A 72,089-nucleotide genomic window follows, 5' to 3' on the forward strand; every position below is an offset into this window, starting at 1 on the left:
TATGGCTCTGTTCTCGACTAGCGTTGACTTATACAAGTAAGTGTTTTGATATTTCAAATGACTCATGATGATGGTCCATTTCTATTAATATGGTGACATGTACATGGATTCAAGTAACGATGACATATGTGCAGGTTGGATCGTCAGAGGAACAAGAAGATTTTTGACTAGGAGAGGCACCACCAGTCCTTCATTGAGGAATGGGAGGAGATGCATGACAACGTGGATGACAACAACGAGCCGCACACGAACCCTGAGTTCAGGCGGTACCAAGGTTGGTACCAGCGTGTGACATGTTGTCGGCTAAGGGTATAGTGGACCGAAGCTGACTACACCGACATCGAGTCCTCTGACTATGAAGACACAGCGTATGACCAGTAGACTCGTGCAGGAAGGCAGGTAGAGGCAGGACCGATCTTGGACAGAGTGGTAAGCCAATTGCCTTATTTTTGTACGTTAAGTTGCATACCAATACATTAGGCGTTCTTGGACTAACATTAGGAGTTATCTATTGTAGTTAGTGCCACCTTCGAGCTGTATCACCCTTATAATACGTTAGATTCTTATACAAAAGAAAACAAAACCTATTGCTATCTATTTAGAAGTATTATTACTGAGAACTTTGTTGTAGGACAATACACTCAAATTCTCAGTTGAAGAGATCGAGCGCGTTCGGCCGAGAGTCAATGACGACTACATACTTGGCTTCCTGAATGTAAGATTAAATATATTCTTTCAAACATATCATTAATACGTTAGATTCTTTCAGTTAACATAGTTTTGTACAACAGAGGCTGTCACGTCGTTTACGCCATACGGCTGGTCATTGTGGTTGCAGGACAGACATGACGCAAGACGTGTACGTTCCTTCAGCGGGCAGAGGAGGCTTGAGTTTCTCTAGACAAGCAGCAATAGGGGACAGGGACGAGGACGAGGAAGACGACAATGACGACGATGTGGATAAGAGGCATGAGGAGCTTGGCCCCTCTCAGCTCCATGACGCTCCCTCAACTCATCCTACACCACCTCTAGGCACTAGGCGACGTCGTCTACGTGACCCTTACACTCCTGGTATGAGCGCTCTCTGTCACAAGGGTAAGGGCAAGAGTAGCAGGCAGTGAGGGATGTGGTAGTTGTTAGTATGCACTATTATGGATTTTGTATTTACTTTTCTGTAATTATTTGGGAATTAGCAGCGGTTACAATTTGTTTCTTCAAATGCCCACGAGCATGGATAATTGCTATTACTATTTGTTTCTTCAATATGTTTCTCTTGTATATAACTTACACGACATACTTATTGTAGTCTTCCTTGGCCGAAGAAAACTATAGGTTCAGTAGGTGGGTTGATCCTCGACCTATTTATCCACATGTGGAGTACATCTACTACCTACAGGATTGTATCTTCGATCTAGAAAGGGAAGTTAGCAGCGGTTACAATGACGACGGACAGGACGACAACAACAATGGTGCTGATTCACAGGAGGCACTCTGCAATGATCCATATTGCACCTGCCCTAACCACAACAACAAGGGGCCTCCCCCGTCACCCCCGCCACCACCACCAACAACAACGGGAGGCTACTATGGAGAAGGTGTAACACAATTTGCTATGTGGCCACACTACTAGGATGACTTCATCTTTTTCACATACCACATCTATGTGTTTGTTGTTTGGTTTAATTACCTAAGGCATGTTAGGTTTAGTCGAAGGAAACTCTGTACCCATGTTCGGTACATGTAGTCACATGCCATTTCATGTGTTTTGTGTGTTGATTTATATAATGTCGTACGTCGTTAGTTTTTTTTGCAGCAAGTGTTCACATTTCAATACGTCCGTATCATTAAGCGGAATATTAAAACCATAAATAATGAAAACAACCACATAATGAAAAGTTCAATACTATGCCACATTACACAACATATTAATACTAGAAGCACGTGCCGATAGTAGACATAGGGGCAAATGCACTTCCAAATCCTCAGTCTAAAACGTACTGAGTAAGCAACTCATTATCTGAGTACCAGTCCTCTACTACAACCCTATTGCTGTGGCTAGGCTCACCTGTGTTGCTCTGACCTGCCTGTCGCCTATAGTAAGCGGCCTCTGCTTTATTTGTGGCCACTGCGGCCTGAGTGAAGAACGCGTCGTCATCCTCCTCCGCCTATAAGCCCGCCTCTGCTGGAGCGATGAGCTCGCTCAGTCTACCAGTGTCGTCCTTAGCCTCCTTCGCCTGCATGCCCGCCTCTGCTAGAGTGATGAGCTCGCTTAGTCTGCTAGTGTCATCCTCAGCCTCCTACGCCTACATGCTCGCCTCTGCTAGAGCAATGAGCTCACTCAGTCTGCCAGTGTCGTCGTCCTCATCCTCGTCCCCCTTATCAGACAACACAATCGGTGATTGAACGGTGTAACCAGCTCACGATCTATGCTCATCTAACTTCTTCTCCTCATACCTTGCATGAGCCACCTCTGCAGCATGTTCCTCGCTGCAACTAATCCCGTCATGTATAAAATGCAATCAGTTAGTAACGTGATTATATTATATTTAAAATTAGGCAATGAAAAAAAGGCTTTCAAGCACTTACTGGCACATAATGTAGCAACATGCTCATTCAAGACATGCATCTGTACTCTTGTATCCTCCCTTGTCTCATTCCTTGCCCTCTCCTCCTCTAATGTCATACGCCTCTCCAATCCCCATTTGTTAAGCCCAACATCGATCGGGTTACAAATACCGCGCTATCTAGCAAACTCACGCATCTTTTCTTTGTGATGTTTAACGAATAGGTTGACGTAGTCAGGTCCATATCCCTTTTCCATGCAATTAGTTGCCTCTTTTTTAGTTCATCCAAGAACTTAGCTTAATCATCATAACATTCCCACCTGCATTTCCTAGTGCACTGTTCAAACAGAAAATTCTATCATATATGTCTTAGCAAAAGAAACAAAATACGATTTTATGTTTACCACAAAAATAACGAACCTCATCATACTCAATTATATGGCCATAATAATGGCCTATTCCAAGCTCCGAAGGGACTAGGCCATAGTTGAATTTAACACCACATTCGCACATGACAGGAGGTGCTTTGTAGATTACCCTTTCTTTCTTCTTTTTCTTAACCCTCCGTGGTTCTTCCGGCCATTGGTTCTTAGGACCATACAACCATTCCTTGAAATGACACTTCGCCATTAAAACACCTAAATAATGAGACATTAGTACATGAACACATATAGCTCAAGATTTGAACACATACACTTTGCACTTACTTCATGCTTGTTTGGACACACAAACTCCAATGTATTCTCAGGGTTTATCATAGCTCGATCTCTGTAATCGCACAGAGGAGGTTCCTCGAGTTGTCTAACTGCGACTAGGTGCTTCTCCTTAGCCGTCATTGGCGGAGGGTTAGGGGGGTGGAACCCACCGCTTGAAGTGCTCACGTGGATGTCTCCCTCTAAACCAATCGTCGAAAAGGAGGCACCTAAGATCAAACTTGTCTGCACCATCGATCCACTGAAAGAAAAAACACCTCTCGTGGTCCTACACAATGAGATTCCAACAAAATATTAGTAGCATACTTACACAAGTAAAAAAAGGATAGTGAAAACAATTTCTTACATTAAAACGACTGCATGTGTAGAAGCAACGCGCCGCTATGTCCGGATGTTTCGATTGAAAAACATGGGCCAGGAAACCACAGTCACAGTTAGGGACAGGGAGGTCAGGAGGAACGAGGGCATCTTTGCTAGACGCGTTGGGGTATAATTCTCAAGGACGACCCTGTTTTCGCCAAAACTCCTCCCAAAACATTTCTTGCATCTAACAAAATGGATGTAATTTAACAAACATAAATCAAAACATCACAAATAAATGTCAATGAGAACCATAGCTACAATACAACCAATTTCGTTCTAAGAACCGAAAGCAGTTAACATTAAACCCTAAACCTAGGGTTTCCTATTTGATGGACAACAATGAACCAATAATATAACTATATGCGCCTAGGTTTGCTAGTTTTTTCCATGCCTTGGCATCATCCTACGGTTGTATACTACATATATTGAGGGATAGAATGAAACCCTAAGTGATGATGATTATTACGTTAATATATACCGAATCGATGCGAAAAAACTAGGAGGGAAGAGAGGATACCTTGCTCTCGAAGATCTATGGATCAAATCAAGGTTTTCAAGGTCCAATATGTCGATTCGTGAAGTGGGGAGAGAAAAAAAACCGAGAGGGAGGAGAAAAAAGAGGAAGAACGCTCGAGCAGGAAGGTTGGGCCGGGGTTAAATGGCAGAGAGCTCGGCGCCAAGATCTACGGCGCCGAGCTTGGCGCCAAGATCTACGGCGTCAAGCTCGGCGCCAGAGCGACTGGCGCTGAGCTCCCTGCCATGTCATCCACCGAACCTAGGACCTCGGCGCTAGGGACGCTGGCGCCGAGACGTGTTAGCTCGGCGCCATTGATGCTGGCGCTGAGCTAAGGGTTCATTTTCTGAATTCTTTCTGCTAGGGGTCTATTTGTGAGAAACTTTCAAAAAAAATGGGCTAAATTGTAAAAAATTTAGGAGCCGGGTCCGGCGCTGGTTCGGTGGACACGTGTTGCGCTACTGTGTGTGGGCGCGGCCATGGCGGTGAACGCGAGTGAACAGACGTCGGGCGGGGCTTACGGCTGGACGGTTCACGCTTTGCGGGTCCTCGGTTTTTCTTCTCCCATGGATTTCGGGTGGACCCTAACATTTTTCCGCCTCCGCCTGGGTTTCAGCCGTTTGTTTGTTTTTTCGTTCGCGGTTCTGCGTGGAAAGTTTTTTTTGAAACCTGTGGAAAGTTTGTTGGTCTCGTTCAAGTGAACGGGTTGCCTTTTGTCCGGTGGCCCCCGGAAGTTGGCCCCCTTGGCAAGTTGAACTGCATCGGCAATTCTTTTTTTTCTTTTTTTGAGAGGGGAGCATCGGCAATTCCTATATTCCTTTCATAGGTACATCGAGCATCGGCAATAGTAACAAGAACATCTGCTCAGCCCATGGGTCGGCCTCACGGCGTAGATAGGTTTTCTCTCTAATTCAAGAAGTGTACCACCAACGGAGTGGCCCACGGCCTGGTCGTAACGTTGCTAGTTTTTTACCTCATGTAGTACAAAATTGACTCCAAACTTCATAGTGTAAATGATTCAGAACCATGTCTTACTTGGCAATTGAAACTTGAAATTGCAAGATCTAGGACCGAGCTTGACACAAGCCAGTTGATGATTGAACATGCTCTAATCACATCTACGCACACATTTAAGTATGTGTTTGGTAGGAATTCAAATTCCCCTACGGACATTTCACATCTTACTTCTCATTGGAAACAATATTTTTCTGAAAAAATCAATTAGCAAAAAACATTGTAACCATATGGCTAAGGATTCCAACCCACCTATGAATAAGCATTTGATGATTCGCTTTCCTAATTCCAGCGAGTTCTCGCAGAGTTCTTTTTTTCCACGATCGGACCATTCACCCGTATTTCATTAAGAGGTAAAAGTTTCAAGGAACAACTTAGTCAAATCTCGATAACGAGTAGTTGAGTAGCCATCAAGGTTGACTAGAACCCGTACTCTTATCTACTGGATACATCGTTAGGGATTACATTACAGCTAAGTTTTTTGACCAAAAGCGGGCAAACCACCGAAAGTGCCTTAAATCTTGCCTGCACCCAATCATCCGCCTCGCGAACCACCTTCAGGATGCCGTCTACGAGAACGTCATGTTGTTCCTCTCCTTCTAGAGGATCCAAGAGGTGAGCAGCACTAGGGAATCGAAGGCCGGTCACAACACAACCTCCAGCCGTAGCCGCTGACAAAGCCACCATGGCGCTAGTTCCTTCGTGGTCGCCGAAACAAGCATTGTCAGTCCAACGGGTGCCAACAGGGAGAACCAAAGCTATCTGGCAAGGACGCACCCAACGAACAGATGATCACCAGTCTCTAGTTCTTGGCCGCAAAGGATGCAAGCATCATCATCATGCATCCCATGTCTTCTACGTCGTTCCGCGGTCCATAGGTGGTGATGCAGCGCCAACCAGAAGAAGAACTTCAAGCGCAACGGTGCTTTGGTCTTCCATAGTTCGTTGGCTCCCAACAACGACAATGAGCCAGCGAAGAAGGCTCGGTACGCGGACGATGCGGAGTACCTTCCATCCACAGTCCAACGCCAACCAAAGCGACCCTCCTGCAACGGATGGAGAACGACGTCGCGAAGAATGCCCCACACCTAAAGGTACTGACAGAGTACTTGGGTGGCTGACGTGTCGACAATATCCTGCGCCCAACGGCTCTTAAAGATGCCATCTCTGAGGGATCGTTTCTTACCCGCTCTTGAAATAGTTCTCGCAGAGTTCGTTTTGGTAGCATCCCGATCAACTGGGCACAGTCTGTTTCCTGTGGCACGCTTTTTTGTGCTCACATCTTGTTGTTGACCACGGTCATGCCGACTCCTTCGGGGGCAGCAATTTGAGTGGAGTGGACTAGCGAAGGATGACGGGAAGCCTAGTGGGCTACGTGCCATTCGCCCGACGAATCCGGCAGCCGTCGCCTTTTCTGCCCCTTTTTAGTAGGCTTGTTCTGCGGAACCGTGCGTCGCGAGAAAAGCTGCTACGTCTCGTTTCGGTGCACCGTGCACGATTCGTTTCTTCAGTTGAGCGACACGAGACGAAGAAGCAGCTAACGCCTGACACGAAATGCGCGTCGCAGCTTTTATACATTTTATACGAGTATAAATTTTTCCGTGAACTTTCGTGCTGTTCACTTGGCTTATAAGCTGTACTTTTTCGACCAATGAATAATATATTTCTCTCCTAACAAATCGATCAACAGTACTCAGCCAAATGACATTTGAGGCAACGTATCAGATGTAAACCAATCAACCTGTACAAACTTGAAAACTACCTATCAGAACCACTAGATGCTAATCCAATGGATAGGATGAGCGGTGGGATTTTTTTTTTGCGCTTAAGCCCCAACCCGCTGGCCTTTTTTTTGCGCTTAAGCCCTCTTACCCCATCCATTGGATCAGCATCCAGTAGTCCTGATGGATAGTTTCCAAATTTACATAAATTGATTTGCACGTGATATTTGCCTCTTGATCGTTGAAGACGAATACGGGAGTGCAAAGTACGTACTGTATTTGGTGGTACTGTATGAATTTTCAGTCACGCGTCATCCCATCTTTTGGAATGAAACACTGTAACTTCTGATGTGACGACCACTATACCGTAGCCGCAGCGTCTCGGTGTTTTTGTCATGATGACCCCTTTGATTGGGTATTCCGTAGTTGGGCACTTCCGCACTTGGGCGGGGCCGTGGGGGCGTGGGCGTGCTGCCTGGTGCTGTTCTGGCTGCAGTCAGGTACAGTGCTGCTGCATCGATCCCCAGTGGCAGAGAAAAACAGGATACAACCGGCCGCGGGCCGCCCACGTTTGGATTGGATGCTCTGGCCGTCGTCAGGAAAGCGGTGGAACAGTACTAGAACGTGAGTGCAACTGTGCAAGCCGTGGGCCGCCCGAATCACGGATAAGATCGTAGCCCAACAATCTTGGCAACGATCCGCATATATAGCAGAGACGTGCTGGCTGTACAACGACACGTCGTTTTTTATCTGTGATGCGTCGTGCGCTTCGGCTCTTTTTTTGGAGAATGACTTCCCAAATCAAACTAGCTGTGAGTGCTGCCTGACAAACACGCAAGTCGTCATGCACGAGTCAAATCAGAGATCAGAAGCTGAACGCCTGAATCAGAAGCGTACGGGGCCGAGCATCAGTGCATGCCGCGCTCTCCCTGCAGGAACGTTCAGCGTCTAGTCAACGCGAAAGTGCCATCCATCCCAGCGACGGCTAGCTAGCTACTCTTTTGTGCACGTTAATGGACTCTGTCGCAGTCTTGACGACCACATTAAGTCTGTTCGCGGCGCGGTCAAATTCAGGAACCATAAGGACCGATCGGTCCACGCCCGGTTGGCTTGGCTTACCAGCCGTATTTTTTTTTTCAAGTTAAATTTCAGCTATGGCTTATCAGCCAAGCGAACAGAACATATGACCATATGTGTGACAGAATCGTCCGAAATAACACACCTTCGGAGACGCTCGCCTTCCACTAGACACTAAGTACCCCAAAAGCAAGTTACATCGAGCGGATTCCGTTGAGCACACCCAAGGAAGAACTCAAATAATCCATGTTTTTCCTGCAGGATCCAATAATAAGAACGAGTTTACAATACTTAGTCCATTTCATACAACCAGAGTTCTTAGAAATATATTATTACAGTACCTAGTTCAGAGTGCGGAATTTAAATAAACATATATCGATAATATACAAAGATTCGTCTGTGTCCACCAGAAAAATCCTTCACACAACAGCTACACTTTAAGCTGCATATGCAACAGGGGTAAATAAACCATAAGTACACAATATACTCGTAAGACTTACCCGACTAGTGAGAATAATTTTCCGACTCCAAAGAATATGATAAGCTTTATGGTTTGTTAGGTTTTCTTTTTTGAAAAAAAAACAATACTAGTAGTAAATCCTTATGTATGTGTTTTATTAGCAGTGATGATTAGTTCATTAACTAACTATTTTATGTAAGCACATGTTCTACTTTTAAGCAAGAGTTGAGTAAACAGTTTCATTTCACCACCTTTCATCTTCTAGTTCTTACTACGGTGCTAGACTGTAGACAAGTCATACCGGATTGCCCGGCGATTCGCGAATCAATATGCCTAACTGGGTACCCTGAAACACACGCCCCGCTGGTACCCCAGGCACAAGCAGAATCAACCCATCACTCTCTTGTCAAGGGGCCCAGATCCCTGTCTAAACTTAGACTCTAAACCCCCACACCTGAGTCCCGGACTCAGTGTGGTGCTTAGACCTCCACTATTCCCACCTCTAATCAGTCGATCCTAAAAAAAAAAAAAAAAAGCTAGAACCCACGAAAAAAAAAACAACGAGCCTTCACTGCCCCATAAACAAATACGTGCTCATCGTAGCCACAATCTTGGCAACGATCCGCATATATAGCAGAGACGTGCTGGCTGTACAACGACACGTCGTTTTTGATCTGTGATGCGTCGTGCGCTTCGGCTCTTTTTTTTGGAGAATGACTTCCCAAATCAAACTAGCTGTGAGTGCTGCCTGAGTGGCCTGACAAACACGCAAGTCGTCATGCACGAGCCAAATCAGAGATCAGAAGCTGAACGCCTGAATCAGAAGCGTACGGGGCCGAGCATCAGTTCATGCCGCGCTCTCCCTGCAGGAACGTTCAGCGTCTAGTCAACGCGAAAGTGCCATCCATCCCAGCGACGGCTAGCTAGCTACTCTTTTGTGCACGTTAATTTGGTGCGTGCGGGACTCTGTCGCAGTCTTGCCGACCACATTAAGTCTGTGCGCGATGCGGTCAAATTCAGGAACCATACGGACCGATCGATCAAATCTCAAATGAATCCATGTACCTACAGGTCAACTCGGCTCAGGTTTTGATTAGATGCCAAAGATTAGATTGAGCCCCAAGGTTTAAGCGGTTAATGACCACGTTGTTATCATGCTTAGGGATGGTTCTCACCAAGTTTGGCCATATTTGGTATAGCTTCCCAAAGAAGGTACTTTAATCTATAAGAAGTTGTACAAATGAATAAAAACCACGGCCAGGATAACGTAGCTCGTTTTATATAAATAGGGGCTAGAGTGAGAAATGTGTCAAAAAAAAGTTCTAGAAGAGCTTGCCATTTGGTTTTTATTTTCAACTTATTTCTGTGTACCAAATATGTTAGAAATTTAGACATTTTCATTATCAGTTTAATCCAGAAATATAACATCAGCAGGTTTGTGACAGCATATATGTGCATGTGTATATTTCTTATGAACGCTACAGTATGCATAGATGACATACTGATTGATACAGTAAGAATACAAAATACAGTAATCTTAGATATTAGACTGTACCCAGCGGAGGATCCCATGTCGAGGGCATCGGAGGCTCCATTCGCACTAATCGACATAGTGCGTTGCTCGAAGTCGCGAACCACAATCGATGCAGGAAGATGTTCGCAGTGTAGTCCCACGAACGAATCACCAGGAAGAAGACGCCTTGACGTTCCAGGAAGAGGACGGATACAAGAACGATCTCCAAGAAGAAGATGGACGAGCAGTCGCGGATCGCTCTCCAAAAACCTAATCGTCGCTTACCCCGTGCAGGATTCTCAGGCGGACGAGGGTTCCGGAGGCACCTGCTCTCCCGCTTCTCCGTGCGCGTAGAGGTACGGAACGGGGAAGTCAGAAGGCTACTGATCTGTGGTTCTCTCAGAAGTGGTTACGGAAGATAGGGTCTGGACTGACGGAAGACAGGATATATGGCTGCTGACAGGGAAGAGAAGACAAAGGCAGCAGAGAATCCCAGGAGACGGGAAGCGGAAGCGGAAGGGACGGTAACTGACGCAGTCAGTTCGCCTCCACCATCAAGGAGCGAAACTCTCGTGATAATATGGATTTAAGTGGTAAAAGACTGGCCACGCCCGCCCGCCATGGCCCGGCCCGACCGGCGACGGCGGCGCGTGCGCGTGTGTGGCATGCCTTTATCCTTTTCTCAGCTTCTCAATTTAGATGAATAATTTCCAACCATATAAGCTGAGTCAACGTTAAGTCAAAATCCTGTATGGTATTAAACCATACAACACTTAATGTTACGCACCATAGAGTTTTATTTAATTATTAAATATTATATGGGCCAAGCCCATATTATATCCAACAATCTCCACCAAACTCTAGGGTTTATAACAAAGTAGTATTAGAACCACATTTCTTTTATATATCAGTGTTTTGATGGAGACTGTTAAGTTGAACATCCATCTAGAATAATAGTTTCACTCAGTCACAACTAAATAATGGACTAAGCCTTGAATTGACAGTTTTGTGTGAGGTGAATGTCACTAAAGTCCTTAGCTGATACTAGACAGCAAAAGACATCCCCTCTATTTAAAGCATATAAGTCATATTTTAGTGTCTTTCATGAGTATTTAGAGATCACCCAAATCTCATAGACTGTGACCAGCAGTCTGACTCATATAGGTGTGTTCCTCAAAAGATGTTCTGTAGGACATCTTTGCTTTGACAAACCACTTAGAACACATTAAGGCAAAAGTCAGCCAGCCTTACAGAAAGGAAAGATATGCATCAGAAATGAGTCTTACTAAGGATCTTTCCTCACAATTTACTACTAGTTTGTTTTACCGTCCTACTTTATGGGATCTCCGATCACATAGAACAAGTTACCACTATAGTAAATTTCAAGTGGGTCTCAAACCCATCTCTCTCGATACACTTTCTATCATATTGCATGACAGACCCTTAGTGAACTGATCTGTCAGATTGTTAGACGTGTGAATATAGTCCAACGCTATTACTCCGGAGTTTCTCAATTTTCTGATAGATTTTAGTCGTCTCTTAACATGCCTTGTGGACTTCATGTTATCCTTAGAACTGTTAACCTTCGTAATCACAGTCTGGTTATCACAATTCATAGAAATAGTCGGTATGGGTTTTTCAACAACCGGTAAATCCATAAGAAGATCATGAAGCCACTCAGCCTTAGATCCAGCAGTGTCTAATGTTGTGAGTTATGCTTTCATTGTAGGCTTCATTAAGATAGTCTGCTTGTAAGACTTCCAGGAAACAGCGCCACCTCCAAGCGAAAACACATATGCACTTGTGACATAAAGTTCATCAGCATCAGAAATCCAGATGGCATCACAGTAGCCTTCTAGCACTTTTGGATGTCTGGTATAACAAATATCATAGCTCATGGTCCCTTTTAGATAGCGCATTACTCTCTCAAGAGCACGCCAGTGATTATCTCCCGAGTTTGACACAAACCGGCTCAGCTTGCATACTGCAAATGAGATGTTAGGCCTTGTTGCACTAGCAAGATATATGAGCGAACCAAAGATCTGGGAATATCTCAACTGATCCCTTGCTATTCTTTGATTTTTTTTCTCAATAGCACACTAGGGTCATAAGGTGTAGGAGCAAGTGCACAGTCACTGAACCCAAAGCGACTCAGCACCTTTTCCACATAGTGGGTTTGTAACAGAGTTACCCCACCATCACCTTCTCTTAGAAGCTTGATATTAAGAATAACATCAGCCTCTTCTAAATCTTTCATCTCAAAATTATTAGTTAAAAATCCCTTCACCTCTTCGATCACTTTGAGGCTAGATCCAAAGATCAGTATGTCACCAACATATAAACACAAAATGACTCCTTCACCCCCACCATACCGATAGTACATATATTTGTCAGCTTCATTCACAATAAAGCCAGTAGATGTTAAAGTTTTGTCGAACTTCTCGTGCCATTGCTTAGGAACTTGTTTTAGGCCGTATAATGACTTTAATAATTTACACACTTTGCTTTTTTTATCATTTGCCACAAACCCATCCGGCTGATCCATATAGATCTCCTCCTCCAACTTTCCATTTAGGAAAGTTGTCTTAACATCCATTTGATGAACGATAAGACCATAAGAGGCTACTAGGGAAAGCAAAACTCAAATTGTGGTCAATCGGACAACCGATGAATAAGTATCAAAGAAATTCTCACCTTCCTTTTGAGTATAACCCTTGGCCATATGCCTTGCCTTGTATCTCTCAATAGTACCATCAGGCCTAACCTTTTTTTTGAACACCCATTTGCACCCTATAGGCTTGCACCTATAGGGACGATCAACAATTTCCTAAGTTCCATTGGACATAACAGAATCCATCTCACTCTGTACTGCTTTCTTCCATAAGTCAGCTTTAGAAGAGGAATATGCCTCTTCAATGGTCATTGGTGTGTCATCCACAGGGTATACAATATAGTCATCACCAAAAGACTTTGCAGTCCTCTGTCTCTTGCTTTTCCTGGTGACTATAGTGTCATCCTCCTCAGGATTTTGCACATAGGGTTCCTCAGTTTGTTCTATCGGAGTAAAATTTCTATGCTCATGGAGAATTATAAATTCATGACTAGTTGTGCTAGGTGTATTTTTCATGGAAACTCATTCTAAAAAAATGTACCGTCTCTAGATTACATGATTGTATTAACAGCCATCTCAAGAACACTAGAGTTTATAATTAAAAATCTATAACCCACGCTATAAATAGCATAACCAAGAAAAACACCATCAACAGTCTTTGGTCCAAGCTTTTGCTTTTTGTTTATTAGCACATTCACCTTTGCCAAACAACCCCAAGTTCGCAGGTAAGAGAGATTTAATCTCTTCTTCTCTCATTCCTCGAATGGTGTAATTTCTTTGTTCTTTGTGGGCACTCTATTCAGGACATGACATGCTGTCAAAATAGCCTCACCCCACCATTCCTTAGATAGTCCCGTAGTCTCTAACATGGCATTAACCAAATTAGTTAGAGTGCGATTCTTTCTCTCTGCAATCTCATTGGACTATGGTGAGTATGGTGGCGTCCTCTCATAAATAATTTCATGCACCGTGCAAAACTTAGAAAATTCATTTGAGAAATATTCTCCCCCGCGATCGAACCGCAAACGTTTGATTTTCTTCTCAAGTTGATTTTCTACCTCAGTTTTATAGACTTTAAAATAATGCAACGCTTCATCTTTAGTTTTTAATAAATACATGTAGCAAAATCTAGTGCAATCATCTATAAATATCATGAAGTATCGTCTACCACCTTTAGTCAATTCACCATTCATTTTACATAAATCAGAATGAACGAGTTCTAATGGTGCCAAGTTCCTCGCCTTAGCAGCCTTGTGAGGCTTGCGTGGTTGCTTTGATTGCACACACCTAGCACTTAGAATCTTTGACTAAGTTAAATTTCGGAATTAATTTCAGATTTGCAAGCCGCATGAGACAGCCAAAATTAATGTGACAAAGTCATGAATGTCATATATTCGACTCATCCAAAACAATAACATTGTTCACTATTTTATTACACACATCATCAAGCAAAGATAAGCGGAACAAGTCTCCGCAATCATAACCTTTTCCGACAAATGTTTCATGTCTCGACACAACACATTTATTGGACTCAAGCACAATTTTAAAGCCATCGCGACACATTTGAGAAGCGCTAACAAGATTCTTCTTGATGGAGGGGACATGCTGCACGTTCTTTAATAGCACCGCCTTTTCCGAAGTAAACTTTAGAACGACCGTATCAGCACCAAGAACACGCGCATGCGAACCGTTTACCATCAGCAAGGCTCCACTCCTGCCGCCCTGATAGGAAATAAACAAAGAAACATCAGCACACACATGAATATTAGCACCACTGTCCATCCACCACTCAGGTGAAAGACAAACTGAAAGAACAAAGGGTAAAGAATAGCCATATCCAGATGTTCCTCCTCTAGTCTCGCTAATGACCACATTTGCTGATTTCTTTTCTTGCTTGTATTTGCGGTCTAGGCACGCACTTGCCCAATGCTCATCACTCCCGCAAACAAAGCATCCTCCACCTTTCTTGTTGTTTTTTCTTCTTAAACTGTGCGGTCTGCTTAGGCTTTGCATTGTTGTTCTCTTGCATATTCTTCTTCTTTTTATTATGAGATGCAAATAAGTTTTTCTTCTGCACCATATTGGCAGTGGAAGACTCAACTCCTTTTCTATGGTTGTCTTTTGCTCTCGCCCTCTCCTCAACATAAAGAGATCCAATAAGCTCAGCCACGCTAAACTCTTGTCTCTTGTGTTTTAGAGAAGTAGCAAAATTCCTCCAAGAAGGTGGCAACTTAGCGATTATACCGCCGGCCACAAATTTGTCGGGCAACAAACATAGGAAATGTTCTAGTTCCTTTGCCAATGCCTGTATCTCATGAGCCTGTTCGTCCATAGAACGGTTTTCAACTATTTTATAGTCATACAGCTGCTCCATAAGGTACAGCTCACTACCAGCATCAGAAACTCTAAACTTTGCCTCAAGAGCATCCCATAATTCTTTGCCTGATGTGCAAGATATGTAGTTTTTCTCATACTTGGGATGAAATACACTAATCACGGCGCCTCAAAATAGGTTATCGGCAGCCAAGAACTTTCGCTCCTCCTCAGGAGTAAACTGTTCAGGCTTTCCCTGTGCAGTGTGATAGCAGTTCATCGCAGTCAACCACAATACCATCTTTGCACGCCATATCATAAAATTCTTGCCATCAAAATTATTCGGCTTCAAAGCGGCAGCAAATCCACTGATAGAAAATAGCATATTATTATGTTTTTGGATTGTTAGAAATTTAGGCATTTTTATTATCAGTTTAATCCAGAAATATAACATCAGCAGGTTTGTGACAGCATATATGTGCATGTGTATATTTCTTATGAACGCTACAGCATGCATAGATGACATACTGATTGATACAATAAGAATACAAAATACAGTAATAACAGAGATTAGACTGTACCCAGCGGAGGGTCCCATGTCGAGGGCATCGGAGGCTCCATTTGTACTAGTCGACATAATGCGTTGCTCAAAGTCGCGGACCACAGTCGATGCAGGAAGATGTTTGCAATGCAGTCCCACAAACGAATCATCAGGAAAAAGACGCCTTGACGTTCCAAGGAGATGATGGATCCAAGAGCGATCTCCAGGAAGAAGATGGATGAGCAGTCGCGGATCGCTCCCCAAAAACCTAATCGCCGCTCACCCCGTGCAGGATTCTCAGACGGACGAGGGTTCCGGAGGCACCTGCTCTCCCGCTCCTCCGTGCGGGCAGAGGTACGGGACGGGGAAGTCAGAAGGCTGCTGATCTATGGTTCTCTCGGGAGTGGTTACGGAAGATGGGGTCTGGACTGACGAAAGACAGGATATATGACTGCTGACGGGGAAGAGAAGACGAAGGCAGCGGAGAATCCCAGGAGACAGGAAGCGGAAGCGGAAGGGACGGTAACTGACGCAGTCAGTTGGCCTCCACCATCAAGGAGTGAAACTCCCGTGATAATGTGGATGAGCAGTCGTGGATCGCTCCCCAAAAACCTAATCGCCGCTCACCTCGTGCAAGATTCTCAGGCGGACGAGGGTTCCGGAGGCAACTGCTCTCCCGCTCCTCCGTACGCACAGAGGTACGGGACGGGGAAGTCAGAAGGCTGCTGATCTGTGGTTCTCTCGGGAGTGGTTACGGAAGATGGGGTCTGGACTGACGGAAGACAGGATATATGGCTGCTGACGGGGAAGAGAAGATAAAGGCAGCGGAGAATCCCAGGAAACATGAAGCGGGACGGTAACTGACGCAGTCGGTTCGCCTCCACCATCAAGGAGCGAAACTCCCGTGATAATGTGGATTTAAGTGGCAAAAGACTAGACACGCCGCCGCAGCTTCGGCCCGGCCGGCTGCAACGGCGCGCGCGCGTGTGGCATGCCTTTATCCTTTTCTCAGCTTCTCAATTTAGATGAATAATTTCCAACCATATAAGCTGAGTTAGCATTAAGTCAAAATCCCGTATGGTATTAAACCATACAACATTTAATGTTATGCACCATAGAATTTTATTTAATTATTAAATATTATATGGGCCAAGCCCATATTATATCCAACAAAATAGACCCTTAAAATAAGTTTTTGTAGCGTTGTGACTTGTGACACCTTGTTTTTTTTTCAATAGATGCAAATCATAGATAAAAATATAAAACTACAGCCTGCAGATGATTGATTCCTTGGAGACAGCGATCATGCACATATCCGCTAGCCATGGATGAAGTTCTATAATAGGATTGTTAGGTACTCCGTAATCTTTATCTTGGGGAGTCACACCTACGAAGCCACGCAAGCATGTTCTTCTAGACTGTACGGTGACAAAGCTCTTTTGGGAACAGACCAAGATGTCATCGCAAGTGAAGGTGCCTGACCTGAATCCGACAACCTGGGCGTCGGACCTGTTGTCGGACCTATGCACAAAGCAAGACCGCGCGGTCATCTTATGCGGTATGTGGGCGCTGTGGATGATGCGTAATAAACGGCGCCATGGCGAACTCTCTATGCCTATTCATCAGGCAGTGATTTGGGCCAGGGATACAGCCTTTGATCTTTGGCAGTTGAACCACAAAGATGAAGTCGTGGAGAGAGCAGACAAGAGATGGAAGAAGCCGGTACAGGGGTGTCTGAAAATTAACACGGATGCCGCCTTCTATGATGAAAGCAAACAAGGGGCAACTTTATGTGTCATCACGGACCATAGCGGCGCCTTTTATGCAACACGAGCAAAGTGGTATGATAAAAGGCTTTGATGCATGTTCCATGGAAGCTTTGGCCTGCAAGGATAGCTTGATTTTTGCCAGCCAATTAGGAGTGCAAAACGTGGCAGTGGAGACTGATTGCCTACAACTGGTGCAACTGTGGAACAAGAGAGACTCTCAGCGATCGATTATTGATTCAACGTTGAAGGAGATTGCTGAACTCAGCCTTGCTTTTCAGTCCTTTACGCTTTCTTTTGTTAGTAGAATTTGTAATAAGGTAGCGCATTCTCTAGCAAAAGAAGTGTCAGCGTCGCATCGCTCGAAGACGTGGCATGTAACTCCGGTGTGCGTGTATGATCAAATTGTGTTTGAGGCTTCGGCTGAATGATGTAATGGAGAGCAGGGCTGTCACAAAAAAAAAAAAAAACCACGCAGGTGCATCTAACTATAAATAGGCGTTCAATGCCTGGCCTAGGCAGGTTCTCCAGGAGATAGGGCTATGGTCTCAATTAGGAGTACAGTTTTGTTAAGTTTGTGGCGCATTATCCAAGTCGATCTCCTGATGTAACTTAAGCATACGCTGATATACACCCTGTTCGTTTGGGTTTGTTTGGCTTATAAGCCGTACTTTTTCAGCCAACGAACAATATTTTTTTCTCACACCAAATCAGCTAACAGTACTTTCAGCCATGACTTATCAGCCAAACAAGTCCAAACGAACAGGACGATAATGCTGTCGCAAATTTGGAATGATGTGCAATTCCATGCTCAAAGACCTTTTTGCATTTAAGAAAACTGTGTCCCTGTGATGTTATTGTCAAATACTAATGGTGTGCCCATTTAAGAAAAATGCATGCCACACTTTTTTGGGTAGGAAATGAGCATTTTTGCTAGTACTTCCTCTGTCTTAATATATATAAGGCGTAACCACTTTTTGTTCAAGTTCCATAATATAAGGCATGCTTTCTCTATATACACGTACATTGATGCAGTAATACTAGTGTTGAGAGAGATAATTAAATATGTTCTTTGGTCTTTGAACCAGAGGTAGTTACGCCTTATATTCTGGAACGAAGGGAGTAATGCTTAAGTTCCTTCGAACCATCATCTTAGTTAGAGCGACGACCTAAATTAAATTTATTTTATTTTAAAAGTATACTCCCTCTTCTTAGATATATAATGTTTCCGACAACTTGCTCATATATTTAAAAATGGAGGGGTGTATTTGCAAACCTGTGACCAAACGCTAGGCTTAGCTTGTGCACGGCCCCGTCTGGTAGGGCTAGCTCTTTTCCGGCTCTGGCTTTTGCAGAGGAGCCCTACCAAGTGGTTACCGACTTCATATAGGAATCAATTCAATTGGAAGAATTTAGCAAATCGGTTCTCTGAATTTGTATGCGGACAATAACTATGTGTTTATACGATTTTTCAGGAAGTATAAATTTGTAGGGCCCACCAGGTCTCTAGTTTATACTAGTCCACACGGTCTTATTAAGCCTTCTTGTTTTTGTTTTCCTTGAGGAAAACTCAAATCTCACTACTTATTTACAACAACAAAATTAGAAAGGAGTTTACAGAGTTTAACTCACCGTGTATCGAAAGCTATCACATAAACATCCAGGACTTAGCAGCTTGTTCCTGCTGCAACAGCTGTGGGCTGCACTACTACAGAATGGACTTGTTGTCCCGGGCGGTAACAGCCTTTAGTCCCGGTTACCGCGCCGGGACAACGATCCCGAGACTAAAGGTGGAACCTTCAGTCCCGGGTCATCGAGCCGGGACTAAAGAGGGACCTTTAGTCCCGGTTGGTAACACCAACCGGGACTAAAGGCCCTACAGCCGAGCAAACCTGGCGCACCCTTTAGTCCCGGTTGGTAACACCAATCGGGACTAACGGTTCACCCTTTAGTCCCGGTTGGTAACCCCAACCGGGACTAAAGGTTCCTTTTCTTTTTCTTTTTTTTGTTTAATTTGTTTTCAGTTCAGTTACACGTATTTGTTTAATATATAATATGTTTTTATGTACATATTCTACGCTGCTAATATAAATACACGCATGCGTATAATTACATCTAATTCTCATCTTGAGCATTATTATATTCGAATAAAGTATGAAACTATATATATATTATATATATATATATGTATATATACAACACTTTCATAATCTTGTTCTCGAAAATAACGATATCAATAAACATTTAATTTACATCATTTATTCCTTAAGATCAAAGTAGAACTCGCCGTTGGGATTTAGCACTTTTTCTAGAAGATATCCTGCTATTGACTTTTGAACTGCTTTCATATGGTCTTTTTGCATGACCCTTCGTTTCAACCATTCAGTCTTGCATTTGAAATAAAAGGAAAAGTATTAATACACATATATGTATATATATTCATTTAAAAATAAATAAAAATTGATATATACGTACTCTGAGGACATCTTTAGGAGTTCTTCTTATGTGCGCAGTGATAAATTCACAAACGTAGTATCCACACAAGTTATTACCTGGTTCCTGCCGCAAACACCACTATACGAGAAGAAGATTATTCTCATCATCTTACATGTAAATTGAAGTACGATATAGTAATTAAACACGTGGGAAAGTGTATATAGTACAACTTACTGGTATTTCAACTACATTAAGTGGTGCCTTGCAATCCTTGCGATGTTGCCGAATAAACTCTTTCCAAACCCTGTGCGACCAATAATGTACGATCGTTAATAAATTATGGCAAAGTCTATTCAATAATAGTTGTGCGCGAGAGATCGAAATTACCCCTGAATAATGTCTATCATATCTTGGTATAGTGCCCGTTCTTTTCTCAACGAGTCAAAGATTAGTAACCGACTTGAGTTTAACTCAATGACAATGAGTATCCAGTGAAAACTGCATTGGTTTATACACACACGTACATGCATATAAGTTGTATTGATATTACATAAAATGTGTAGACTACATTATTATTAACACTTACTCAAAGTTGTACGGGAAAAGTATTGTTGTCTTGTCGTGCTGCTTCACGAAGAACATCATGATATTCTCATGTGCTTTAGATACCCATCGCTCCTTGACAATAATACCGGTTTTGAATACGATATAAGGATTAATGAAGCCAACACTGGTGTCTTGTATTCTTTGGAGCTCTGACATCTGTAATCTGTATATAAATATAAGTTACATGTGAGGATAATTATATACACGTACGCATGGAAGTGAGTTTATTAAATAAAAGTAAGAATCACTTACAAACAAAAGGAGCTAATGATTGATTTGTCCAGAGCGTCCATGTGGTATAGTTGATGCAATTCTTCGAAACTAATATGTAAGATGTCATCGCCACGGAAGTAATGATGGTCTCTAAATCTGACAAAGATCCACTGCTCACCCCTGCCACACGCCTGCATGTACCACTTGTTGAGCAAGTACATTTGCGTACCCAATTCATTCAGAGTCATAGGGTTGTACAGACTTTTGCCATATTTATAAGTCTTCCAGGTATCAAGTTCCAAGTTCTGGATTGGAGCTTTGCCCGTCAATTGATCCAAGGTTAAACCAGTATCTTGAAAAAAAGCATTAAGGGCTTGAACCGACACTTCTCCAGAGTTGTCTGGTCGATAGACTTCTATGTTGGAACCATATTGATTAGCAACAACAAGATTTTGCATTGGTTGCTTCTGTTGTCCGAACTGTGGGACATCCTTCCCTGATGCTCTTTTCCTTTTCTTATCTGCATCATGTGACTTCACGAGGAAGCGGTCATAGTCTGATAGTGGCGAAGGCTTACGAAGTTCAATCATCTTTTTCTTGTGAGCATCGACCTTCTGCCTCAGCACCTCTCATGGTAGGTAAAAGTACGGCTTCTCCTTAAGCTTCGCTTGACTCTTCTTTTTGGTATCTATAAAAAAATCTTTCACTTTTTTGTCTTCTTCAGCTGCTATTTGCTCATCAATTTTTTTAGAAAGTATTTCTTGAGAAATAACTCTTTTTCTCGGGGTCTTCTTTGCCGCCGGGACCTTAGACGTCTTTGTAGTGCGTCGCTGTGGAGGGGGTGGGGGCGGTGTTGGAGACCGGCATGGAGGCGATGTGGCCGATGTTGGTGGAGACTGGCGTGGAGGCGTTGGAGATCGTTGTGGAGGCGGTGGGGCCAGTGTAGGAGTTGGAGATCGTCGTGGAGGCGATGGGGCCGGTGTAGGAGTTGGCGATCGCCGTGGGGATGAAGTCGTCTCGCCCCCCGCGACGCTGTGATGAGATGGGGAATGAATGATTAGGCTAGGCTGGGAGGAGACCCTGCTACAAAAACAAGTTGTGTGTCAATTATTTTTTAAGCCAATAGAAAATTAATGGAAAATAATATTTCATTCACTTTCATTCGTACCTAGGGTGAGGTAGGGGAAGCGGTGGCGCCCCAGGAATGATGATGAAGCGTTTGCGCCATTGAATAAATGTCTTTTCTGCTTCTCCTAGTGTCTTCTCCCCATCACCGCCTTGAATGTCAAGAGGAACATTGCTGTAACCTTTGAGCACTCTATCGACCGAGACGCTAGCATATCCAGATTGAATAACTGACCCATGGATTCTTGGTGTCTTCGTTCGGTCTATTGGAGATACAACCCCGACAGCCACCATGATTGATGCATTATTACCATCTAGAATGTGCAGCTCACATGTTGTTAGAGGCTCGGTAATGTCATCAACAGGGACGCGCAACCCAGCGTCGTCTTGAATAACTGGCAGCTCCGTAGAAGCACAACTGCTTTTCATCTGACCAACGGGGCTAATGGTGACTCCTGGCGTTGATTGCGATTGCATTTGACTCATTGCTAGCTGCACTTGCCTCTTGATCTCCTCCTACATTCTTGCCTCAAGAGATTTTTCTCGTTCACGTGATTCAAGCAATGCTTGTCGTGACTCATCAACAAATTGCTCCAATGCACGGATTCGTTCTGCCTACTCATTCTTCTTTCTTTGGCGGCTTCTGTAGGTATCCTTGTCTGCTGGGAATGCGTGTAGCCATGGAACCGCCCCATAGCCTCTTGTTCGACCACCGTGTTCAGGATTCTCTAGTGCATATGTCAATTCATCCTTCTCTCTGTTGGGCTTTAAAACACCACTATCAGCTTCTTCCCTAGCACGAGCTAGTCTTTATGTTGCTCTCTCAATTTTTTGGTCGAAAATTAGCTTGCCAGTGTCTAGGTCTAGGCTTCTCCCATGAGCGTAGAACCAATTCTTCACGCGTTGAGGCCAGTTCTTCTCTATTGTTTCAGGTATGATTCCCTTGGCAGTAATCTCTGCTTCTAGGTTCTGCCACTTGGGAATAGCACTCTTATAACCACCTGATCCCATACGATGATGGTATTGCTTCTGTTGGGCATTCTGCCGATTCCTCATCACACGTTCCTCACTGTCTTGGGATGTCTTGTATTCTACGAAGGCATTCCAATGGGACTCCAACTTGACAAACGCCTTAGCATTGAAATTCGGCATAGCATTCTTCAAGATAAACTTTTTATACAATGTCTTCTTCCAACTCTGGAACAATGTTGCCATCTTCTTTATTGTCCAATCCCTCACTAGCTCCTTCAAAGCATCATCTGCTTGTAATGTGAAATGCTGAGTGATATCTCTCTAAGCTAGGTTCTTATCACGATCAGATACAAAACTAACATTAGGAGCGGATATCTTCTGCTTCCATTCACGAGCACTAACTAGGATCCTATCCCTTATAACGAACCCACATTGATTGACATATGTCTGAGCATATGGTCCCAATGGTTTGCCGGTGTCGGTGTCGAATTCTGATATTATGAAACGACCCTCTAATGGCTTTTTTGGCCCTCGGACTTTCCTACTTTTGTCGGTGGTTGATGTAGATCCAGAGACCGGCTATATGAGTAGAAACACAATGATTAACAACAAATATACGTACGCACGCGTCTATAAGAGATAATAGATAATCGAATATACCTCGCCAGTATTTTCTTGCGTGACAATTTGTTGATCTTCAACCACCGACATATTTAGGATATCCTCATAATCAGCAAAGTACTGACTCGTGTCATCTACATCCACATTGGTGTCGGCGTTGATAATATTCGCCATTATGTCATCACTCAAGTTATCATTCGGAGCAGCCATTTGTATCTTCAAGATAACACATAGATAGAATTACTATGGTACATAACATAAGTACATGTGATAACACATATAGAATTACTAAATCCAATTAAATATAATAACACATAATATTTCATCAACATAGAAATAAGTACATGTATACATATACACATAGAATGATACAATATATTTTCTCTCTCTCTCAACACATAGAAATAAGTGCATATGTCTATATCTCTAGATATGCATGTGATACACATAGAATGTCTCTCTAGATACAATTTTCTCTCTCTCTCAACACATGAAAATAAGTACATGTATATATACATATAGAAATAATTAAGTACATATGTATACATATAGAATCTCTCTCTAGATATAATATATATAGAGAGATAGAATATATAATTACTAAATCCAATTAAATAAATCTAACATGAAATTAGATAAACTAGTAAGATAATACATTTTAATCTAACATATATCAAAAACTATAATAAAAAACTATCTAAAAAAACTATATAAATAAAATACTAATTAAATTTTAATACATTTAAATCTAATATATCAAAAACTATCTAAAAATAACTAAAAAACTAACAATAAACTACATGTACTTATTTTAATCTAACATACAGCTAAGACTTTTTAAAAAAAATCTAAAAAACATGGCCGGTCGAGAGCAGCAGATCATATCGAGTTCGACTGAGGCCGTACGGCGTGGGCGCGCGGGAAGCGTTGGCGATGGATGGTGGGGTCGGGTGCGGCGGCGGAGACGGGATGCGGCGATGCAGGCCTGGAGAATGGCGCGGTCGGGCGAGGGTAGACGACGACGGCGACGCGGCAAAGACGAGCTCGACGACGGCGGATGGTGTGGCCAGGCGGGCGGCTGAGCGACGGAGGCGAGATCGAAGATGAACAGAACAGACGTTCGATATATATAGCCTGCGACCCTTTAGTCCCGGCTGGTAACACCAGCCGGGACTAAAGGGCATTTAGTCCCGGCTGGTAATACCAAACGGGACTAAAGGTCCAACCCTTTAGTCCTGGTTGGTCTTACCAGTCGGGACTAAATGTCCTTTAGTCCCGGCTCGTGTTGCCAGCCGAGACTAAAGGTATTTTTTTGGCGGGCACCGAAATTGTCGCCCACCCTTTAGTCCCAGTTCTTGGTCTGGGCCGGGACTGAAGCCCTGAAAAATTTGTCAACCCGCCAGCGTAATTGGAAAGGCCTAGGATTTTATTTTTGTTTAATACTAGGTTAATCAATTAATTCCATAGCAACTTCAATACTTTGCAATATTTATTTTAAAAAATACTATTGATTAACTAATTATTTATTGTAAATAGGAAAATTTTGTAACCTAAAGTTTTTAATTTCTTTTATGAATATAGAATATAAATGTTACTAATACTAAGTATTTTGTTAATGCAAAAATATATTTCTAACTTAAAATTAATAAAACTAATATTATTCGATCGGAAATTTATTATCACATTATTGTAACGTCAATGTTTTAATTTTTTCTCGGTTTTTGACCAAAATTGACAGGAATTTTTTGTTGAACCTATAAAAATAGAGAAAATATAGTATTTTTTGTTCTACAGCTTTCTCAAATGAAAAAATGGCCTATATAAGGATTGTATATATTGATGAGCTTAACAAACTCGGTATTCAAAACTTTTCAATTTGAGACAATCTAGGGTCCCGAAAACTAGTTTGTAGGCGTCGAAATTTAAAAATCACAAATTTGAACCATCCAAACTTTCTCAAATGGAAAGTTGACCAAAACAACAATTGTAGATCTTTTTGAGTTTAACAAACTTGGTATTCAAAACTTTTCAATTTGAAGTCATTTAGAGTTCATAATACTAGAGTCAAAGTGTTGTTTTTTTATTTGACCAAATTTGACTTGGTCAAACTTGCTCAAATGAGACACTAAATGACCTCAGATGAAAAAACTCTGAATACCAAGTTTGATCATCTCAGAAAGATCTACAATTGTGAAGTCATAACATATTACATAATATCCGTCTCTAAAACATAATATATTAAACATGCATCGTTGTATCATGCGGGCACAACAGTGAATTTCTTCTTGACATATGACCCTTGGTTATGATCTTGTCGTAACCATGGAGTGTCTTCATCATTTAACATGATGCTTGGATCTTTCTTCACTATGAAGGGTGGAATTCGGACATTTCTTTCGTAATCTTCTGACATGTCTGACTTGTCTTCAATTCCCACTATATTTATTTTCCCAGAAAGAATTATGTGGCGCTTTGGCTCATTGATCATTGAGTTGATGTCTTCGTTTTTTCCTCTCTTTGATTTTGTAGACATATCTTTCACATAGAACACCTAACTCACATCGGCAGCAAGGACGAATGGTTCCTCTTTGTACCCAATATTGTTGAGGTCCACTGTTGTCATTCCATACTCTTTGTCGACTGTTACCCCTCCTCCGGTCAGCTTCACCCATTGGCACTGAAATAAAGAGACTTTAAAATTAGGTGCGTAGTCTAGTTCCCATATCTCTTCTATGCGGCCATAATATGTTTGTATATTCTTATTTGGATCTGTTCTATCTATGCGAACACCACTATTTTGATTGGTGCTCCTTTTATCTTGGGCAACTATGTAAAATATATTCCCATTTATCTCGTACCCTTGGTACGTGAGGATATGCCATGATGGCTGCCTAGCCAACAAATACAGTTGCTCATCAATATTGTCATCGCCTTGATATTCTTTTCGCAACCAACCACTAAAACTTTCCATGTGCTGACGCCTAATCCAAGCTTCAGTCTTCCCTAGAAATTTGGATCGTAAGAACTCCTTATGTATCTCAATATACGGATGCACCAATGACGAGTTCTGAAGAACTGTGTAGTGTGCTTTATTGAAATAATCGTCTTCCATGCCGATATATGTTTTCTTCCCTAAAGTTCCTTTACCACTGAGTCACCCCTCGTGTCATGATTCGGGAACACCAATCAGGGCAAGGTCAGGAATAAAGTCAACACAGAACTCAATGACCTCCTCTATTCCATAGCCCTGGGCGATGCTTCCTTCAGGTTTAGAACGGACTTTCACATATTTCTTCAAGACTCCCATAAACCTCTCAAAGGGGAACATGTTATGTAAGAACACAGGTCCAAGAATACTAATCTCCTTCACCAAATGAACTAGGATGTGTGTCATGATATTAAAGAAGGATGGAGGGAACACCAACTCAAAGCTGACAAGACATTGAACCACATCATTCTGTAGAGTAGCTAGTTCCACTAGATTGATTGCCTTCTAAGAAATTGCATTGAGGAATGCACATAGCTTCACGGTGGCTAGACATACATGTGGAGGTAGAATTCCTCTTAAAGCAACTAGAAGCAATTGCGTCATAAGCACGTGGCAGTCATGGAACTTTAAGTTTAGGAATTTCTTATCTGGCATATTTATTATACCCTTTATATTGGAGGAGAATCCCGATGGGACCTTGATGCTGCTTAGACATTCGAACATGATGTCCCTCTCTTCTTTACTAAGCGTGTAGCTAGCAGGACTTAAGTAATGATGTCCATCATCTGTCTTCTCTGGATGAAGATTGTCTCATTCTTTCATGCCCTGCAAGTCCTAGCATGCTTCAAGTGAATCCTTTGGCTTCCCGTACACACCCATGAATCCTAACAGATTCACACAAAGATTCTTTGTTAGGTGCATCACGTCGATTGCGTTGCAGACTTCTAGGACTTGCCAATAGGGTAGCTCCCAAAAGATGGACTTCTTGTCATCAAAACAATGTGTGCATGCATTATATCCTTTGTTTGTCTGACCGGAAAGATTACTTAAAGCAGGCCAATCATTGATTGTTACGAACAACATTGCTCGTAGGTCAAAGTGTTCTTGTTTGTACTCATCCTAGACATGTACACCTGGTTTATTCCATAAAACTAGAAGTTCTTCAACTAATGGCTTCAGATAGACATCAATATCGTTGCTAGGTTGCCTCAGACCTTGGATGAGGATCGGCATCATAATGAACTTCCGCTTCATACATAACCATGGAGGAAGGTTGTAGATACATAGAGTAACTGGCCAAGTGCTATGACTAGTGCTCTGCTCTCCAAAAGGATTCATACCATCTGTACTTAAGGCGAACCTTAAGTTTCTAGCCTCATTTGCAAACTCTGGAAATTCCCTGTCTATCGCTCTCCACTGGGACCCATCAGCTGGGTGTCTCAGCATATTGTCTATCTTACGGTCTTCTTTATACCACCGTAACAACTTTGTATGGTCTTTATTTCCGAACAAACGTTTTAAGCATGGTATTATAGGAGCATACCACATAACCTTGGCAGGGATTTTCTTTCTAGGACGTTGTTCACCCTCGACGTCACTAGGATCATCGCGCCTGATCTTATACCGCGATGCTTTACATACCGGGCATTCATCCAAATTCTCGTATTCATTGCCATGGTAGAGGATGCAGTCATTAGGACATGCATGTATCTTCTAGATTTTTAATCCCAATGGGCAGACAACCTTTTTTGCTTCGTACATAGTGGTGGGCAATTCATTTGGCTTCGGAAGCATCTTCTTTATAAGGTTCAATAAATTCCCAAATGCCTTGTCGGATATACCATTCTTTGCCTTCCACTGTAGCAATTCCAGTGTTGTACCCAGCTTTTTTTGCCCCTCTTCGGCCGTCGGGTATAGCAACTTCCTATGATCCTCAAGCATGCGCTCGAACTTAACTTTCTCTTTTTCACTTTTCCATTCTTGTTGTGCATCACGAATGGCATCGCCAAGAGCATCACCGAGATCATCTTCTACCGCTACCTCTTCTTCATCTCCCCCCATTGTAGTATCATCAAAGGCACCATACTGAGCAATACTGTCATCAATGTCTAAATCTTCCCCTTCACCTTCTTCCATCATGATCCCGCTTTCTCCATGCTTAGTCCAACATATATAGTTTGACATGAAACCTGACTTAAGCAAATATGAATGAAGACTCATTGAGCTTGAATATTCCTTTAAATTCTTACATACGGCACATGGACAGCACATGAAACCATCCCGCTTATTTGCCTCGGCCACACCTAAGAAATAGTGCAAGCCCTCAATAAAGTCTTGGGAGCGGCGATCGGCATTGTACATCCAATGGCGTGACATAATCTGTATTACACGACAAATTATGAAAACCTTGAACATAATTTAGTATTTTATTATACAACATAAATGACACACACATGGTTGATTAATTAACTAAGTCTGGCTACAACGTAAGCAATCCCAACTATCACTAAACAAACTAAAACTACAATGCACTTCAGTAACATAATTATTTTGTAATCGTACGCAACTAAAACAGACAAATCATTCTTCTGTTGAATATCAATAAGCTTCTCCTGCTGGCTCACTGTCTCATCAACAGCAGCCGCTACCTCAAGCGCACCCAAATTCTGCACGTATGTAGCATAATCTTCCTCCCAGTACCAACCATCGCATCCATTGCCCTCCCACTGTAATTAAAGCCAAAAATTATTTAGTCAAAAATATTCAAGAAAAGCAGGTCAATTAGCCATACAGATAAAATACGTAAGAAACTCACATCGCGATCCGGGCACTTGTAGAAAACACGACCCTTGTTGGGTCCCTGTCTCTTGACTCGGTACTCCATCACAATCTTCTGCTTATACTTACCGCAGATAATGAGAGGGAGTTCTGGCCTCAGTCGTTTCGCAACCGAACGAGAGGCCGATGATCCGGTACCAGTTGTCATCTACTTTCTATACTTATTTTTGCAAACTAGTATAAATTTTATATTTTCTAAAATGATATATTTAAACAAAACTAGTACGGATTTCACATGTTTCAATAAATATCCATCCGTACTAGTTGACCTTGCTTACGTGATCATCTCGGCCAGCATTTCTCCACCGGACGGCACCGTACTTGGCCAAGGAAGAGCTCCGATTCTACGAGAAAGGGAACACGGTCTTCCACAACCGTTGCCGCTCTCCCTCGTAGCATCAAAGTTCCTCCTTGACGTCCGTTACCGCTCGGTAGAGAACATGTTGGCCGAGCTGAACACGGTCCGCAAGTTCAACTAGTACGGATTTTCTATAATTTTCTAACTATTTACTAAGTTTTTCATTTCATGGAAAATTTAATTCTAAAAAAAGGCATGATTTCTAAGTAGCTCATTTCATGAAAAAAATAATTCTAAGTGACCTGTTCGATATCGGCGAGCTCGCGGACGTTTAGGTTGCCGAGGATAGTAACATTTGTAGATCTGAAGTTATTAAATATCCATCAAATTATAGCTCAAAAACATGTTTCAATAAATGACTATCCATACTAGTTGACCTTGCTTACGTGATCAACTCGGCGAGCATTTCTCCACCGGACAGCACCGTACTTGGCCAAGGAAGAGCTCCGATTCTACGAGAAAGGGAACACAGTCTTCCACGACAGTTGCCGCTCTCCCTCGTAGAATCAAAGCTCCTCCTTGACGTCCGTTACCGCTCGGCAGAGAACATGCTCGCCGACCTGAACACGGTCCGCAAGTTCAACTAGTACGAATTTTCTACAATTTTCTAACTATTTTCTAAGTTTTTCATTTTATGGAAAATTTAATTCTAAAAAATAAAAGGCATGATTTCTAAGTATTTCATTTCATGAAAAAAATAATTCTAAGTGACCTGCTCGACATCGGCGAGCTCGTGGGCGTTTAGGTTGCCGAGGATAGTAACATTTGTAGATGACATTTGTAGGTCCGAAGTTATCAAATATCCATCAAATTATAGCTCAAAAATATGTTTCAATAAATAACCATCCGTACTAGTTGACCTTGCTTACGTGATCATCTCGGTGAGCATTTCTCCACCGGACGGCACCGTACTTGCTAAGGAAGAGCTCCGATTCTATGAGAAAGGGAACACGGTCTTCTACGACCGTTGCCGCTCTCCCTCGTAGAATCAAAGCTCCTCCTTGACGTTCGTTACCGCTCGGCAGAGAACATGCTTGCCGAGCTGAACACGGTCCGCAAGTTCAACTAGTACGGATTTTCTACAATTTTCTAACAATTTTCTAAGTTTTTCATTTCATGAAAAAATTAATTCTAAGATCACGTAAGCCACCGGGGACGAGGATGGCGCGTGCTCCAGCGAGGACGAGCGAGGCGTGATTTTGATGAACTAATTTAACTTTTGTTTATCCAAACATATATGCAAATCATCATGTGATTTTGAGCTAAAAATGACATATAAAATCATAATAAAGTCCAACATATAAAGTTACACATGCATCTACATCGCAAAATGAGATAAGCTACTGATAAAACATAAGATGATTAAGTTTGTTACCTCCAAAATCGAAGAGCAACACCAATGGAGGGGGAGAGAGCAAGAACAACAGCAAGCTGAAGAACAGAGGCAGTGAGTTTAAATGGAATGGCTCGGGCTCGGGGAGGAAGAAATGAGCTGGATTATAGGCCGGGATAATTAGTCCCGGTTAGGGGTCCAAACCGGGACTAAAGATTAATCTTTATTCCCGGGGAATTACCCAAACCGGGACTAAAAGCTTTAGTCCCGGTTGGTATTACGAACCGGTTGGTATTACGAACCGGGACTAAAGGTAAACCTTTAGTCCCGGTTGGTAATACCAGCCGGGACTAAAGATCCCTGCCCCGCGGACGACCGTTGGGCAGGGACCTTTAGTCCCGGTTGGTATTACCAACCGGGACTAAAGGGTCCTTTAGTCCCGGGGGCAAAAAATGCCGAGGCTAATGCTAATTTGGGACATCGTTCTAAAGTCTGTTCTACAGTAGTGCTGTGGCTACAACACCAGAGGCTTCCACTATACATAAGCCTATGGAGCTACAGGCCTGCAGCCGGAAGAAGTATGTAGCAAATAAAACAGGGAATCTGCAAGACGACTGCCCAAAAATCCAACCAAGTACCCTCTTAATGAAATACTCCGTACATGCTAAGCATTGTTAGTTCGCGAAAGAAAGAAAAAAAAATCCAACCAAGTGCAAACATCGCAAAACTGTAATAAGCTGTTAATACACCGAACAACTACTATTACATGTCCAAACGGACAGGCGGCCTTAATTTAGCCTGCTTGTTCCCTGCAACAAATTCAAATGGTAAGTAGTACGTAAAATGAAGCCAGTAGCTACCGTGGTACATGTACCTCTCCAGATTTTGAGAGTGCTTTGATTTGAGGAAATTAATGAGTAGTCTCAGGTCGCGCGTGTGGATGCATGTTACACACCGACGCACGCGCACGTACAGGTCTTGCAAGTGCACTACGTCTAGTCTCTAGGCCAGTATAAAAGGGCATCCAAGATGGCCACGTCGTCACCGAAAGGATCGTGGGCACCTTCTCTCTCCGTCGTCACCGCCACGTCGTCGTCACCGTATGGATCGTTGGCACCTCTCTCCGTCAGCTGCTGCTGTTGCATGGAGCTGCTGCCGGAGCCATCGTCATCATCCGGCGGCGACGCGGCGACTGCCGTGGACGGCCCCGCCGGGTCCTCGCCAGGGACGACGCCGCCTCCCGCAGCTGCGAGCGGCCGCCGGTCAAACTGTCTCAGGCTCCCAGATTTGGTGTAGAGTCGACACAGGCTAAACTCGCCCCTCGGCTGCAACTGCAACACCATATACGTACGTACATCAAGTTAGCAAAAGAATCCCCAGATCGAGACCAGAGTGCAATAAGTATTTTTGTTTTCTCTCAGCACAATATATATAGAGTTCTTAAAAAAAATACTAGTACGTTCTTCCTCCATGCAACATGAGCCAAGTTCCCAAAGAATCGAAGGCTATATATATATACATTACTATATGATGAGATCGATCGTACTTATGGGCTTCAATCGGCGTGGTTGATAGATTGGCACAAGGCGAGAACCACGCATTGAGTATTTTATGTTTTTTTTTTTAAAAAAAGAGAAAAGAACTTTTGCAGGAGCATCCATCGAGTATCATGAAACCTAAAGCTAGCTACAAATAAACAGCAAGTGGCTTTTGGACACTTATCCGGCGCAAAAAAAACGACACGCACCATCGACCAAGTTGCCCTGGCGCCTAAGCAATATACATGTGGGTGATATATGGAGATCGACATGCGTGCGCCGCAGCTTCTTGTGTGGGTCTCAATTTGGAAGCTATATAAGCTACGTGCCAATGTCCACAACGGCAGAGAAAGCAACGTCCATTAATAATTTGTGCATCATCTCACCTGCGGCTGCGGGGTAACGTTTGGTGGTGGTGGTACGGGTACGGCGGCGGCGTGGTGGTGGGCGCTAGACGACGACGACGACGAGGACCCGTCAGTTCCGACTCCAACTCCGACGGCGGCGGAGCCGGGGCCGGGGACGGGGGCTTCGTACTGGAGCGCCCTGTACTCGTTCATCTTCCACTTGGTCTTGGTCCCCGACGGCGCGCGGCCGCGGTAGAACACCAGGGTCTTCTTCATCCCGATGGCGCGGCGGTCGTGATCGGCGGTAGAGTAGAGGACCCCGGGCGTGCCCGCGGCCTTCCAGTACCCCGACGGCGTCGTCCGGCTGGGCCGCCCACCCCGCGCCTCCCGCTCCTGCCGCGGGTAGAAGTAGAACCACTGCTCCCCCTCCCCGGCGCCGCCGCCGCGCAGCATCTCGCGAATCCCTGCATGCATCATGGTTCATGGCGCACCCCGTGCGGTTAATTAATTAGCGCAATGCACCGCTTCGATCATATCAATTGGTGGGCTAGCTGTGCCTGTGCGTGAATGGTTAGTTAACTAGCTACGGCGTTGCACCTGGGAGCTGCCAGGGGTCGACGGAGTAGACGTCGACGACGGGGATGACGCGCTCGATGTCGTCGCGGAGGTTGTCCAGCTTGTTGCGCAGGTAGAAGGATATCAGCTCCTCTTCCGTCGGGTAGAAGCGGTACCCTGGGGGCAGGCCGCCCGCCATGCCAATCGATCGGCTGTCGGCGCGCGGACCAACAAGCTAAGCCAGCAGCTAGCTATGGCCACTACTCGCGCCGCCGCCGCTCGGACCAGGGCTGCCGGCGGAGCTGAGGAGAGAGCTTGGCTGTGCAGCCGGGAGCAAAGAATGCATATGCGCTGAAAGAACCGCGTGCCTGTGGTGTGTGTATACTGCTGGTGAGGTGAGGTGATGAGGTGTGGTGAAGAGCGTTTGCGCACGACGTATATATGGGGAAGCACGAGGTGGTTCATGGTTGACATGGATGACGCAGCTGCTGAGCTGCCCGCATGTTCGGGCGAATTTTCTCATGGCGTGGTGGGACGGGCTGGTGCCCGGTGGAAAAAAACAGGAGAGCGGGGGAGGGGGTGGCAGTGCGATTTAGTGGGGACGACTGAGTCAGCTAGTATGCAAATTGCATATATTTTTTTCTCTTTTCCTTCTTGCACCTTTATTATCTATTTATCCTCGCACTTTAGCACTATATAGGTAGAATTAAACACTTTATTTTAGTAGTAAGGTACAATTAAATAGAGCCGGAAGACAAATCTTTATCCAAGATATTTTTATACTAATATATATGATTCGATCCTTAATGAAAATGATCTTAGAGATTCATAAATATTGAAACAGATTTACTTATTATATGTTGGATTTTATTTTTTTAATTCAATTAAATCAAATAAATTCTAAGGCGCATATTAAATGCAAGATGTATTAAAGTCTAAGTATGGTATGAGATTTTGACTATATGTGGCTCAACTCAAATAGGTGGCTCATGCATGAGGGTTGGCAAGCAGCACGAATTGTTCTTCAATTCTTTGTGAGAAGCTGGTCACAAGTAGAAAATTATAGCATGACCAATATCAAAGTAGAGTGACATTGATAGCATGTTTGAGATCAGTAATTCACTAGCTTAGCATTAGCGGTGGTTCCATATTATGTTTGAAAAGTCTTATGTGTGCCAATGCATATTGGTATGATAATTAATAGGGCTGGCCAGTGGCTGTGCATGATTATGATAAATTAGACGATGGTTTAGCGTAAAAGAGATAACTATAGATTCACAAGAGATAATATAAAAGATGAACCAAAATTTAAATATATAAGAGAATTGGATAATTTGTGAGAGACTTGTTGGATGGTAGTTTTATCGAGGAATATAACTCACCAAGAGAACCTAAAGGGCGCCTTGATTTAGTCCCGGTAGAAAGTTGCACAACCACGGAGTAGAAGTGGGAAAAAAAAGAGAGAAACGGTAAATGATAGTTGCTACGGAGTTCATGCCGGTTGATGCAACTGAGGCAAATGGTGAGAGAAAAGTTATGGTAAAAAACAATAAACTATTTATAAAATATATTCTCAAATAAAAAATATAGGTACCCACACTATTTGTACAGACAATCTTGCTAGTTATTAATAATAACTAGTGGTTAATATCTCCTAACAAAACAAAGACGAAATACGTTTGAAAACTTCGAAAATGAGTACCAGGGCAGTCCCAATGAAAGAAACTAGTAGTTTCTATAGCGTAGGATACCATACCAAAAAAGTATTGCTTTCCAACCCATGGGTTCTATGAGTAATAATTATTTTCTCTTTCTCTCTCCCAACTCTATCTTCTTTCTCCAATGGGAGTGCGACACGAGCTCCCTAGAAACTGGTGGTTTCTCCCCAATGGCGTTTTCATGGTTTCTTGGTGTATTGGGTCAAGAGTAGACCTAATTTCTTCATGAAGAAACCATTTCTATGATTTTTGCTCTCTTTCTTCATTAATTACGTTGCCATGTCAGCGTTTTGCCTATGTGGCAAGTCATTTAATGAGGATAGAAATCATCATCAATGCACCATTGGGACTGCCCTCATGCAAATTTCCCGTAGCAACAATGTGCAAACATGAAAATTCCCACCAAAAAGTGAAACAAGCAAATCACACCACTAAGGTCATCTTCATGTTTGAAATGTAGGGATTCTCACGGTGAGCTGTAAACTGTAATAACTAGTACAGCAGATATAGCGATGACACGTATCTCACTCTCACTCCTTTTGGGATCTATTAGTTGACTCGCCGTCACCCACCACGAGATGGCAAATCCAGTTCCGTGTTGCCGCCACACATTAATGAGATCGAGCGAGTCCTTTTCAGTTTTGATTAAGAGAAACACCCGTAAAGCCTGTAACTGTAATATAAGCCGATAGATGCCACTGTGTGGGGATGCCCATATAGGAATAGTAGGATATGGCGAGTGCCGATCCTAGGACTTTAAGGGCCCTCTGAGGATCTCGTCATAACGGCTCCTTTTGACCATGTATAAAATCTTATAATATATAGGCACTAAGTTTACTTGCAAAACGAAAGCAAATTCAATAATATATTTTTAATTTAACATGTCTGATAATTATCGAGGAATAACATATATTAAGCAATATATTTGTAGATGTATAATAATTATCGAGGAACAATATAGATTAAAAAAGCAATATATTCATTTTTTTTCTTACCCGTGATAAATGTTTCTTAGGTAACATTCTAAAATGCTAACACCTAAATTAGAAGAAAAATATAACTATATGGATACAAAGTACTAGATCTAGGGGTTGAGGGGCGCTGGGGCCGGGTGAAGAAGGGGAAGGGGAGGGGCGGTCGCCCGCCGAGGAAGAAGAAGGCGGCGGGGCGGGGCGGGCGGGCGTGCGTAGCTGCGGTGGCGGCGCAGCGTGTGCGTGCGTGCGTGAGGAGAGCCGAGCAGACGAGTGCGTGCGTGCGAGGAGGTTTGGGGGCGGTGGCCTGCGGGTTAGGATTAGGACTTCTTTGTTTTTTTATTTATCCTATGTGTGCATATTTTTTTTTCTGTGCGTGCATATATTTTTTCTGTGCGTTTTAAAGAACCGACAGAATAAATTGCATTTTTCTGTGAGTGCTGATTTTTCCGTGTGTGTATTGTCACGCACAGGAAAATCATACAATTATTCTGTGGGTTTTCGTATTTTTCTGTCGGGATATTTTGGAACCGACAGAATAATCGTAATTTTTCTGTTCGTACCAAAAAAACGCACAGAAAAATTCGTCACCCACAGAGCAATTCGAGTTTCAGTAGTGAGAAATCTGAAATATTATACAAATAATTAATTTGAATTAAAAATAAAAAGAAAAAAAATACCACAATTCGTAAGAAGCCAAGAATCAAGATGTCATCGTCGTGGAGCCTTGTCTGGTCGCCATCCTCGTGCGCCGTGTCCGTGTCTCCGGTAGTCTAGCTCTTTGCGGCGGCGCGGCTCGCCAGGTCGCGTGTGTAAGACGCACGTCGCGAACTCACGATCAAAATGTGTTGTGCGCAGCGTGACTCCTCACCTCCTCTCTATCCGAGGGCCGTGGGGAAAGGAAACTAGGAAAGAATTGTCGATGCTGTTTTTTTGGGCCGTCTGGCTAGTTCTATGTCTCTCTTTTTATTAGTTTGCTAATGTTTAATGGACTATAGAACATGGAGGTTTGTATACCTGGGTTTAAACCCCTCCTCCACTTAGACCCTCAGCCGTCGCACCTGGTGCTCTACCCCTAGGGCCGGCACTAAATATGGCCCATGAATTGGTCTTTCTGAATTGTTTGTCTGTTTCCTGGCAGGACTCTCGTTCTATGCTCTGTGTTGCACGTTTCCCGGTTGCGTCCACATGATGTATATGAATTATGAAAGAAGAATATCGATCGCCGAATACGAACTTCCAATTCAAATATGACCATATGAGCGAGAGGAGCTCCTCTAGTAGTCACGGTACAGATAACTGATGATTAATTATGGGCAAAGGAAAACCTCACACGTACTCGTTGTCTTCATAGAGCTATTAATTACTACCACTTTAAGGCCTAGTTTAGTTCCCCAAAAGTTTTGCAAAATTTTTCACATTCCTCGTTACATCGAATCTTTAGACGCATGCATGAAGTATTAAATATAAATAAAAAATAAAACTAATTACACAGTTTAGACGAAATCCACGAGACGAATCTTTTAAACCTAATTAGACTATGATTGGACACTATTTACCAAATAACAACGAAAATGCTACAGTGCCCATTTTGTCAAAAATTTTGGAACTAAACTGGCCCTAACTGAAAAAAAAAACAAGTTGTATCTGACTAACTGTTGACAAACTGCACTTGAAAAGTTAACTTTTGTCCTGCAATGCAATTAGGATTTTTTTTTTTACTTTACGCGTGTAGACTTTTTATCTTACCGGGCCGGCCTGCCTATTATTCATTTCGAAAAGTTAACATTTGTCTGCAATACTTGTATCGTAGCTAGTACTCTACTAGTGTGATTTTCTATGTGACGATAGATTGACGTTCTTTGATGCACGAACATGCAAAGATGATAAGGTTTATTAAAAAAACAATTCAGCTAGTACCGCGTTTCAACAAAAAAGAAAAAAAAGGGTACTCTCTATCCTAAATTATAAGTCATTCTAATTTTTTTGAAGAGTCAAATAATCCTAAGTTTAACCAAATTTATATAACAAAATAATAATATTTATGATACCAACTAAATATCATTAGATACTTCATTAATTATATTTTCATAATATACTAATTTGATGTCATAAATATTTATATTTTTTTCTATAATTTTGGTCAAACTTAAGATGTTTTAACTCACCAAGATTCTTGGAATGATTTATAATTTAAAATGGGGGGAACATAACCTAGAGGCCGGTAGGGATGCGAACGAAGGCATTACTTTTTTTTTCTATATATAGCCAAAACTAAAACGTTACTGTATATATATATTTCTTAAACTGTAAGAGTATAGCACACTAGCACCTATACTTTTTTTTTCTGTGCCGTATGTCGGCGGGCGTGTGATCGAGAGCTCCTCTGCCAGGTCGCTGGTCGTCGTGTCGTCCATCAGCCGTGCCATCTTACGTGCTCCGTAGGTCATCTCACACAGGCTCCTGAGTTTCGAGTCCCACGCGCGCGCGTTCCTACACGAACACACCACACACTGCCTTTTTATCTCCTTTATTTTTTGCTTTCCTTGGGGCTGTTTTAACAAGTCAATCACGAGGGCGTATCCTAATAAACTACTAGTACTATGCTACCAAATCACAGGCACTATGCGACTACATGCAAGAGTATCTAGCACTTTGAACTAGTCTTAGTTGTCACAGGATGACTTGTATGTGCCTTGGTGGCCAATGAAGCCTAGCTTGGTGCTCGCCATGGTGTCTTGTCTTGAGACGAAGACAATGCCCGCTTTCAACTTAAATTGTTGTTTGCTTTATGTATGGTAATATGGACGAACATATACGACATCTTTTTTCGTGCCTTCAGCACTAGTAGATGGATATGCTAAAACAAAACCTTTTTATCTGCACGTTTACTATGGGTGTGTTCGCTTGAGATTAAAGCCACAGTCACCGTATGTGGCCTTTTTATCTGTAGGAGAAAAATCACAACTACGGTGAACACGCCTCGTATATGTATAGGAAAAAGTCTACATAACCCTCAACTATTTAGGTTGGACTATTTCACCCCAAAACTATAAAACCGGATTTTCTATCTCCTGAACTTTCTAAAACCGGTCAAATAATCCCCAAGCGGTTTTACACGGCGGTTTTGCTACAGTGATATTGGTTTTGTCTTTTCTTTTTAATTTATTTTCACTTAATATTTGAAAAATCATAGTAAATCACAGAAAAATCATAAAATAGAAAATTCAATTTTGTTGGACTCCACATGAGTAGATCTATATAGTGAACATATAATATGGTATGCTTTAGTATAAAGTTTTTGCTGTAGCTTTAAATCTATGTTTTTTAATTAAATAGAATAATTCATAGCTGCAGCTTTTATGGTCCAATTGTGGTAAATTTTTTATAGTGGGCTAATTATTGTATGCTTGAATTATAGTAAAAATTTCATACTAATTGAATCATGTATAAATTATTTATAGATAAAGCATAGATTTAACAAGCATAAACATAAATAAATTTATAAATAAGTTATACATGATCCAATGAGTATGAATTTTTTACTAAAATTTAAGCATACAATAATTAGCTCACCATAAAAATTTCACCACAATTGGACCATAGAAGCTACAACTATGAATTATTCTAATTAATTATAGAAAAGCATAGATCTAAAGCTACAATAAAAACTTTGTATTAAAGAATACCATATTATATGCTCACTGTGTAGATCTACTTATGTGGAATTCAACAAATTAGATTTTTTATTTTATGATTTTCTGTGATTTACTATAATTTTTTAAAGATTTAGCAGAAATAAATAAAAAAGAAAAAGACAAAACTATCGTCACTGTAGCAAAACCACCGTTCAAAACTGCTTGGGGGTTATTTGACCGATTTTGAAAAGTTCAGGGAGTAGAAAATCCAGTTTTATAGTTTAGGGGTGAAGTAGTTCACTCTGAATAGTTAGGGGGTTATGTAGATTTTTTTCCTATATGTATATATAAGACATATTTTTGTTGTCGCTTTGCTAAATTCATAGTACATACTCGCACCGTTCTAAATTGTAAGTCGCTTTGATTTGTTTGGTTCATCTATTTTGCTATATATCTAAATATATTATTTATCTAGATGCATAGCAAAATGAATATATCAAAAAAGTCAATGTGACTCATAGTAATTTGGAACGGAGGGAGTACTATTATTTTAATCTGATGTGGGTTCAAGTTCAGGAATGAATAATATTTTGTCAATGGATTATGAAATTTTATCATGGTCGGCTGACCCTGATAAAAGGAGTTAGATTCGCTCTTATATATCTAGCAAATGTTTCAAGATTTGCTTTTATGGTCTGAATAAAAAGAAATCAACTATCAAGTTCTTGTGGGAGGAAATGTCTAAAAAAATTTGGCCGAAGCAAGTTCTCATGTTGGACAATAGGCGTAAACCACAATGACGTTAATTCTACAAGACAACGCTTTAGTATATCATAATTATACTAAGAGGTGCATATTGGAGTTAGTTCTTGCCTTCTGTTACAAAAGGAGGATCTCAAAATGTAAATGTGGTCCACTCATGACGTGTTTGCTTACTGCCCTCCTAGGCGAGCATCGATCTACACCCCAGATGACCGAAATCGGACGTGTGGATCCTAGATTATAATTTGGGCAGTAGGCTCTAATAATATGCATTGGAGTCTATAGTCTGTTTGGATCTCATAGAGATTTTTTAGTTGATTTCTATAATTATAAAGAGATCCACAGCCTGTTCGTTTGGCTGTGGCTTGTCGTAAACGATCGTAAATTTTCAGCCGGAACAGTATTTTTCTCTCACACAAACCAGCCAGCAGTACTTCTTCACGAACCAGCAACGATATGAACCAACCAACCAAACAGGCTGCCAAACATGAGGTTCCTAGTATAATTTGAATTTCTACTGCCACATTTACGACACTTTGTAAATATGGTGTGTTATGATTGTAGCTTTGTAATAATGAATGACAATACACAACTTAATTATCAAGGTATATACAGCGTCAAAATTTATTAATATTTAATTATAAGTTGCTTTGACTTTTTTTTACAATATATAGCAAAATAGATGTAAAAAAATCAAAGCGACTTAGGTTCTATTTGTTTTTTTTTTGCCAAACACTCATTTCAAAAATAATTTCATGGGTGAAGCTGTTTTTCTCCTCTCACAAAATATGAGTTGGGATAAAACTAAAAAAAAACTTATTCTAGCTCTCCCCCACATTTCTCTCTCATTCATGCATAAAGCTATCGGTGAAACTGTTTAACCAAACAATTTTTTTTTCTAAAACAGCTCAGTTTCACCTAGAAAGTTACTCGTGAAGTTATTTTAAAAAAACATAAAGGTCTTATTTGGATGTATGTGTATCCACTTCAATCCATATGTGTTGAAATGAATTAGGGTGAAATTAAACTAAATTTTATTTTAATCCACTCCAATACACGTGGATTAAGATGAATACATGCATATCTAAACAAGGCCGAAGCTGAGCTGTGTCAAACGGACCATGTAATTTGGAACAGAAGGAGTATTGCCTAAATGTTTATCCATATGGGAACACCAAATAAGCTATCTGCCTCTCACTGTCGAGTTCACCGCGTTCGGGACGCGAGGAAGATACGAAACGAGGTAAGTGGACAAGTGCTCGTTTTTTTGTCGAAGTGGCCAAGTGCTACTTGCAACCTTAGGCTTTGATCCCACTCAAAATCTAAAATTTTTCAAGATTTTTTGTCATATCAAATCTTGCGGCATATACATAAAGCATTAATAAAAAGAATAACTAATTGCACAGTTTGCCCGTAATTGACGAGACGAATCTTTTAAGCCTAAATAGTTCATAATTGGATAATTTTTACCAAATACAAACAAAGTACTACAGTAACCAAAGCAAAAAATTTTCGCATCTAAACGAGGCCTAATAAAGCGAGGAAGTATAACCGCGTTATAATTACCGTGGACATGCATGTGCGCCATCATGCGGGTGCAGAATCTGTCAATTGACTGGTTCATAAAGGCCGGCCATCAATCCTAACAGCCAAGAAGCAGAGTATTTTTCGAAGCTCCCAGAAACAGAATTGAAGACGAACGACGGACCGGGACCGGGGTAGGATTGGACGGTCGGGCATTGGACCTTGGCCGTATTATTATCATCATAAATATATACTGGTGTCCATGTCGCCTTGACGCCGGGCACGACTGCTGTTCTGCTCCCTCCCCGCTCGGCGAGACAGCGAGCTGGGAGGGACGGACCCAGTCGCCCTTCAATTCCCCGCCGCGTCCTGCCCGTTTACTCCGTAGTGGCGTACCGGCAGTGAATGGGCGTTGTGTTTACCAGCAGGCACCAGCTCACCTCGACGGCGACGCGCGCCCCCCGCGCTGGCGTACGAGTACGAGTTACCTGCTGCTGACGCGACGCGGCCACGCGTGCCGTCAAGCCGAGCCGAGCGCACAGACGCAGGACCCAGCGCCCGTGTGCCTGGCGCCCGCCGAGCGGGGCTTCTTGTGCTTGCCAGTTGCCAGGTGCGCTTGAGGCGAACCGGCGAATCGCTGCAGTCAATAATGTGGCGCCCGGGCTTTCGCCGCGTTGTTCTATTGTACAGTAGAACTTGGTTCTACGGCGCTGACGGCGAAAATTACGGCGGGTAATAGCCGATAAACTGACTAGGGGCCGTGCGGTGCCGGTGCTGCCGGTGCACCGCAGCCAGACCAAATCCACTGGCTACTTGCTGATGAACAGGCGGACGATTCGTTCGTCCGGATTCACTGGATCGAAGGAAGGAAGGATGACTCACTACTGGAATCATGTTTCCGGGTTACTACTGGATGTCTGGATGAGAAATGTGGGCGCTCTGGCGGAACGGAGACGTGGGAATCTCGCGGAGCTCACAGCAAGACGCTGCTCATCGTGGGATCTGAACCTCCGCTCGCCGGTCCTGGACCGGACCGGAATGCGTCGGGGGACGACGGCAAGGACGGGAGCGAGGCGGCCCGGTGCCGCCTGCGTCGCCGAGCTGACGGCGACCGCAACCAGGACACGGTCGCCTCACGGGCCGCGAGTCAACCGACAACCGCAGCTACCGCTTGTCCGGGATCACTGCGTCTGTCAGCTACACTACACGCAGCTTGGCGTTACCGTGCTGTGCGATGGCACCACCGTCGCAAGGGGTTTTGCTATCCTCGAATACAGCTCGCTTTTTCCAGATTTGTAACTGCGACGCGTTCAGACTTATGAGCCCCATAGCGCAAAAAATAATCAAGTTGGATGCAAAACAGCGAGGTTGCATTCGTTGTTCGATTGAAACAGCATAGGAATGGAGCCAAAGGCCCATAGCCCAATCAAGCAGGAAACTCCCCTCCCTTCTCGTGTTATTTGTCAGAGAGATATTATAGGCTAAGCGTCTTTTGCGTTGAGTCTTATCTCTTGTAACACCCGTCTGCTCTCTCCACGTCGCCTAGATTATAGGATCGACTAACCATGAGGAGCTCTCTACCTCCACTGAGTGTAATGCAAATTGTGCGGCGATTCTCTTCTAGCTCATCTCTCGTACATGGTATCTACCTCTTCTTGATCCTCAACTCCACCTTCCGCTACTCTCAGCCATGGCGAGCCCCACCGGTTCGGTCTCCTCCAACACCAATCCTTTCGTTGAGCCTACCAAACCCGTCCCTCCCACGGCCTCCACCTTCGTCCTCCTCAACATCCGTAGTCACGTTCCTGTCACCCTGTCCATGGATGATGGGAACTTCCGGCAATGGCAATCCTTCTTCGACCTCACCTTCCAGAAGTTCAGCCTCGTCAACCACATCGACGGCACCATCGACGCGGCCACCATGATCGATGATCCTGAGTGGCTGCAGGTGGACTCGTGCATCATCTCATGGCTTTACTCTACGGTTTCCAAGGACATCTGGAGCGATGTCTACAAGCTGCGCAGCTCCGCCTACACAGCCTGGACCGCCATCACCGGTCAATTCCTCGACAACAGTCTGCAGCGCGCCATTTACGCCCAACAAGGGTTCCATAGTCTGTTCTAGGGCGACATGTCGATCGGCGAGTACTGCGGCCGCCTCAAGCGCCTCGCCGACACCCTCTACGACTACGGTGCCACCGTCTCTGACCCGGCGCTCGTCATCAACACTCTTCGTGGGCTGAACAACAAATTCAGCCAAGCTATCATCGTGCTCTCCACCATGACGCCGCCGTCAACCTTCCTCTACACCAAGTCGTACCTGCTGTAGGAGGAGCACCGCATCAAGTACTCCCTGCAGATGGAGGCACAGACGACGCTCCTTGCCGCTCGCGACACGCCATCCACCACCAAGTCTGCGTCGGCTCCTACACCACCCAGCCTCGCCGTCTTCGACGCCACTGGTGGTGACCGTCACAAGAAGCGCAAGGCGGACAACTGTCAGCGCCAGTCCACGCCCGGCGGGAACAACTCCGCTCCCGCTCCGCCACCGTAGTGGCCCGCCCCTACAACCCGTGGCAAGGGGTGGTTCAGGCATGGGCGCTGAATGCCTGGCCCCTAGGAGTCCTCGCGCCGTGCCCCGACGTCAACCCTCCTTCGGCCATGACGACGTTCGCCGCGCCGCTACCACAGCACGACATCGGCTCCCTGCCGCCCGGGCTCTACTCCGCGCTCAACAACATGTCGTTAAACCCCTCCACTGGCGGCGCCAACGACTGGTTCCTGGACACAGGCGCCTCTTCCCACATGGCTTCCCACCCTGGTATACTTAACACTTGTTCCTCTTTCGCTGTTCCTTGTCAGATCGTTGTCGGCAACGACGGTCTGATGTCCGCGTCCTCCACTGGCCATGCCTCTATCCCCACCTCCTCCAATCCTTTACTTTTTACTAATGTCCTGATTGCTCCTCAGCTTGTCAAGAATCTCATATCTGTTTGTGCTCTGTGGAATTTGATCCTTGGGGTTTCTCCATCAAGGACCTTCGCACCAGGATGGTGCTCCTCCAATGTTACTCTTCCGGCGAGCTGTACCCTCTGCGCCCTGGTTGTGGCGTTGCTCCTTCACGACCCTCTTAGGCGCTCCTCACATCATCCGAAGGTCAATTCTGTCACTCTTGGCTTGGCCACCCAGGTCGAGATGCTCTTCTGCATTTGTCTCACACAGTCAGCTTCAGTTGCTCCAAGTCTAGTCATCACACGTGCCATGCCTGCTGCCTTGGCAAGCATGTGCGGCTTCCATTCAAAGAGTCCTCAAATGTTTCTTCATTTTATTTTCAATTGTTGCACTATGATGTTTGGACCTCGCCAATAATGAGCAACTCAGGATACAAATTTTATCTTGTCATTTTAGATGATTTTTCTCACTATACGTGGACTTTTCCCTTGCGCCACAAGTTTGATGTTCTGCCCACTCTTATTTCGTTTCATGCTTTTGTTGGCACTCAATTTCAGCGACCGATTCAGTGTTTTCAAACTGACAATGGGAATGAGTTTGACAACAATGTGTCACGCGCGTTCTTTGCCAAGCATGGCATTGCACTTGCGTCTGACTTGCCCCTACACATCATAACAGAACGGCCGTGCCAAGTGCGTTCTGCGCACGATCAATGATGGCCTCCGTGCTCTCATGTTCTAGGCATCGCTCCCACCCTTGTTCTGGCCTGATGCACTGCCACGTCCACATATGTTCTAAATCGGTGTCCTTGTCGCTCTCAACAAAACCCCATTCCGTTCGGACTTTTGTTCGGCGCGCCTCTAGATTATGCTCACCTGCTCATCTTTGGTTGCCTCTGCTACCCTAACACTGAAGCCACCGCACCACACAAGCTCTCGACGCGTTCCGTTCGCTGCGTGTTCTTGGGGTATCCTTTGGATCAACGTGGCTACAAGTGTTACAATCCAGAGACTAAGGGCGTTATCATATCTCGTCATGTTTATTTCGACAAAACATGTTTTCCGTTTGTGCAGCTTGGTGACTCAGGGACAAATGGTTCACCGCAGAGTTCTCCGTGCCTCGAGGATGTACTCCCGGTGCTTTCGGCTTGCCAGCCACGTCCTCCTTGGCCATGACGTCTGGATCGGGCTGCTCCTACCCAGTCTCCAACGATGCTGCCTGATCTGCGTACACACGTCTCTGGGGTCGCACCGAACTGGTCTCCAACAACAATGCTTGATCCCCGTTCACAGGTTGGGGCCACGTCTCACGTGCGACCCAACAGACTTGGATCAGGAAGCCTCAAGTCGTGTCCGCTGCCATCATCATCGCTAGGCCACTCCCCATCGACCGCGCCAACACCAGCTCCAGCACTTGCTCGCGCATCCGCTCTTGAGGAGCCACCGACGCCCGCCCCTGAGGCAACTGCAGTACCCGTGGTGCCCCCCGGCACCCGATGATCACCCAGGCGCGTGACGGTATCCACATGCCCAACCCAAAGTATGCCCACATTGCATCAACAACGCCACCGATACCTCCTCCGACTTTAGTTCGTGCCGCCCTTCGCGATCCTGACTGGCATGCGACGATGCAAGATGAATTTGGTGCGCTGTAGGCCAATGGGACATGGACTCTTGTTCCACAACCGCCACATGCCAACGTGATCACCGGCAAGTGGATCTTCAAGAACAAACTTCATCCCGATGGCTCGTTAGAACGACGCAAGGCACGCTGGGTTGTGCGTGGCTTCTCGCAATGACTGGGCGTTGATTTCCACCAAACATTCTCCCCGGTGGTGAAACCGACGACCATCCACATCGTGCTCCACATCACCGCGTCGCGCCGATGGCCGGTGCACCAGCTCAACGTCAAAAACACATTCCGCCATGGCAACTTGGTGGAACGCGTCTACTGTCATCAGTCGGCGGGCTTCATCAGCGAGACTCGGTCGGACCATGTCTGCCTCCTTGTCAAGTCTCTCTACGGCCTCAAGTAGGCACCGCAGGCGTGGTTCCAGCGCCTAGAGGCGCATCTTCGCTCCATCGGCTTCATCCCCACTGGCTTGAACTCATCGTTGTTCGTCTATAGATGCGGCGACGCGATGGCGTACCTCCTCGTCTACGTCGATGACATCATCTTCATGGCATCCACTACATCGCTGCTGCAGCGCATCATCCACAAGCTCTGTCGTGAGTTCGCCATCAGGGACCTTGGCATGCTCAAGTTCTTTCTCGGCGTTCAGGTCCAGCGGGATGCCAACAGCTTCTTCCTCACACAAGCCCACACGGAGGACATTCTCGATTGAGAGGGGATGGCTAACTGCAAGCCTATAGCCACGCCAGTCAACACCAAGCAGAAGCTGCCTACCTCCGACGGCGAGCCGGTGGTGTTAGGAAAGGTTCTAGACTCTAGGTGTAGATCTAGTGGGTAAAGAACAAAAATTCGTTGGTGTACCTTGGTAGCTAGGGCTCCCATAGTGACCAGAGATGAAGTGTAGTCGCAGTCCCTACGGCGATCGAGGTACAGTGTCCTGGCGGTGACACTACAGAGGCGACGGTAGAGTTGGTAGGGCTTCCCGTTGCTAGCAGCACTCACTTTAGATCAGATTAGTGTTTCTCTGTAGGTGGTTATGGTGGCTTCGGTCAACCTCGTAGTTCGAGCCCTGTCTTCCCACCTCTCTTTATAGTGCTGTGCGATAGGGGCCCACCAACCATATTAGGGTTGGACGCCCCCGATCAGGGCATAGATCCAAGGGTCCAATAGGCCGTTGGGCCTATTGGTGGTGATCAACTAACATTCTCCCCCTTGATCTCACTACCATCTTTCAATTTCATATCATTTACTTTTGTTCATTCCATTACAGATTAGCGCATAGAGCATGTTTTATCATCACAGTCAATTGCCGATAGATTTAACAGCTACAACACACCACTCTATTCTTAAATAGATACTTAACTTTGGGTCTTCTTTTGTCCAGGAATTATAGGTTTTCCCTTAAACCCATGCTAGCTACATGTTCTCTGAACACGTTGGCTGGTAAGCCTTTTGTAAGCGGATCCGCGAGCATCTTTTCGATACTTATATGCTCAAGACTTATGACATGATCCTGGACTTTATCTTTTACAACATAATGTTTTATGTCAATGTGTTTGGCAGCACCACTTGACTTATTGTTGTGAGCATACTGTACTACCGGATTATTATCGTAGTATAACTTAAGTGGTCTATAGATGTCGTCAACCACCTTCAAATCGGGTATGAATTTCTTTAGCCAGTTCACCTGCCCCATTGCCTTATAACACGCTACAAACTCGGCATACATTATGTACGATGTAGTGACGGTTTGCTTTGAGCTTTTCCATGAAATAGCTCCCCCCTGTGAGAGCGAATACATATCTAGATGTGGATTTTCTATCATCTCCCGCATAATCAGAATCTGAATATCCTACTATATGGAGTGAATATGATCTTCTATACGTCATCACGAGGCTTTGTGCGTTCCTTGCAAATAACGCAAGACTTTCTTTATCATTTTCCAGTGTTCTGTTCCAGGATTGCTCTAGAATCTACCAAGTAACCCAGTAACAAATGCCAAGTCAGGGCGCGTACATACTTCAGCATATTGTGAGATTCCGACAACTGAAGCATATGGAACCATTTTTAATTTGATCGATCTCATACTGGTTCTTGGGGCATTGAAAATCCCCATATCTGTCGTCTTTGACTATAGGAGCAGGTGAGGGACTACATTGGTGCATATTGAATTTCTTTAAGATCTTTTCTATATATGCCTTTTGTGACAGTCCTAATACCCCTTTACTTCTAGCTCGGTGAATCTCGATCCCTAGAACGAATGAAGCTTCACCAAGATCTTTCATATCAAATTTTGAGGACAAAAACTTCTTAGTCTCCAGTAGTAGACTGACATCACTACTAGCAAGTAAGATATCGTCCACATACAGGACAAGAAAGATAAACTTCCCATTCTTAAACTTTGTATAGACACAATTGTCCTCTACATTCTCTTTAAACCCAAAATTCCTTATTGTCTAATCAAACTTCAAGTACCACTGTCTTGAAGCTTGTTTTAATCTATAAATGGATTTCTTTAGACGGCATCCCATTCGTTCTTTTCCTTCTATGACAAAACCTTTCGGTTGTGCCATGTAAACATTTTCCTCCAAGTCCCTATTGAGAAATGTCGTCTTTACATCCATCTAATGAAATTCTAAATCATAATGTGCCACTAATACCATTATGATTTTGAAGGAATCTTTATATGAGACTAGAGAAAGGGTCTCATTGTAATCAATCCCTTCTCTTTGCATAAAGCCTTTTGCCACAAGTTGCGCTTTATATCTCTCTATATTCCCTTGAGAGTCAAGTTTTGTTTTGTAGACCCATTTATAGCCTACTGTTTTGGCTCCTTTAGGAATTATTTTCAAGTTCCAAACTTTATTGGCATTCATAGATTTCATTTCATCTTCCATGGCCTCAAGCCACTTTGATGAATGATCACTTCTCATGGCTTCTTCAAATGAGGTGGGATCATCCTCCATTTGAAATTCCTCAGTTTTGTATACTTCATAGTCAGCAGGAATAACTGATTTTTTAACTCTTTTGAGACCTTCTAGGGGCCTCCACATTTGGCACATCTTCTATTTGAGGCTGTTGTTGCCCCCCTCATGTGTGGCAATAGGTTCTACAGGATCCTAAAGAACAGGTTCCTCATCGTCATTCATTGTTGCCACAGGCGAAATAACAATAGGTGTTGGCACCACAGTATCTTGCACTGTCGGTGCAGCAACAGCAGGTAGTAAGAAAAATGGCTCATGAATTATCAGAGTGGATGCATGCACCCGCTTCTCTTGAAGGTCCATTTCTTGAGCTACCATGCTCCCCCTCATTATTTCATCCCCTAAGAAGATAGCGTGTCTCGTTTCAACAAACTTTGTATGTCTGTCTAGACAGTAGAAACGAAAACCTTTTGACTTTTCTAGGTAGCCAATGAAATGGCAACTTACTGTTTTGGGATTTAGCTTCCCAATGTTTGAGTTAAATACTTTAGCCTCAGCAGGACTCCCCCACACACATAAGTGGTTTAGTGAGGGTACTTTTCCAGTCCACAACTCATACGGTGTTTTGGGCACCGACTTATCTGGTACTCTATTGAGAATATGAATGGCAGTTTTAACGCCTCCATCCACAGGCTCAATGGTAAAGTGGAGTAACTTATCATACTACGCACCATATCCATCAGGGTACGATTGTGTCTTTTAGCTACTCCATTCTGCTGAGGTTTGCCCGGTGTAGAATACTAGGCTACTATACTATTCTCCTGTAAGAACCTTACAAAAGGTCTAGGAACTTGGCCATATGGGGTATGCCGACCATAGTACTCCCCCATGGTCGGACCTGACTATCTTAATTTTTAAATTATGTTGGTTTTCAACTTTTGCCTTAAATATCTTAAATTTATCCAATACTTCTATTCTTTTTTTTATTGGACAAATGTATCCATAATGGGAGTAGTTATTTGTGAATGTTATGAATAAATCATAACCATCCACACTCTTTATAGGAAATGGACCACCGATGTCTGTGTGAATAATCTATAAAATTCCTGTGTTTCGTTTGATATCTTTCTTAATTTTCTTTACATACTTTCTGTGGGGGTATTAACCCCTATACCCTTACGGCTAGGTTTGGGCCGGCCTGGACCAGGGGGTCTGACCCACCAGAAGACGATGCGCGGCCTAGCTAATCTGCTCGGAGTCCCGCACAAGGAATCAAGGCAGACTTGGAGATCAAGCAAGATCCTGGTCGGTTAGAATAAGAATCCTTATCTGGCCACCTATGGTAATTATAACCGGTTGGGATTAGTTTCCAGATCTATAACCCTGCCCTCCAGACTATATAAGGCGGGCAAGGGACCCCTCTCAAGGGGGAGAGATCTCATTGACATACAACAATACAATCAGACGTAGGACGTAGGTATTACGCCCTCATGTCGGCTAAACCTAGATAAAACCTCATGTCTGTCTTGCGTCACCATCTCGTTCGTAGCTTGCGCACCTGTCTGCTGATAATCTACTACCTTGGGCACACTTCTAGGTAGACTGCCGATCATATTTTGTCGATAGTGGCACACCAGGTAGGGGGTGTGCGTACTGCTCCCTAGATAAACAAGACGGTCATCATCCCCGGTTCCATGGCTACGCCGAACGGCCTCACGTTCACCATCGGCCAGATCACCTGGACCACTAGTTCCGATGACTTCATCGCCATGACCACGAAGGAGGCACGGATCTAATCTGCGTCGACCATTGCTTTATTAGCATCAGCTCTGGCTCTGACCACGTTGGATCTGGCTCTAGCCACACCAGCATCGTCTTTAGCCACACCGATAACCCATCGTTCGCTTCCTCGCTACAAAGGGAGGCGGATCAACAACACCAACCTACTCGACTCCATCGATCGGGTCGGCACCAAGCTTGCTGAAACCCTAGCTCTGGTAGATTCGATTTAAAATCAACCTACCGAGCAGGTAACCACTACCCACAACAGATCTACCCGACCAGTTTGGGCTAGTCATCCTACACGACTCGGTATGGATCTCGTGGTCACGTCTACTCCTGAAGGGCGCTCCATTCATCGCCGACCAGCCCCCGCAACAGGTCTCTGGCTCCTCGAGTGCGAAGCCTTGATGGAGAATTACCAGGCTCAGCCCTACGGTCTGCGAAACACTACTTCCAACTATGTGTACAATATACAACGCTGCTCAGATCTGTGTTTTATACATCGACCTCGGCCAAAGCCACGCAACTTCGTCAACATGGTTCAGATTGAGGAGTATCAAGAAGGGTCGGTCCACACAGTTCAAGAGGGCGGCTCAAGCCCCCCGTCCAGCATCGCATCTAATGGCTCCATCCACACTGAGCTTCAGCATCATGATAATGAAGAAGTTGAATACGATCTGGATATCCCAGACCACTTCTCGGGGTTTCCACGATTCCCATCCTTCCCACCAAGGTGAGGAGACTTGATCAATGTCGTCAGTAATGACGAACCATCGACAGTTGGCGAAACAGAACAAGAAAGGCTAGCACGCGAAGCACGCAATATTGACCAATTTAATCGTAGACAAGCCGAAGCCGAGGCAGAAGACGAGGCACGACGCATAAGATTCCAGCCACGCGATCTCAACAATGCCTTTGAAGGGTAGGGGAAAGCAGGTCTCTAGGACTCCAAGCGCCAACATAGCTGTTGCTATGGCGACAATGCAATGACTACCCAATACCCCAGAAATCTAGGCAATTTGTGATGATGTACAAGCCTACCTGATGGCTACTATAGCCCAGACCGCAGAGATTGCAAACCAAGCCTGGGCTCCATCCGTCTCAGTCGAATCAAGCCGCAATCGCTAGTACTCAAGTCACCCACAGCCACCCAATCAACGTGGTTCGCGCAACAATGACCCACCAGACAACCGTCAAGGCAGAAACAGTGGTCATGATGGTGGTCGGGACGACAACCGCCATGACAACTAGGACGATAATCGACGCTTCTCGGAGATGCGCATCAAGGTCCCATCAATCTCTGACAACAAGGCAATCAAAGTTTCATCACTGGTCTCCGCTTCCATGATGCCCTAAGAGACAAGCTCCTCCACAAAGGACCTGAATTGGTCACAGCGCTCCTAGCTACTGCTAAAAAATATGCAGACGCTGATGATGCTAAAAAGATAATTATCGAAGAAGCAGCAAGGGTTCCACACTCCGACCACCCCCACACCGCGACGACTACATCGGCAATCATGGTTGGAACGATAATTTTGATCACCGCAACTAGCGCAACGATTTTCATGACCACCATGACCAGCGTAATCAGCGGCATAATCGTCGTGACGATTATAGGGGCAAGCGTGCTCGGGAAGATGACGACGAGGTCAACATCGTTAAAAAAGGTGGCAGACATCGCAACTACGAAGAAGACTACACCAAAGCATTGAAAGGACCCTGCCAGCTCCATCCCAAGTCAAACCATACCATGGAGAATTGCTGTGTTCTCAAATCCATCTACACGTGCCAACAGGCTCCGGATAAATCCAACAAGCCTAACAACGTAGGGGAGCAGCGTAACAGGGACAATGATGACGAAGACGTAGATCCCCATCACAAGTACGTCAAGCCAACCAACTGCGTCCACACCATCATTGGGGGTAGAGTGTCCATCAAGACCAAATGAGAGCGCAAGCTGCTCGCCCACGCTTGCTTGAATGTGGCCAATGCCAACAACCTCATCGTCGATCCACGGCTCCCTCCTTGGTCTTACCGTGAGATCTCCTTTAGCAGGAAGGACCAATGGGCTGCAATACCTGAGCCAGGGTGTTTTCCTCTAGTTCTCGATCCTTGTATCAACAAGGTTCAGTTCGATAGAGTGCTGATTGATGGCGGCAGTTCCATCGACATACTATTCAAGAATAGTTTGCCAGCCCTGAAGATAACCCAGGCTGATCTCAAGCCATACGAGGCATAGTTCTGGGGTGTTCTCCCCGGACAAAGCTCCACATCTCTCAGGCAGATCACACTACCTATGCAATTTGGTACCCTAGACCACTTCCGCACCGACTATGTCAACTTCATTGTCGCCGACTTCAAAGGCACCTACCATGCTATCCTTGGCCGACCAGCGCTCACCAAGTTCATGGCCATACCTCACTATAGGTATCTGGTGCTCAAGATGCCTACTGAGAAGGGGGTTCTAACTCTCAGGGGCAATGTATACGCAGCTTACACTTGCGAGGATGACAGCTTCATAATAGCAGAGGCTCATGACCTCTCTATTCGCATGGCCAAGACCACGCTCGACACCAAGCAGACCCTAGCCGACCACCTAGAGATCCCAAAGCTCGAGGCCCCACGCAAGAACATCAAGTCCAAAGAGCACAAAGAGATCCAGCTGGTCGACGGTGATCCCAGCAAAACGGCCCTTATCGGGGTCAACCTGGATCCTAAATAGGAAGACACGCTCATTAGGTTCTTGACAAGCAACGTGAGTGTGTTCACATGGAAACCTGCTGACACGCCTGGTGTACCTTGGAACTTGATCGAGCACTCCTTAAATGTCGATGGCAAATTGTGGCATAAGAACGCGAAGGAGGAAATCTTGATGAAGTGTATAACCTAGGAGGATGGTGAACATCACCTAGACAAAATCTACTCTGGCTCCTACGGCAACCACATGGCCTTAAGAACGCTGGTCGGCAAGGCTTTCTGAGCAGGGTTCTATTGGCCGTCAGCCGTAGCCGATGCAGAGAAGCTAGTCCGCCATTGTGAAGGTTGTTAGTTTTTCGCCAAGAGAATCCACGTACCAGCACATAAGATTCAGACTATACCAGCCTCTTGGCCCTTCACATGCTAGGGACTAGATATGATCGGGCCTTTCAAACCGGCCTCTGGAAAATTTACATGCGTCTTTGTGCTGATCGACAAATTCTATAAGCGGATAGAGTACATGCCCCTGGTCAAGGCATCTTCAGAAAAGGCTGTCGCGTTCCTCGACCAGGTCTTCCACCACTTCGGCATACCCAACAGCATCATCACTGATCTAGGTACTCAGTTCACCGGGAACGCTTTTTGGGACTTCTGCGATGAAAGGAGCATAGTAGTAAAATACGTCTCGGTGGCACACCCTAGAGCTAATGGATAGGTCGAGCGGGCAAATGGTACGATCCTGGATGCACTTAAGAAGAGGATGTACAGAGAGAATGACAAAGCAATTGGAAGATGGCTCAAAGAGTTACCAGCCATGGTCTGGGGCTCAGAACCTAGCCCAGTCGCAATACCGACGTATCACCATACTTTATGGTTTATGGCGCTGAGGCAGTGCTCCCAGTAGATATAGCCTTCAAATCAGCACGGGTAGAGAACTTCAACGAAGACAAGGCCAATGAAGTGCAGGAGCTAGAAGTGAATAGTGCAGAAGAGAAGCGGCTTGATTCTTGCGTACATACAGCCAAATACCTTGCTGTTTTGTGTAGGTACTACAACAAGAACGTCAAGGAGCGGTTCTTTGTGGTCGGGGACCTGGTCCTGAAGTGGAAGACAAATTAGGCTGGTGTCCACAAACTCGCAACCTCATGCGAAGGACCCTTCATGATCAAGGTCACACGCCCTACGTCTTACAGGTTAGCTCGCCTAGACATCACAGACATACCCAACTCCTAGCGCATCGACAAGCTTAGGCATTTCTATGCTTAGCTACTAAGATATGTACCCCTCTTGTACTTTTGATTTATTTCAATAAAGCTATTATGATTTCTCTGACCACTCTAATGTGTCACTTCGAAGTCGATTGTTATTCTAACTCTATCAGTTAAAACCGACCACCATTCCTTCTCGGGTTTTCAGAGCAGGCCCTGTCTCCGGTTCCCCCTAACGCGTGCATGGGATCCGCTCTCTATGCTATGGGTGATCGGTAGGTGCTCTCTGGTTTGACTTGTGTGTTTCTACGTGTGCATAAGCTACGCACCACACACTCCAAAAGCAAGTCAAACCAGGGCCATACAGAACTTTCAAGATGACGTGTTGACTAAATCGGTACAACTAAACAGAACGCCAACACATTCTAACTTAGTTACACCAACATGATATCCGAGCTTAAACACATTTTCTACAAAACAAACAAGCTTATGTTGAAATACAGTTACGTTATTACAAGCTTGCCTGAAAAGGTCCAAGTTTACAATAACCCAACTACATCTTCTTCTACAGCTATAGCCTACACTATTGGCTGGTCAGGGCACGCGGCGCCTGCTGCTCGCTGGGCCTGACATCGTGCTCAAGTCTCGAGGACTCTGGCATTGATTGAGCTAAAGAAGATGGCCCCACTGATGCCTTGCTGGTCGAGACCACAGGCTTCGCCGGTTGGCTTGCAGATGACGGCGCTCCTAGCTGACTTGTTGATGGCTTTCCTTGTACGGGTGGTGTCGCACATCCACACAGGTTAATATTGCCAATTATTTTCGCTGACAAGTCTAGCTGGGTCATCCATAGCTCCTCGGCCTTGTCTGGACCTACCTCCTTTAGGCATCCAGCCTCCAGGCGCTTGAGATCGATCAGGAGGTAGTGAGCACGTACCATGCTAAGCACATGTGCGCCTGTGTACTCTCTCGCCTCCTTCACAAACTCCTGGAACCACCCCCATGCCCTTTGGCATCTCTTGATCAATCCCAGCTGTGGCGTCCTTGGCACATCTTCTGCTAGTGTCGGATCGATGAGGTTAAGGACCGACAAAATACCCTTTGCCACCTCCTGGCACCGGCTTTTCTAGGTGTCATGGCCCTTGGTGATCTCTTGGCATTGCGCCTTCTAGCCATCACGGTCTTTCATAATGGCCTCCAATGGCATATGGTTTTTTGCCACACTTTTTGTTCTTGGGGACTGTCCCGACCACCCTCGTGCTCGGGGACTGTCGCGACTATCCTTGTGCTCGAGGACTGTCCCGACCACCTTCATGCTCGGGGACTGTCCTGACCACCTTCGTGCTCGGGGACTGTTCCGACCACTCTCATGCTTGGGACTGTCTCAACCGCTCTCATCCTCGGGGACTGTCCCGACTATGGTTATTCTTGGGGATTCGTCGTTTTCCCCTTGCTACGCTCGGGGACTGCCTCGACCACTCTCTGACCATTGCTCGGGGACTGCTCTCCTCGGCTACATGTGATTTGTACTCACATACAGTTGAGAGGCATTTATTTTTCTCACTTAGACCTTGCTACAAGGCTGATACCTCACCTTCCAACAAGCTCGGGGACTACATTGGTACGATGCACCTGCCGATGCAGCTCGTATCGCTTGTATGACGATTGGATTCTCAACTTAACTGGGAATTCTTTTTAGACCCTGGCACCACATGCCTATGTCACCTACTACCAGGCTTAGGGACTAAGTGGGCACACTTCACCTTGTGGTGAATGTGCTTATTTTATCGACCCCTATGCTCTGACTATTGGCCATAACTATTCCTGTATAGGGGTCACTTATATTTCTTTTCAGAAATACAAGTGGGCACACTTGATTAGGAAAGAAATCTTTTTCTTTTTTCTTTAGAGCACCATGCATTCTTTGGACAATCGGAATCTTCGGCTATAATCGTGGTCTACTGCTCTCTGTGCTGACCAGAATACTGGCATATTTGCTTGGTCAATGTTTCAACCAGTTGGAGATGACATGAAGACAAACCACATTAGTCGAAGAAGATCAAACAACGTGTCGCAACATAATACATGGTGCTCGGGGACTAGCTGTGGGGGTATTAACCCCTATACCCTTATAGCTAGGTTTGGCCTGGCCCAGACTAGGGGGTCTGACCCACCAGAAGACGATGCGTGGCCCAACTGATCTGCTTGGAGTCCCATGCAAGGAATCAAGGCAGACTTAGAGATCAAGCAAGATCCTGGTCGGTTAGAATAGGAATCCTTATCCGGCCACCTATGGCAATTGTAACCAGTTGGGATTAGTTTCCATATCTGTAACCCTGCCCCCAGACTATATAAGGCGGGCAGGGGACCCTCTCAAGGGGGAGAGATCTCATTGACATACAGCAATATAATCAGATGCAGAACGTAGGTATTACGCCCTCACGGTGGTCGAACCTGGATAAAACCATGTGTCTGTCTTGCGTCACCATCTCGTTCGTAGCTTGCGCACCTGTCTATCGATAATCTACTACCTTAGACATACCCCTAGGTAGATTACCGACCATATTTCGTTGACACTTTCCTTTTATGCATTCTCTACATTGTTCTTAATCTGAGAGCTCTAATAGAGGAAGAATATTATTCTTAACTAGTCTTTCTATTCTCTCCCTCGAAATATGGCCTCAACGATAGTGCCATAATTTTGACGACGCATCGTGAGCTCTCTTATCCACCATTTTCAGAGTAACTCTCTATCACCAGCTGCTTTTATCAGCTGGGTAGCATATGTCTTTGAAGAGCTAGTAAACTGACTCTTTATTCTATCGAGGTACTCGGTGACCATGTCACACTCTGGGATTGAGCCCACAATTACAGGCTCAATCATGTTTTTTATCACAGCCAAACATTTCTTGTTGGCAGTGACCCACTTCCTATGCTCAAGGTCATAGGACATCATTTGTGATTCAAAATCCCTCTCTTTAGTTGCCCAAGCGGCATTAGGCTCATTTGTCTCCCTCACTGGTGCCATAGGCTCAGTGGGACATGGTGAGGTGATTACCCAGTCCACCTCAGCCAAGATGAAGGCCAGATCAATCTTTTCTTAAAAAAATAACAACAATTACATGCCTTGATTCTAATGTTGGTCAAAATTAAAATATACAACTATTCTTATACACTAATTTTACATCACCGATGGGCAAAAATAGAATTAATGCATAAAATCATTAAAATTTATAATTGTTCTTATACACTAATTCTACATCACCGTTGGGCAGAAATAGAATTAATGCATAAAATCATTAAAATTATGATATTGTTATTAACAACGTTGGTCAGAAAATAACATCACAATCATGTTAAAATCTCTTTTTCTCCAATTAAATATCACGTTGGTTCAAAATAACTAGAGAATAAACTATTTTTTAGCAGCGGAAACATGAAAATTCATTATCTATGTTTCAGAAGCATTAAACTTTTCTCAAATATTCTCTGAAAAATTATCCCGTTGTTTCAAATTTTAACAGAGATATTAAACTAGACAATTCATCGAAATCTGCTTCTAAAAAATAAATAAACTTCAAATCTTTTCATGCTATTCATTCTTGCCCGGCCTACTGCAGCAGTAAAATGGCCCAGCAAGCCAGCCCAGTGCCCAGCCCAGTAGCGCAGCAGCAGCGCATAGCAGTGCGTGTGGCCCAGCAACGTGCCAGCGTAGCTGAGACCCAGCATGCCTAGGTGCCGGCCCACGATCGCATTCACGCGCACTCGCCCGCGCTCCCCTGAGCCCAGGCCACAACCTAGGCTAGGGCCAGGAAAGTGGCCTCCCACTCACGCCCGCCTAGGCCTGATTCTGGCCAAGTCATGCTCCACCATCGGATCACATCCGATGGTCACCCGGCCGTCTCGCCCGAACAAAACCGCGGACGCCGGTCTCTTCCTAACCCTAAACTTTCATTTGCGCCTCCTCCTTTTCTCTCTCACTCTCTCAGCCGCAACGAGGCGAGTTCGAGCGAGTAGATGGTGGAGGGTGAGCAGAGCCTTGGCCCCCTCCCTAGTGAGCGCGCTCCCCAGCGGGTGAGCACGGCGCCGTCGAGTGGTCTAGCTGCGGTGCCCCCTTGCCCAGAGCCCGGCGAGCAATGCCCCTGGCTCAGCCTTCTTCTCCCCACGTGCTGGCGAGCCATGCTACGGCAGTGTTAGCAGCGGTCGAGGTAGGCCTCCCCTTCCCCTTCTGATTTGGTTTGTTCTTCTCGGATTCAACCGATTGGGGATCTAGGGTTAGGGTTTCACTCTATTCTTCTTTTTCCCGAATTGATTATGGGTTTAGGGTTCAGTTTTGAGTAGACTTAAAGCCAAGCCCTCCTTCTCTTCTTTCTTTCACCTAGTTAGGGTTAGAGTTAGAAAAAACCCTCTTTCTTCTTAGATCCGAACTAGATTTGATCGATTCTCTGCTTTCTTGTCTGTTTTCTTCTTAGTTCTTTGTCGATTGGGGATTAGGGTTAGGGTTGCATACTATTCTTCTTCCCCGAGCTATTTGCGTGGGTTAGGGTTAGGGTTTGACTCACTGGAGTCACTATTCATCTTCCCCAGCGAGTTCTTCATGGGTTTAAGCTCAGATTTGGGTTCTTCTTAAAGCCGAGTCCTTCTTCTTCTTACTCCTTTCCTTCACCCTATTAGGGTTGGGGTTCGGTGACCCTCTTTTAGATTTGAAAACCGAATCTCTCACCTCGGCTCTGTTCTTTTCTTGCCGCACGCTGATGAAGACAGTGGTGCGACATCTTTCCTCGCTTGGTGGCTGTGGTGACCGGGAGTTCAGTGACGTTCGCCACCCCCCGGTCTCTTTTCACTTTACTTTTACCTGGTTAGGGTTAGGGTTTCAATCCGAAATAGATCGAACCCTTGTTCTTTCTTTGATTTTTTTTCAATGCTTTACCCCATACTAGATCTACACACTGGCAACCTTGGCTTTGGTACCATTGTTAGGAAAGGTTCTAGACTCTAGGTGTAGATCTAGCGGGTAAAGAACAAAAATCTATTGGTGTACCTTGGTAGCTAGGGCGTTCGTAGCGACCGAAGATGAAGTGCAGTTGCGGTCCCTATGGCGACCGAGGTACAGCATCCCGGCGGTGACACTACAGAGGTGGCGGCGGAGTCGGTAGGGCTTCCCATCGCTGGCAGCACTCACTTTAGATCGGATTAGTGTTTCTCTATAGGTGGTTACAGCGGCTCCATTCAACCTCGTAGTTCGAGCCCTGTCTTTCCACCTCTCTTTATAATGCTGTGCGACAGGAGCCCACCAACTATATTAGGGTAGGACGCCCCTAATTAGGGCGCAGATCTAAGGGCCCAATAGGCCGTTGGGCCTATTGGTGGAAGACGCGACGTTCTATCATAGCATCACAGGAGCGCTGCAATACCTGACGTTGATGCGTCTAGACATCGCTTATGCTGTCAATTAGGCCTACCTCTACATGCATTCACCGCGAGAAACACATCGTCAAATGGATACTCTGGTACCTCCGTGGCATGATCAACTACGGCCTCGTCATCTTGTCATCTCGTCATCAACCTCCACCAACCTCAAAGCTTACTCCGATGCCGATTGGGGAGGCTGCCCAGACACGCGCCGTTCGACATCCGGTTATTGTGTCTACCTTGGTGACTCACTCATCTCATGGTCATCCAAGCAGCAACCGACGGTGTCCTGTTCCAGCGCCGAGGCCGAGTACCGGGGTGTGGCAAACGTGGCTGCAGAATGTTGTTGGCTGCGTAACCTGGTTACTAAACTCCACGTCAAGATCGACAAGGCCACGGTGATCTACTACGACAATGTATTGACTATTTATCTATCTAAAAATCTAGTTCACCATCGTCGGACCAAGCACGTGGAGCTAGACATTCACTTCATCAGGGAACGTGTTGCTCTCAGACGGTTCCGCGTTCTGCAAATTCCAACTCAACATCTATTGGATATAATATGGGCTTGGCCCATATAATATTTAATAAATCAAATAAAACTCTATGGTACATAACATTAAGTGATGCATGGTTTAATACAATATGGGATTTTGACTGAATGCTGACTCAGTTTATATGGTTGAAAATTATTCATCTAAATTGAGAAGCTGAGAAAAGGACAAAGGCGTGCCACACGCGTGTGCGCGCACCGCCGCCGTCGCCGACCGGGTCGGGCCGAGGCCGTGGCGTGGCGTGGCGAGGCAGGCAGGCAGGTAGGCTGGCAGTGAGCGAGCGGGCGGGTGTGGCCCATCTTTTGCCACTAAATCCATATAACAACGGGAGTTACTCCCCTTGATGGTGGAGGCAAACTGATTGCGGTAGTTACTGTCTCTTCCGCTTCCGTCTCTCCATCTCCGTCTCCTGGGATTCTCCGCTGCCTCTCTTCTCCCTGTCCATATATCCGAGTCCTCTGTTAGTCCAGATTCACTCCTTCCGCAACCACTCCTAAGAGAACCACACTTCCGTAGCCTTCTGGTTTCCCCGTCTCGTACCTCTATGTGCATGGAGTAGCAGGAGAGCAGGTGCCTCTAGAACCCTCGTCCACCAGAGAACCTTGCACGGGGTGTGCGGCGATTAGGTTTTGGGGAGCGATCCGCGACTGCTCGTCCATGTACATCTTCTTCTCGGTGATTGTGCGTCATCTTCCTGGTGATCGATTCGTAGGACTGCACTGCGAACATCTTCCTGCATCGACTGTGGTCCGCGACTTCGAGCAACGCACTATGTCGACAAGTGCGAATGGAGCCTCCGATGCCCTCGGCATAGGACCCTTCGCTGGGTACAGTCTAATCTCTGTGATTTCTATACTTTGTGTTTTTACTGTATTCACGAGTATGCCATCTCTATATACTGTAGTGTTCATAAGAAATATACACATGCACATATATATCGTCACAAACCTGCTAATGTTATTTTTCTAGATTAAACTAATAATGAAATTGCCTAAATTCCTAACAATCTAAAAACCTATTGTTAGGCAATTTTCTGTCAGTGGTTTTGCTGCTGCTTTGAAGCCAAATAATTTTGATGGCAAGAATTTCATGATAAGAGGACGCCACCATACTCACCATAGTCCAATGGGATTGCAGAGAGAAAGAACCGCACTCTAACTGATTTAGTTAATGCCATGTTGGAGACTATGGGGCTATCTAAGGAATGGTGGGGTGAGGCTATATTGATAGCATGTCATGTCCTGAATAGAGTGCCCGCAAAGAACAAAGAAATCACACCATTCGAGGAATGGGAGAAGAAGAGATTAAATCTGTCTTACCTGTGAACTTGGGGTTGTTTGGCAAAGGTGAATGTGCCAATAAACAAAAAGCAAAAGCTTAGACCAAAGATTGTTGATGGTGTCTTTCTTGGTTATGCTATTCACAGCGTAGGTTATAGATTTTTAATTATAAACTCTAGTGTTCCTGAGATGGCTGTTGATACAATCATGGAATCTAGAGACGCTATATTTTTTGAGAATGAGTTTCACATGAAAAATGCACCTAGCACAACTAGTCATGAATTTATAATTCCCCATGAGCATGAAAATTTTATTCTGATAGAACAAATTGAGAAACCCTATGTGCAAAATCCTAAGGAGGATGACACTATAGTCATCAGAAAAAGTAAGAGACAGAGGACTGTAAAGTCTTTTGGTGATGACTATATTGTGTACCTTGTGGATGACACACCAACGACCATTGAAGAGATATATTCCTCTCCTGATGCTGACTTATGGAAGGAAGCAGTACGGAGTGAGATGGATTTTGTTATGTCTAATGGAATTTGGGAAATAGTTGATCGTCTCTATGGGTGCAAGCCTATAGGTTGCAAATGGGTGTTCAAGAAAAAGCTTAGACCTGATGGTACTATTGAGAGGTACAAGGCAAGGCTTGTGGCCAAGGGTTATACTCAAAAGAAAGGTGGGGATTTCTTTGATACTTATTCACCGGTTGCCCGATTGACCACAATTCGAGTTTTGCTTTCCTTGGCAGCCTCTTATGGTCTTATCGTTTATCAAATGGACATTAAGACAACTTTCCTAAATGGAGAGTTAGAGGAGGAGATCTATATGGCCAGCCTGATGGGTTTATAGCAAATGGTCAAGAAGACAAGATGTGTAAATTATTAAAGTCATTATACGACCTAAAACAAGCTCCTAAGCAATGGCATGAGAAGTTTGACAGAACTTTAACATCTGTTGGCTTTGTTGTAAATGAAGCTGACAAATATATGTACTATCGGTATGGTGGGGGTGAAGGGGTCATTTTGTGCTTATATGTTGATGACAAACTGATCTTTGGATCTAGCCTCAAAGTGATCGAGGAGGTGAAAGAATTTCTATCTAAAAGTTTTGAGATGAAAGATTTAGGAAAGGCTGATGTTATTCTTAATATCAAGCTTCTAAGAGAAGGTAATGGTGGGGTAACTCTGTTACAAACCCATTATGTGGAAAAGGTGCTGAGTCGCTTTGGGTTCAGTGACTGTGCATCTGCTCCTACACCTTACGACCCTAGTGTGCTATTGAAGAAAAATCGAAGAATAACAAGGGATCAGTTGAGATATTCTTAGATCATTAGTTTGCTCATGTATCTTGCTAGTGCAACAAGGCCTGACATCTCATTTGCTATGTGCAAGCTGAGCCGGTTTGTGTCAAACCCGGGAGATGATCACTGGCGTGTTCTTGAGAGAGTAATACGCTACCTAAAAGGGACCATGGGCTATGGTATTTGTTATACCGGACATCCGAAAGTGCTGAAAGGCTATTGTGATGCCAATTGGATTTCTGATGCTGATGAGCTTTATGCCACAAGTGGATATGTGTTTTCGCTTGGAGGTGGTGCTGTCTCCTAGAAGTCTTGCAAGCAGACTATCTTAACGAAGTCTACAATGGAAGCAGAACTCACAGCATTAGACACTGTTGGATCTGAGGCTGAGTGGCTTCATGATCTCCTTATGGATTTACTAGTTGAAAAACCCATACCGGCTATTTCTATGAACTGTGATAACCAGACTATGATTACAAAGATTAATAGTTCTAAGGACAACATTAAGTCCATAAGGTATGTTAAGAGACGACTAAAATCTGTTAGGAAATTGAGAAACTCCGGAGTAATAGCGTTGGACTATGTCTACACGTCTAACAATCTAGCAGATTAGTTCACTAAGGGTCTATCACGCAATGTGATAGGAAGTGCATCGAGAGAGATAGGTTTGAGACCCAATTGAAATTTACTATAGTGGTAACCTGTTCTATGTGATCGGAGATCCCGTGAAGTAGGATGGTGAAACAAGCTAGTTGTAAATTATGAGGAAAGATCCTTAGTAAGACTTATTTTTGATGCATATCTTTTCTTTCTGTAAGGCGAGCTGGCTTTTGCCTTAATGCGTTCTAAGTGGTTTGTCAAAGCAAAGATGTTGTCCTATAGAATATCTTTTGAGGAACACACCTATATGAGTTAGACTGCTGGTCACAGTCTATGAGATTTGGGTGATCTCTAAATACTCATGAAAGGCACTGAAGTATGACTTATACGTTTTAAATAGAGGGGATGCCTTTTGCTGCCCAGTATCAGCTAAGGACTTTAGTGACATTCACCTCACACAAAACTGACAATTCAAGGCTTAGTCCATTGTTTAGTTGTGACTGAGTAAAACTTTTGTTCTAGATGGATGTTCAACTTAACAGTCTCTATCGAAACACTGGTATATAAAAGAAATGTGATTCTAAGACCACTTTATTACAAACCCTAGAGTTTGGTGGGGATTATTGGATATAATATGGGCTTAGCCCATATAATATTTAATAAATCAAATAAAACTCTATGGTACGTAACATTAAGTGTTGCATGGTTTAATACCATACGCGATTTTGATTGAACGCTGACTCAGCTTATATGGTTGAAAATTATTCATCTAAATTAAGAAGCCGAGAAAAGAACAAAGGCGTGCCACACGTGCGCGCACGCCGCCGCTGGCGGCGGCTAGGACGGGGCGTGGGCGTGGGTCGGGCCGGGCCGGGCCGAGGTGAGGCAGGCAGGCGGGCGGCGAGCGGGCGGGCGTGGCCCGTCTTTTGCCACTAAATCCACATAACAACGGGAGTTACTCCCCTTGATGGTGGAGGCAAACTGATTGCGGCAGTTACTGTCTCTTCCGCTTTCGTCTCTCCGTCTCCGTCTCTTGGGATTCTCCGCTGCCTCTTTTCTCCCCGTCCATATATTCGAGTCCTCCGTCAGTCCAGATTCACTCCTTCCGCAACCACTCCCGAGAGAACCACACTTCCGCAGCCTTCTGGTTTCCCCATCCCGTACCTCTGCGCGCATGGAGTAGCGGGAGAGCAGGTGCCTCCAAAACCCTCATCCGTCAGAGAACCTTACACGGGGTGTGCGGCGATTAGGTTTTTGGGGAGCGATCCGCGACTGCTCGCCCACGTACATCTTCTTCTCGGTGATTGGGCGTCTTCTTCCTGGTGATCCGTTCGTGGGACTGCACTGCGAACATCTTCCTGCATCGACTGTGGTCCGCGACTTCGAGCAACGTACTATGTCGACAAGTGCGAATGGAGCCTCCGATGCCCTCAGCATGAGACCCTCCGCTGGGTATAGTCTAATCTCTGTGATTTCTGTACTTTGTGTTTTTACTGTATTCACGAGTATGTCATCTCTGCATGCTGTAGTGTTCATAAGAAATATACACATGCACATATATGTCGTCACAAACCTGCTGATGTTATTTTTCTGGATTAAATTGATAATGAAATTGCCTAAATTCCTAACAACATCAAATTTGCAGATGTCATGACCAAGGGATTGCCCACGCCGCTGTTCGAAGACTTCAGAGACAGTCTCATCCGGTTGTTGTATATCTATCTCCACTGAGTGTAATGCAAATCGTGCGGTGATTCTCTCCCAATCCATCTCTCTTACATTATTTTCTCTGCTTTCACATCGAGGCAGAAGTTACTGTTATTTGATCATCTTGGATGGTCTCGGACTTTAAAGCTAAGGCCTTGTTCTCTTTGTAAATTTTTTCAACCTGATAAATAGTACCACTTTCGTCTTATTTGGCAAATATTGTCCAATCTTGAACCAACTAGGCTCAAAAGATTCATCTCGTGATTTCCAACTAAACTTTGTAATTAGTTATTTTTTTACCTATATTTAATACTCCATGCAAGCGGCTAAAAATTGATGTGATGGAGAGAGAGTAAAAAAACTTGGAATTTGGATGGTATCTAAACAAGGCCTAAATATAAATGGATTTGGATCTCAATCCATAACCACCTCCGTAATACATTCAGAAGTGAACAACTTGAAGTCCTTCTCATAGAGCAATCAAATCTTGGAGTATTCTTCTGGTTTTGGAGGGAGGATACCAATTCTAAGGCAGACTGCACGAGGATCACCACTACTTGATCAACATCATCTGCATTCAGCAGTGCATTTCGCGGACGCTAGTAAAAAAAAAATAGTTAGTCTTTATTCCAGCCTCATGAGTTGTGCTTGTGCACTCCACCTCCACATGCGACCATGACAATTGACTACTGTGGCCAGCTTAGCTGAAGAATCAACTCTGAATAGTACATTATGCAGTGAGGGAGCGAGTTCAGCTGTCAAAAAACGAAGACCAATGTCGTTGTCTGGTTTCAGAGTCAAAGGCTTGACGCATAAAATGGCCAACTCTTTGGTCGCTGACGCAGTGAGCCAGTCACAGTCAGAACAGCTAATTGGCTTCGATGCATGGCGGCACTCTACTCTCTACGGTGTAGCGTTATTGAGGCAGACAAATCACCCTGTTTGCTGATGCTGAAATTTGATTTATGCTGATGCTTATGCTGAAATATTATGAGAGAAAAATACTGTTCCATAGTTGAAAAATAGTCGTGAATAAACTTAAGCGAACAGGGCGTACCGTAATTTTTGGCAGCTAAAATGGGGAAACAATCCATCCGTTTTTAAATATATTACGATACCTAATTAGTTCAATTTAAAAACTTGAACCAATTAGCTTGTCCTAAGTGTCATGCATTCAAAAATTAAGGCAGTAACAGTATAACTGATTGTTAACAATATATTTGAAAACAGAGATAGGGGCTGTTTGGCTCCCAGCCAACGCCCGCCATGCCGCTGTGGCGGCCCTGCCTAAGGTGCGGCGAAGAAAACTGCCACCTAAGCTGTCGCGAGAAGTTGAACTGTGAAAGCTGTGGCGGCCACAAGTTACTTACTAACCGAACGACGCAAAGAATATCTGTGGCAGCCACAAGCTGTGGCGTGGCGGGCGTTGGCTGGGAGCCAAACAGCCCGTAACAAGATAACTGGAAGTTAACAAATTCTCACAGTATTTGTCAAAATAAAATCCGCTCACTGCCTTGAACGATACAGAGCCTTGTCTCCTTGATGACCTCAACAAGTCACTACACCTTAGTGCAGCCATCGAAGCCAAAGCTGCTCCGGGTGTCACTGCGTCAAGCCTTTGACTCTGAAACCAGACAATCACATTAGTCTACGTTTTTGGCAGCTGAACTCGCCCGCTCACTGCACTACTCAGAGTTGACTAGTTTAGTCAGCTAAGCTGGCTGCAGTTGTCTGCCACGGTCTCAAGTGTACAGGCGCACTATAGAACCAATGAGCTGGTGGTGTTTAAATCCAGAGAGTAAAGTTTAGGGTTGTCATGTCGGATGTCATATCGGGATGTCACATGGGAGTGTTCGGATACTCATTAGCATATGTTTACTATAGCACCACATTGTCAAATCCTAAACTAATTAGGGTTAAAAAATTTGTCTCGTAAATTAGTCGTAATCTGTACAATTAGTTATTTTTTAGTCTATATTTAATACTTCATGTATGTGTCAAACATCCGATGTGATAGAAAGTAAACTTTAGGGGGAGAAACTAAACAAGGCATAGTGAACCACACGCAGCCAGCACCAAGGGAATCATAAACATGTGGAGGTGAAACTCAAACGAGGCGAGTGAAACCAAAAACTTCCAGCCATCATTTTCCTGGCCTTGTTTGTATCCAAATCATTCTGTTCATCGACTGTAACCAGCCTGGAAATCTTACATATGCTGAAATTCAGTGCTGCCAGTCCTTTTTTGCAAGGAGCAGTGTTTGGGTGGCATCCAGTCAGCTGTTCCAGCTCTATCATGGCTGCACTGCAGCCTACGGACTGGCGAGTCCAGGTAGCCCAGGACTGCCCACAAATTTGGTCCAAAATCTTATTACTACTCTTCAGAAAGGCCCAAACGCTCTCCTTTCGGCTTCCCCAGTCACTCTCGTCTCAGCCTAGGCCAAAGACACCGCAAATCCACGAGCTCTTCAAAATAATAACGTGCCTAAGAAGGATCGAACGGGGACCTCCTGCCTCAGGCTACAAAGCGCTTACCAGTCCAACTATGAAAATTTATTGGATAGGCGATACCCGCAACTCTATTTAATAAGGAAAAACAGAAAAAAATACCCCTGAATTAATCACTCATTGGTATGCTAAATCATGTCATAAACGACTTTCTTTACCAGTATGGAGGGAGTATTTATGTAAGTTTCCAACCTTTTAAATGTATTATCGTAATTTGATTAATTTATAGCTATGTTTGCCGAACTTTTTGTTTGGATTTTATAGTATTACACATGATTTTTTTTTACTAGGACTACCCTGGTCTCAGATCCTGGGTCCACCACTGACGGACAGCACAGATATGGTGCAACAAAGAGACTTACAAAAACAAGAGCAAGAATTGGATGGCTGACCAACTCTGTGCTGTTCACAATATGTTTTTCAGAAACTTGGATAATGTAGTTTAGACACACATGAAACGTGGAAGGAGACATGTTTGTCTGCCCACCATCACAGATATCTAAGTGGCACTACTACTATCCATGGAAGCATGATACTGCATACCTGCAGTTAGTTCTATCTAGACTGTGAAATCAAGTATTGCAGCTCTTGCACAAAAGTTTCAGTGTCTTTCACAAAACTTTCATCCTCTTTTCTCTTTCACAACAGACATCTGCATTAACGCCACAAATACAGTCTATTGAGAAGATGAAGAACACTCAACTTTTCACTAAAATCATAGTGCTGAAATGAGCACCACAAACTTGCCGTTTTTCTTGCATTGATTTGCTATTGAATAAGAACTAAGGCCCTGTTCGCTTCTCTTATAATCGGTCTTTTTTAGCTTGTTTTTTCAGCCGGAACAATTTTTTTCTCTCACAACAAATCTGCCAGAACAGTGTTTCAGCTTGTTTTTTCAGCGAAGCGAACGGGGCCTAAACCTCTTAGTATAGAATGTTCAAATGCATCATTGGTTTAACGGGCTGGACCTGACCTGACTACAGTATCAAGTCTTTTGGGCTTTAGCAAGGGTAGGTTTTCTATCTAAAAAACCAAAGCAGGCGAGGCAGGTTGAAACATACAGAGATCTTGTTAAGTGGGAGAATCTCTGTTTCAAAGGCGTCGCCTAGGTGTCCAGGCAGACCAGCTCACCTTGGCGGTCTAGTTACACCTAGTAACTTTTGAAACCATGGGGAGAATCAATCCATGATTTGCATTATTGCATAGAGAAGAGCTAAGACAGAAGGATATAACACCTGAAACATGTAACCCTCACATATAATTCAACCCTTTTCTATGAACATATACTTCACCCGTTCCTGGTTCCTCCAGCATAGCTGGGAAGTGGTAACAAGCATCGCTACTATTTCTTTTGGTTCAATCTAGTGATAAATCATGGAGTTCGGTAAGGTGTAGTTTCTCTTTTTCAATGACCATTTCAGCACCTACCCAATGATTTTTTTTCAAAACATATTCAGAATCTCAGAAATAGATCTCAAATGTGCAATAAGAGATATTCCCCTGTACTCCTACTCTGCAACAGTTTGGTTGAATACCTGATTTGATTCGGCAAATACTTTACGACTAAGAGTCTAAGATGCAAAGCAAAACTTGACACTGATTTAATCATATTCCAACCTAGAATCTCACACAGAGTTCCATTTAGCTTGTTCTTTCCTCAAAATTTAAAGGGAAGGGAAAACTGGGTTTATCGGTGACTAAAGAAGTGTCAAGGTGAAGCAGTGTAGCCAAGTAGGCAAGCACACAAGCCACGGACGAACTGAGGGAGAGATATCCCTCTGATTTTGTCCTAAAGAAGAGTACCTCCGCTTTGAATCTGCGGCTCATACAGGGTTTCATTTCCCCTGAAGTTCATCACTTTCATCCCGCTACTGTTGCACCGTGCGAACAAACTTCTTGACTTTTGAATTTATTGTTCAATACAGATACAAAGGCCTAAATTATATTAATTGATGGATATCTTCCTTTTGGTTCATTTTTATTCACTGGATTGGAAAGATCGCATTTAAGAAAATAAAGCTACCAAGCATGGATATGTGTACAACGTAGTAATATCTATCCTGAAAAGTTAAAATGGCTAAATTAAAAATGACTAATAGGATACTATCCAGATAATCCCACTGTTATGTCACACAGGAACAAGCTATTCATCTACAAATTGATCTCCACATCCTATGGTTACAGCTTCACTAGAATTCACGGAAGAATCAGGATTTAGAGGGGTTATAATAAGTTAAGAAAACCAACATAAGACAAGTATCCATAAATTGAACCAATCTGCTCCACTCCTCTATCACGCCAATGTACACAAATTGACACCTCTAGTAAATGTAGAACAACTAAAAAATGAACACCTTATTCTTTATTGCAGTAAATTACTCCTAACAAACACAGAATCACTCATGTGACATAGTTCATCTTAGTTCTCATACCACACCAAATGAAGAGTTTACAAGTACTAGAGCAGACATGTTTTACAGGCGCCACTAAAATTAACACCCAATCATCAATAGTGTACATGTCAACCAGATGTCCAGACATAATTTTTCAATCACTTCAATCTACCTGAGGGCTACTTGCCAGTGCAAACGGCACGGGTCAGTCGAGGAATCCAGTCTTCCGCCAGACAGCATTGCGTACCTGGCGGAGATCCCGCCCCTTCAGCGTGCGCCCGGCTCCCTCCAGCACTGAGAACGTCGTCATCGGCGACTCCCGAGCCCGCGCGCGCGCTACCATCTCGTGTGGCGGTAGCATCTCGTCGTCTTCATCCTCCGCTTCCCCCATCACCATCACCACGGGCGGCTTCCGCAGCTGCGCCACAGGGACGTTGACCGGCAATGATTGCGGCATATACGGCGCCGGCAAAGGGCGGGGAACGGCGGGAATCATGCGGGGAGGGGCCGCAGCCGGGGAAGCGGGGGACGAGGACGTCGACGAAGAGGATTGAGGCGGCGACCGGCGGCGCTCGGGGAGGGCGTCCAGGATGCCCTCCGGCGGGCGGCGTAGGCGTGGAAGAGGGCTAGGGTTTGCAGGGCGGACGGAAGACAGGATAAATGGGCGGCGCACCGGCTGCGGCGGCTCGGGCGAGCCAGATCCTGCGGAGAAGAGGTCGTCCTCGTCAAGCTCGAAGGCCGTAGAGGCAGACTGTTCGCCGGAAGCTGCGGAGCGGTCGAAGGAGCCGAGGAAGCGCTCGGAGCTGAGGGAGCTCCTGTGGCGCGCGCGATCCATGGTTGAGCTGCGGAGCGTGTGCCGTCGCGTGTGCCAGTGGGGGAGACGTCACGTCACTGGTGAGAGGTGGCGAGACGGCGACGAGCGCGCAGGTGATCAGCGAGAATTTAACGGGAGGCGTGCCGATGCAGACTTGGGGTCCACGAGTCTGTGGCGGAGCCAGCCATTTCGAGAAAATGAGAGGCGAGGCAAGAGATCTTGCCAGGGTGTTGAGATTCGTGCACCGTTTCGACGGATCCGATTCTGGACCGACCACTCTTGGGCCCAGTCCAGCGCGGGCTTGGGCCGAGCCGGGACTCAAGCCCGCGTAATCGCGCTAACAAACCATCTACAACAAAAATACCCACGGAAAATACAAGGAATCGAGGAAAAAAAAAATCCTTTCCCTTTTCTTCTGAAGTCGTCCTCTTCTTCCCGTCGCTTCGCCGTGACGCACCAGGGAGGAGAGGAGGCTTCGCCGCGAAGCTCGCCATGATCTCGCCGGTAACCACTATACCCGCTCCTCCGCCTCATCTCTGCTGCTCTTCTGACAATTGGTTCCGTCGGCTGGAAATTGGAGCTGAATCTGTCTATGGGGCTCTCGCAG

At 44.5% G+C, this 72,089-nt stretch overlaps 1 protein-coding gene and 2 pseudogenes across 1 annotated transcript; 2 read left to right on the forward strand and 1 right to left on the reverse strand.

Moving 5' to 3' along the window:
* Positions 1 to 31,311: 31,311 nt before the first annotated feature.
* Positions 31,312 to 33,598, reverse strand: LOC136453598 (NAC domain-containing protein 90-like). Its single transcript, XM_066454156.1, has 3 exons — positions 33,144 to 33,598; positions 32,586 to 33,010; positions 31,312 to 31,992 (listed from the first exon to the last, which is right to left on the reverse strand). Exons 1-3 carry the CDS (start codon positions 33,298 to 33,300, stop codon positions 31,657 to 31,659), a joined length of 918 nt encoding a protein of 305 aa, XP_066310253.1. The 5' UTR covers positions 33,301 to 33,598; the 3' UTR covers positions 31,312 to 31,656.
* A 9,806-nt stretch (positions 33,599 to 43,404) lies between these two features.
* Positions 43,405 to 47,010, forward strand: LOC136455351 (uncharacterized; annotated as a pseudogene).
* Positions 47,011 to 71,162: 24,152 nt separating this feature from the next.
* The window catches only part of LOC136450787 (sorting nexin 1-like), a 4,644-nt pseudogene continuing 3,717 nt past the window's right edge, over positions 71,163 to 72,089 (forward strand).

The sequence above is a fragment of the Miscanthus floridulus genome, chromosome 5 (assembly GCF_019320115.1).
Source record: "Miscanthus floridulus cultivar M001 chromosome 5, ASM1932011v1, whole genome shotgun sequence".
Taxonomy (NCBI): Eukaryota; Viridiplantae; Streptophyta; class Magnoliopsida; order Poales; family Poaceae; genus Miscanthus; species Miscanthus floridulus.

Coding starts and splice junctions, on each gene's coding strand:
- LOC136453598 (XM_066454156.1), bottom strand. CDS start 33,300: ATGGCGGGCGGCCTGCCCCCAGGGTACCGCTTCTACCCGACGGAAGAG. Junction 33,011..33,143: donor CGACCCCTGGCAGCTCCCAG/GTGCAACGCCGT, acceptor TGATGCATGCAG/GGATTCGCGAGATGCTGCGC. Junction 31,993..32,585: donor ACGTTACCCCGCAGCCGCAG/GTGAGATGATGC, acceptor ATGGTGTTGCAG/TTGCAGCCGAGGGGCGAGTT.